The sequence below is a fragment of the Hemitrygon akajei genome, chromosome 18 (assembly GCF_048418815.1).
Source record: "Hemitrygon akajei chromosome 18, sHemAka1.3, whole genome shotgun sequence".
Taxonomy (NCBI): Eukaryota; Metazoa; Chordata; class Chondrichthyes; order Myliobatiformes; family Dasyatidae; genus Hemitrygon; species Hemitrygon akajei.
In genome coordinates this window covers 3,938,062-4,010,150 of record NC_133141.1, presented here as the reverse complement: position 1 = coordinate 4,010,150, position 72,089 = coordinate 3,938,062, and the positions used below count along the sequence as shown (strand labels likewise).

The 72,089-nt window shown below is 40.4% G+C and overlaps 1 protein-coding gene across 1 annotated transcript; it reads right to left on the bottom strand.

The window, feature by feature from the left end:
• Positions 1–28,553: 28,553 nt before the first annotated feature.
• Positions 28,554–43,445, bottom strand: cd79b (CD79b molecule, immunoglobulin-associated beta). The gene is made up of 5 exons (XM_073070668.1): positions 43,320–43,445; positions 36,189–36,485; positions 33,611–33,729; positions 31,681–31,734; positions 28,554–29,860 (listed from the first exon to the last, which is right to left on the bottom strand). The coding sequence occupies exons 1-5, from the start codon at positions 43,387–43,389 to the stop codon at positions 29,765–29,767; spliced, it is 636 nt and encodes a 211-aa protein (XP_072926769.1). The 5' UTR covers positions 43,390–43,445; the 3' UTR covers positions 28,554–29,764.
• Positions 43,446–72,089: the final 28,644 nt, after the last annotated feature.

Here is a 72,089-nt window from a genome sequence, read left to right as displayed (position 1 = left end):
CACATTCCAGCCAATTAGTGTTTCGTTGTGGTTGCATTTACCTCCCTTCCTCTCGTTTCAGTCTGTCAAGTCTTGACCGAGCTCTCTGTTTACCTTAGACCACGTTATGGGATAGAAGATTAGAGTTTAGATTGATGCTGTAAAGGAGTAGTATTAGTTTAGTATTAATTTACTGCTTTCGAGATGCAGTGATGCTGTTAGATTTTAGGTTGAGACTTTCAGTTAGCGGCTCTGTTGACCTAGCATTTATTATTTTCCTTTTGTTCTGTACAGTTCTTACTATACGTCAGTGGACTGTCCATTCCACTTCTGTGAGTCTCTCGCTCTGCACTTGAGCCATCACCGAACCTTGTGTCACAGATATTGTCTGTTTAAAGTTGTCACACTATTTTTTATACATTTTGTTAATATGCTGGCATAAATACCTAATTATCTCTTGTACCTGCAAGTAAAAACATGTTGTTGTTAAGTAAAAGAAAAACAACTTTCTAATGATATACAATGAACAAATATGAATAAAATTATTGTTATCACATTACAAATAAGGTAAAATGCAGAGTGAGATTGGCATTGGTTATTCCCTATAACAACGCTCCTGAATAAATGTAGTTACTAGCTTCAATGACCAAAGTTAAAGTGACCTTTTAATGGTGCAGATTTAATGAATGGAGGGACAATGAGTAATATTTGTTCAACTAATTCATTAGTGTGGGAGAATGGCAGGTGTTTACTGGAGCTGAACAATTGATTTGTAGCAAAAAAAACTCAGAGTGAAAATACAAGGAAGATTCAAATATGAAAGAGTAATTGGCTCCAGGAGGGAAACTGAGAAGTATGAAAGAAGGAGTATACCTCCAATTACATAATAACATATAACATCCTTAAAGGTCCCGTCACTTCATGCTTAATGAATTACAGTGCCTACTAAAAAGTATTCAGCCCCCTTGGAAATCTTCATGTTGTATTGTTTTACAACATTGAATCACAGTTGATTTAATTTGTCTTTTTTGACACTGATCAACAGAAAAAGACTTTCACCTCAAAGTGAACTGAATTAATTACAAATATACAACACAAAATAATTGATTCTATAAGTATTCACCCCCTTCAAGTCAGTATTTAGATGCCGTTTTGGCAACAATTACAGCCTTGAGTCTGTGTGGATAGATCTCGATCAGCTTTGCACATCTGGACACTGCAATTTTTTCCCATTCTTCATTACAAAACTGCTCAAGCTGTTAGATTGCATGGGGATCGTGAGGGAACAGCCCTTTTCAAGTGGACTTCAGGAAGGGTAAGACGAAGGAACACATACCAATCCTCATACAGGGATCAGAAGTGGAGAGAGTGAGCAGCTTCAAGTTCCTGAGTATCAAGATCTCTGAGGATCTAACCTGGTCCCAACACATTGATGTAGTCATAAAGAAGGCAAGACAGCAGCTATACTTTTTTTAGGAGTTTGAAGTGATGGCATGTCAACAAATACACTCAAAAACTTCTATAGTTGTACCATGGAAGCATTCTGACAGGCTGCATCACTGTCTGGTATGGAGGGGCTACTGCACAGGACTGAAAGAAGCTGCAGAAGGTTGTAAATCTAGTCAGCTCCATCTAGGGCACTAGCCTACAAAGTACCCAGGACATCCTTAGGGAGCGGTGTCTCAGAAAGGCAGTGTCCATTATTAAGGACCTCCAGCACCCAGAGCATGCCCTTTTCTCACTGTTACCGTCAGGGAGGAGGTACAGAATCCTGAAGGCATACATTCAGTGATTCAGAAACAGCTTCTTCCCCTCTGCCATCTGATTCCTGAATGGACTTTGAACCTTTGGACACTACCTCACTTTTTTAATATACAGTATTTCTGTTTTTGCACATTTTTAATAAGGCAGACAGACAGACATACTTTATTGATCCCGAGGGGAAATTGGGTCTATTCAATCTATTAATCTATAATAATCTATTCAATATGTGTAATTGATTTACTTGTTCATTTATTATTATGTTTTATTTAATTTATTATTTTTTTTTCTCTCTCTGCTAGATTATGTATTGCATTGAACTGCTGCTGCTAAGTTAACAAATTTCACAACATGCCAGTGATAATAAACTTGATTCTGATTCTGATTCTGAAGTCCAGCCACAAATTCTCAATTGAATTGAGGTCTGGACTCCGACTTAGCCACTCCAGGACATTAACTTTGTTGTTTTTAAGTCATTCCTGTGTAGCTTTGGCTTTATGCTTGAGGTCACTGCCTTGCTGGAAAGCAAATCTTCTCCCAAGTCACAGTCCTCTTGCAGACTGCATCATGCTTTCTTCCAGGATTTCCCTGTATTTTGCTGCATTCATTTTACCCTCTACCTTCACAAGCCTTCCAGGGCCTGCTGCAGTGAAGCATCCCCACAGCATGATGCAGCCACCATCCTGCACGGATGGTGTGTTTTTGATGATATGCAGTGTTTAGCTTACGCCAAACATAGCATTTAGTCTGATGGCTAAAAATCTCAACTTTGGTTTCATCAGACCATAGAACCTTCTTTCAGCTGACTTCAGAGTTTCCTGCATGCCTTCTGGCAAAATCTAGCCGCTATTTCATGTGAGTTTTTTTCAGCAGTGGCTTTCTCTTTGCCACTCTCCCATAAAGCTGCGACTGGTGAAGCACCCGGGCAACAGTTGTTGTATGCGCAGTCTCTCCCATCCAGTGTTGTCGTAGGTCTCTTGGTGTCCTCCCTCACTTGTCCCATTTTTGCACAGTCTCTCAGTTTTTGAGGACGGCCTGCTCTAGACAGATTTACAGCTGTGCCATATTCTTTCCATTTATTGATGATTGACTTAACTGTACTCCAAGGGATATTTAGCAACCTGAAAATGTTCTTGTATCCATCTCCTGACTTACGCTTTTTAATAACATTTTCGCGGAGTTGCTTTGAGTGTTCTTTTGTCTTCGTGGTTTAGTTTTTGCCGGGATACTGACTCACCAGCAATTGAACCTTCCAGATACAGGTGAATTTTTACTACAATCAATTGAAACACCTCAACTGTACACGGTGATCTCCTTTTAACTAATTATGTGACTTCTAAAACCAATTGGCTCCACCAGTGATGATTTGGTGTGTCATATTAAAGGGGGTGAATACTGATGCAATCAATTATTTTGTGTTTTATTTTTGTAATTAATTTAGGTCACTTTGTAGAGATCTGTTTTCACTTTGACAGTAAAGAGTCTTTTTCTGTTGATCAGTGTCTAAAAAGTTGAATTAAATCCACTGTGATTCAATGTTGTAAAACATGAAAACTTCCATATATTCTGCCTGGTTTTGCAGTTGAATATTTGTGTATCTCAAGGTACCATAAAAGTTAAGGCAGGCACACATCAAAAAAATAAATTGCTTAGAAAAAGATAAGACAAGATTAATAAAGATTAATGTGAAACATACAGAGAGTAAGGAGGAAGAAGAAAACAAAGGTAAAGTGGTGAAATGTTAGGATATGTATTGATTGAGACTAGAGATGTTATTTGTAAGATTTGATAGGAAGGAGTAGTAGAATGCTTACTACTCTTTCCTATCAAGTAGAATAGAAAGAGTCTGAATCCCTCTCCCTCTCCCCTTCCCATCCCCCTCCCCTTCTCTCCCTTCCCTCTCTCTCCCTCCCCTCTCCCTCCCTCTCTCCCTCTCCCTCTTCCCCTCCCAACCCCCTCCCCTTCTCTCTCTCCCCTCTCCTCTCACTCCCTCTTCCCCTCCCCTCCTCTCTTCCTCCCCCTCTCTCCCTTTTTCTTTCTCCCTCTCCCTCGCTTTTTTTTGCATTTGCATCACTCCCACTCCTTTGCTTTCTTCCACCAACCTACAAATCATTTCTCTTCAGAAAATCCTGATTATCTCTGATTGAAGCAGGCAATGAATTCCACATCATGACCATATGTTTTTGTCCCATTGTATCTCTAGTCACCAAAGGCTTTCACTCATGAGTTTTAATCTGCCCCTTTGCTCTAAAATCATTTGCTAATGTGAATAGCTTCTTGGTATTTACTCTAACTAAATCTGTCCTGATCTTGTTTATTCTGTCACTAATACCTTCTCTTTGCTGCAGGGAGGACAAGCCTGGCTTCTGCAGTTTAACCTCAGAACTGAAATCTCAGACCCTTGGATACATTCTGCTATGTTTTTTAGGACATTCGAATCCTTCCCAAAGTAAGATGACCAGATTTAGGCTCAATATTCCATCTGTTTCATAAAGATTATCTACCCTGTAATTAATCACAAGGTTTCATGAAAATTGCATTACTTTTATAATTAACAATGAAGGGTGCAAATAATGAAGTGAATCATGAAGGTTGAAAGGATTAAAGTAAAGTCTAGGTTACTATCACATGCATAAATACATGTAAGCACAGGTGCAATGAAAATCCTACCTGCAGCAGAAGCACAAGCACATAGCACCATGTAAGCAGTATCCACAAGAAAAGCATAAATTATTCATAAATTCTGCACAATTTTTACAAAGAAATACAATCAATACCAGCACACCTCAGAGGTGTATGCTTAGCCCACTGCTTTACTCTCTCTATACCCATGACTGTGTGGCTAGGTATAGCTCAAATGGCATCTATAAATTTGCTGATGATGCAACCATTGTTGGCAGAATCTTAGATGATGATAAAAGGGTGTACAGAAGCGAGCTACGCCAGTTAGTGGAGTGGTGTCACAGCAACGACCTTACACTCAACGTCAGTAAGACCAAAGAGCTGATTGAGGACTTCAGAAAGGGTTAGATGAGGGAACAGACACCAGTCCTCAAGAGGGATCAGAAGTGGAGAGAGTGAGCAATTTCAAGTTCCTGTGTGTCAAGATCTCTGAGGATCTAACCAGGCCCCAGCATATTGGTGCAGCTATGAAGAAGGCAAGACAGTGGCTATATTTCCTTAGGAGTTTGAAGACATTTGTCTTGACATCTAAAACACTCAAAAACTTCTACAGATGTAATGTGGAGGGCATTCTGACTGGCTGCATCACTGTCTGGTGTGGGGTGGGGTGCCTCCTGCACAGTATGTTGCAGAGTGGTGTAATTAGTCAGCTCTGTCATAGTATCCAAGACATCTTCAAGGAGCAGTGCCTTAGGAAGGCAGTGTTCATCATTAAGGATCCCCACCACTCAGGACATACCCTCTTCACACTGTTACCATCAGGACGGAGGTACAGAAGCCTGAAGGCACACACTCAGCAATTCAGGAACAGCTTCTTCCCCTCTACCATCCAATTTCTAAATAGACATTGAACTCATGAACACTACCTCACTACTTTTTAATTTTGTTTATTTCTTGTTTTGCACTACTTATTTTTAATTTAACTATTTAACATACATACAGTATATATACTAAATGTAACTTAGATTTTTTTCTCTATATTTGTTTATCATGTACTGCATTGTACTGCTGCCACAAAGTTAACAAATTTCACAACATATGCCAGTAATATTAAATCTGATTCTGATTCTGAATTAGTATAGAAATATACACTCCATTTTATTGCAATATGGTCAAAGTGGTCATAGTGTTGCTAAACTATAATGATTAGGGTTTTATCTGATCTGAATGGTTGAAGGGAAGTTCAATGATTGAATGGCTGTACTTGAACCTGGTGGTGTGAGATTTCAGAATTTTGAACCATCTGTCTGATGGTAGATGGGAAAATGGCTGGGATAGATGTTGTCTTCTTGAGGCAGTACTTCCTGTAGATACTACCAGTGGTGGGGAGGCATGTGCCCATGATCTATTGGGCTGAGCCACCACTCTCTGAAACTTCCTATATTCCTGTGCATTTGAATTGCTGTATCACACTATGTTGCAACCAGACAGAATGCTTTCAACAATACAGCTGTAGAAATTTGCTAGTGTTCAATGACAAGCTAAACCTCTTTAACATGCTAGAAAACTGAATACGCTGGTATGAATTCCTTATAATTTCATTAATGTGCTAGGCCCAGGATAGGATATCTGATATGTTGATGTCCAGGAACTTAAAGCTGCTGACTCTCTCCATAGATGATTCCCCAATGAAGTCAACTATAAGCTCTTTAGGTCATAAGACCATAAGAGATATGAGCAGAATTTGGCCGTTTGGCTCATTAAGTGTGCTCTGCCATTTTATCATGGCTGACCCACTTTCCTTCTCAACCCCATTTCTCTGCCTTCTCCCTGTAACCTTTCAGGCCCTGACTAATCAACCAATGCCTTAAATACATCCAATGACTTGGCCTCCATAGCTGCCTGTGGTAACTAATTTCACAGATTCACCATGCTATGGCTAAAGAAATTCCTCTCATATCCATTCTAAATAGATATTCTTCTATTCTGAGGCTGTGCTCTCTGTTCTAGGTTCCCCCATTATTGGAAACATCCACTCTATCTACACCATATATGTCAAACTCAAGGCCTGCGGGCCAAATCCGGCCCGCGGTGGAATTATCTTTGGCCCGCGAGATAATATCTAATTACTATTAAAGCTGGCCCCAGTAATCGAAGTGCCTATGGCGTATGATATGGCTAATGCTGAGTTTATTCAGGTACCAGGTTTTCAGGGTTTTTAGTGTTTATTCGGCAGTCTTACTCGGCAGTCTTCTTCATAAGAAACGGAATTTGTAAAGTGAAACACTTTGTAGTTATAGCAGAGACTGAGACACATGAGAGCAGGCTGAAAAAACGGAGGCAACGAAAGCTGCGTTCGCACGCGTCCGACTGATCTGGCCCGCATGAAGCTGCATTTTGCTCAATCCGGCCCGTGACCTAAAATGAGTTTGACACCCCTGATCTCCCTGATCTACACCTTTCAACATTTGATAGGTTTCAGTGACAACCCCCTCATTCTTCTAAATTCCTGTGAGTACAGGCCTAGAGCCATCTAACACTCCTCATACAATAACCCTTTCATTTGCAGAATCATTCTCATGAACATCCTCTGAGCCCTCTCCAATGTCAACATGTTCTTTCTAAGATAACTGGCCCAAAATTGCTCACAATACTCCAAGTGAAGCCAGTGCCTTATAAAGCTTCAGAATTACATCCTTATTAAATGAAAGCTAACATTGCATTTGCCTTCCTCACCACAGACTCAACCTGCAAATTAACCCTTAGAAAATCCTGCATGAGGATTCCCATGTCCCTTTACACCTCGGATTTTAGAATTTTCTGCTCTTTTAGGAGATAGTCTACACCGTTGTTCCTTTTACCAAAGTGCATGACCATACACTTCCTGATACTGTGTTCTATCTGCCATTTCTTTGCCCATTTTACTAATCTGTCTAAGCTCTTATGTAGCCTCCTTACTTCCTCAACACTACCTGCCCCTCCACCTATCTCTGTATTGTCCACAAACTTGACCACAAAGTCATCAATTCCATTATGCAAATCATTGACATTTAATGTAAAAAGAAGCAATCGCAATACCAACTCCTGTGGAGCACACCACTCATGGCAGCCAACTAGTAAAGGTTCCCTTTATTCCCACTCTTTGCCTCCTGCCAATCAGCTAATGCTCTATCCATGTTAGTATATTTCCTGTAATACCATGGGCTCTTATCTTGTTAAGCAGCCTTATGTGCGACACCTTGTCAAAGGCCTTCTGAAAATCCAAGTACACAACATCAACCGATTGTCCTCTGTCTATCCTGCTTGATATTTCTTCAAAGAATTCCAATAGATTTGTCGGGCAAGATTTTCCCATGAGGAAACCGTGCTGACTACGGCTTATTTTATCAGGTGTCTCCAACTACCCTGAGACCTCATTCTTAATAATCGCCCAAACATCTTCCCAACGACTGAAGTCAGACTAACTAGCCTATAAATTCCTTTCTTCTGCCTCTCTCCCTTCTTGAAGAGTGGAGTGATATTTGCAAGTTTCCAGTCTTCTGGAACCATTCCAGAATCTAGTGATTCTTGAAAGATCATTACTAATGCCTCTACAATCTCTTCAGCCACCTCCTTCAGAACTCTGGGGTATACACCATCTGGTTCAGGTGACTTATTTACCTTCAGACCTTTCAGTTTCCCAAGAACCTTCTCTCTAGTAATGGTAACTTCACACACTCCATGCCTCCTGACACCTGGAACTTCCACCATACTGCAGATGTCTACTACAGTGAAGACTGTTGCAAAATACTTATTTATTCATCCACCATTTCCTTGTCCCGCATTGCTACCTCTCCAGCATCATTTTGTCAGTGGTTCAATACCTACTCTTGCCTCTCTTTTACACTTTATATATCTGAAGAAAGTTTTGGAATACGCTTTAATATTATTGCTTGGCTTACCTTTGCATTCCATCTTTTCCTTCCTAATGACTTTTGTAGTTGCCTTCTATTAGTTTAAAAAGCTTTCCAATTATTTATCTTCCCACCAATTTTTGCTCTATTTTATCCCTTCTCTTATGCTTTTATATTGGCTTTGACTTATCTTTTCAGTCACTGTGGTGTCATCCTGCCTTTAGAATACTTTTTCTTTGGGATATATATATCCTGCACTTTACGAATTGGCTGCAGAAATTCCAGCCATTGCTGCTCTGCCATCATCCCCGCTAATGTTCCTTTCCAATGAATTTTGGCCAGGTCCTCTCTCATGCCTCTGTAATTCCCTTTACTCCACTGTAATACTATCAAATCTGACTTTTGCTTCTCCTTCTCAAATTGCATGGTGAATTCTATCATATTATGATCACTGGCCCCTAAGGGTTCCTTTACCTTAAGCTCTCTAATCAATTCTGGTTCATTCCACAATGCCCAGACCAGAAATGATGATCCCCTAGTGGGAAGATGTCAAGATGCTCTAAAAAAACATCTTGTAGGCAAAAAAAGAAATTTCCCCTCTTGGGATTCAGCCTCGTTGGAAGTACAACGAGATCTAGGTGTTCTTGTACATCAGTCAATGAAAGCAAGCATGCAGGTACAGCAGGCAGTGAAGAAAGCTAATGGCATGCTGGCCTTCATAACAAGGGGAATTGAGTATAGGAGTAAAGAGGTCCTTCTGCAGCTGTACAGGGCCCTGGTGAGACCCCACCTGGAGTATTGTGTGCAGTTTTGGTCTCCAAATTTGAGGAAGGACATTCTTGCTATTGAGGGAATGCAGCGTATTCACAAGGTTAATTCCTGGAATGGCGGGACTGTCATATGTTGAAAGATTGGAACGACTGGGCTTGTATACACTGGAATTTAGAAGGATGAGAGAGGATCTGATTGAAACATATAAGATTATTAAGGGATTGGACACACTGGAGGCAGGAAGCATGTTCCCGCTGATGGGTGAGTCCAGAACTAAAGGCCACAGTTTAAGAATAAGGGGTAGGCCATTTAGAACAGAGATGCAGAAAAACTTTTTCACCCAGAGAGTGGTGGATATGTGGAATGCTCTGCCCCAGAAGGCAGTGGAGGCCAAGTCTCTGGATGCATTCAAAAGAGAGTTAGATAGAGCTCTTATAGATAGCGGGGTCAAGGGATATGGGGAGAGGGCAGGAACGGGGTACTGATTGTGTATGATCAGCCATGATCACAGTAAATGGTGGTGCTGGCTAGAAGGGCCGAATGGCCTACTCCTGCACCTACTGTCTATTGTCTATTGTCTAACCTGATTTTCCCAATCTACCTACATATTGAAATCCCCCATGACTAATGTAATATTGCCCTTTTGACATGCATTTTCTATCTTCCGTTGTAACTTCTAGCCCACATCCTGGCTACTGTTCAGAGGCCTGTATATAACTTTCATCAGGGTCTTTTTACCCTCACAGTTTCTTAACTCTACCCAAGATTCTATATCTTCAGATCTTATGTCAGCTTTTCATTTATTACCAATAGAGCAACACTGCCCTCTCTGCCTATTTGCCTGTCCTTCTGATAGAATGTGTATCCTTGGATGTTAAGCTCCTAGCTATGATCTTCTTTCAGTTATGACTCAGTGATTCCCACAACATCATACCTGCCAATCTCTAACTGTGCTACAAGATCATCTACCTTATTCCATATACTGTGTGCATTCAACTATAACACCTTCAGTCCTGTATTCATCAGCTACTTTAGTTTAACTCTTTAATTTTGCTAACATTAAGCAAGGTGTTGTTTGAATTTGAAGATAACTTTGGAGTTGTGCTTAACCACAAACCTATACTGTATAAGTATGGAGAGTAGAGCAGGGGACTATGATGTGCACTTGTGCTGATAGTCAGTGAGTAGATGTGGTTACCAATTTTTACTGATTGAGGTCTGCTGATGAGGAAATACAATATCTATTAGTTGAAGGAGGCACAGAGGCCCAGGCTTTGAAGCTTGATGTTAAGTTTGGGTTGGATGATTGTATTGATCACCGAGCTGCCCTCGATGAACAGCAGTTTGATGTACGATTTGCTGTTTTCTAGACAGTACAAAGCAAAATGAAAAGTCAAAGAAACTGCACTTGTTGTGGCAATAGGCAAATTGGAGCGGAACTTGATCATTTGTGAAGCAGGAGTTGATTTGCATGATAAGTGCTTCTCAAAGCACTTTATTAAGGTTGATGTAAGTGCCACCAGGTGGTAATCATTGAGGCAAATCACTGTGCTCTTCTTGGACACCAGTACAATGGATGCCTTTTTGAAGCAGGTGGGAACTCCAGATTGCAAAAGTGAGAGATTGAACATGTCCACGAATACTCCAGCCAGTTGACCACAACATATCTCAGCCAGGTATATTGCTTGAATCACACATCTTTCCTCGATTCACCTTCTTAAAGGATGTCTAGACATGAGCCTCAGAGATTGAAATTACTGGGACTTTTGGAGACGTAGAGGCTTGTGTGGATGTGTCATAGTGCTCACCATAAAAAATATGTATAAAAGGTATTGAGCTCATCTGGAAGCAGTGGGTCGTTGCCATTTATGTTATCTGATCTCACCTTGTAGGACTGTATATTGTGCAAACCCTGTCACAGCTGTAGAGCATCACCTGTGATTCCAGTTTAGTCTGAAATTCACAGATGGGCCTAAATACACAGATCTAGCCTTCAGCCAATTAGGATTCTCCTGGTTCATCCAGAGCTGGTGAAGACTCAGAATGTTTTTGTGGGTATACATAGTCCACAAGTCCTTGTGGACTGCACCCAATCAGCAAGCAGGAGCACGACAAGAAAATACATTTTCACTTAGTTTCATGGCTGAAGTTTCAAAAGGCAGTGCATTGCGGCAGTTTATCAGAATCCGACTACGTCCCTTCAGTGAACAGGATTCATTAGAAAGGGCACATAATAAATAAGGCAGGGGAAAGCGGAGCAGCCAGTGACTAGTGGTGTTTCACAAGGTTCGGTGTTAGGACCATTTCCTTTTACGTTATATGTCAATGATTTGGATGAGGGAATTGATGGTTTTTTGGCTAGGTTTGTGGGCAATATGAAGATAGGTGGAGTGGCAGGTAGCTTTGAGGAAGTAAGAAGCTACAGAAAGAATTCAACAGATCAGGATAGTAGGTAAAAAAGTGGCAGATGGAATACAGTGTTGGTAAGTGTATGGTCATGCACTTTGGTAGAAGAAATAAAAGCATACTATTTTCTACTTGGAGAGAAAATATAAAACTTTGAGGTGCAAGGGGACTTGGGTGTCCTTATGCAGGATTCTCTAAAGTTTAATTTGCAGGTTGAGTCTGTGGTGATGAAGGCAAATGTGATGTTTCCATTCATTTCAAGGGGACTAGAATATAAAAGCAAGGACATAATGTTGAGATTTTATAAGGCACTGATGAGGTCTCGTTTTGAGTATTGTGAGCAGGTTTGGGCCCCTTATTTTAGAAAGGATGTGCTGAAACTGGAGAGGGTTCAAAGGAGGTTCACGAAAATGATTCCAGGATTGAAAGGCTTGTCATATGAGGAGCATTTGATGGCTCTGAGCTTGTATTCACTGGAATTCAGAAGAATGAGGGGTGACCTCATAGAAACATATCAAATGTTGAAAGGCCTTGACAGAGTGGATGTGGAGAGGATGTTTCCTGTGGTGAGAGAGTCTAAGACCAGAGGACACAGCCTCAGAATAGAGAGATGACTTTTAGAATGGAGATGAAGAGGAATTTCTTTAGCATGAGAGTGGTGAATCTGTGGAATTCTTTACCACAGGCAGCTGTGGAGGCTAATTCATTGGGTATATTTTAGACGGAGGTTGATAGATTCTTGATTAGTCAAGGCATAAAGGGATACGGTGAGAAGGCAGGAGATTGGGGCTGAGAGGAAAATGGATCAGTCATGATGAAATGGTGGAGCAGACTCAATGGGCCAAATGGCCTAATTTTGCTCGTATATCTTATGGTTTTATGGTCTTATGAAGTCAGTGATGATTAAAGAATTGTAACTAGCACCAAAATGGACAAAATACAGAGGTTTTGGGTTTTCTGCATGGTTTGCTTTGCTTTGCTTTGCTTGCCTCTTTTGGGTGTTTTATTGTATAGGTCTTCAACCTATGATGTCCGTGCCAACTATAGCAATCTTACTATTCCCATCTGCCTGCATCAGTTCTCTATCGATTCCATACCTATTCGTCTGCCTGACTGAATACCTCTTAAATGATACAATAGTATCTGTTTCCACCTCCACACCTATACTAAATTGCAAGGATATAGAGGAAAAGGCAGGTGAGTTGGTTTAATGAACATAAGACTCAGTGAGTCAAGGCAGGTATGACAGATGCATCTCAGGGTGGAGAGGTAGCAGAGGAGTTAGGGCTGCTGTTTTCCAGCACCAAGGACCCACGTTCAATCCTAACTTTATGGAGTTTCCTCATTTTCCCTGTGACTATTTGGGTTTCCATCAGGTGTTCTGGTTTCCTCCCACGTCCCCAAAAATGTAGTTGACTGTAACCTGCCCTTTGCAGTTAACTGAAACTTTCCATACAATGATGACTACCACCTGGAACATGAACATAAGGCAAGTAGGTATTTAATTAGCAGGTTAAGTTAAAAAGGTGACAAAGCACTCCCATTCCAGATTTAACATTGGAGTGTTGCCTGTTTCCCTAATTTACATTCATGTCAGTGACACCAAACACTGTTTTGTAGAAGTCCGGATTATCAAAGGACATATAAGATCATTGATTATACAAAACCCAAATAAAATGCTTTAGAGTTAGAGAAGAAGAGAGCATGATATCCAAAGATTAACAATTAGTTTAAAATATATATGCAGTTTTGATTGAATAGCTGTTAAATTTCTTCTCAAGCGATACAACTACAAGTTAGGTTCAAAGGTATAATTGTAACTATGTTCTGAGTTCACACTTTAAAATGTCACTTCTCTCACAAGAGTCTACAGCACATGGATCAGAAATTAATATGCAGTCCTGCTGGGTATTAATCACTATGTCTAATTTGAATCCTATTGACCATCTGCTCATCCAGTTCTGACAAAATAACATCTGTCTAGGTGTAGAGAAGATGGGGGATGAGTTGCAGGATGGAATGAAGATTGACTGATCAAAGGCTACCCTATTAGATAGGAATGACTCTGTGTTGGGGTGAGTTCTGGAAATGATGGGAAGTATGGATTAGCATGATCCTTCCAAGTGAACGCCGACAATATTCCTTTGCTTCTTTGGGACACATTGATGTAAGTATATTTACTTAAGTTAGCTGGCATCTAGGACAGTTACACACCATGGATTTCTCAGAACTAGTATGGTCATTTATTGTGTCCCCACTGAATCTGTTGAGAGTAGCATCCACTGACAAAACCAAGTGTATTCAATTTACAAATCAATGTAGAATGCAGAGAGAGCTGTTTCATTTTATGCACTGTCCAGCTCTTCTGCCGCAGAAAATTCTCCCATCGGCTGAAATTTCACTGCAGCTTCTTTCTTTTCACTAAATATAGTTGTCACTCCATTTTCAACTGTGGCATGCCTCAATTTTTGTTTTCCTTCTCCATGCAACACCTGCACAGTTCATTGTTCAGCAGTTAACCTGTTTGCAAACGACAGATGACTTCACTGATTGATAAGATGGCTTGATCAGTTACCTGATAGCTTTTCTATTTCAGGCTAAATTTCTCTTTAGCATGAACGCATGGGTAGTGAATTACTTTTCAGCTGAAGCTATATAGAATTACTAGCACAAAAGTGAACAATTCAACCTAACTCGTCTATACCTTAGTTGATACTCCACAAGAGCACTCATCTTATTGGCCCTAACAGTGCATGATTTTAGCTTTTCCTAAAAAGACCCTATGTAATTCATTTAAACAATTTGCAAATAATACAAGCTTCTTATTCTACTTATTTTCTGGCTGAAACTTTATGGTATAAATCACCTCATATTTCTGTTTCAGCATGTTTGCAGAGGGCCTGGCATCTGTATTCTGTGGTTGAATTGCTATTTCACCAGCTGAAGTGCAGTAGAACTGAAGTATTTCAAGCTATTTAAGATCCACAAACATGTGGTGAAGTTCTGTGCAAGTTTGTAGTTGATATAATTGAAAGCAGAGCTATTATTAACTTCAAGCAAAGCATGACTAGGTTGCAGGTGAAGTTAGCAGGTTGCTGTGAGTCTCACACACATTTATCTGTGCTGATGAGCTGCAAGACCTTGACTGGTGGAAAGAAAAACTTGCTGACTTGCTGATGTATCACAAGATATGCCTAGAAAGAGGGTGGGGTGGATATTTTAAGAAGAGAGACAGTAGTTCAGTTTTCTGCTGTGGCTTCTGGAGGATAAGTCAAGTTCCTTCTGGCCCATCCATTAAAAAATTGGATAATTTCTTGGCAGATTCCTACTGTATGGAGTGCTTATCACCTACTGTGGATGGATGGTCTGTTTCCTACACAATTCTATCTCAAAATTACAGTGGATTTATTTTTCTGCCATAGGAATGGGATCTGAATCTTTCCACCTCCTGTTTAAGCTATTGAAAACTATGGTATTTTTCACTGACTCTCTTCCTAAGTAGTTATGGCCTGTGTAAACATATCCTTCTGATCAAATCCAATATCTGTCCATAGTTCACATGCATTTCTTCAACATTACAAACTATGCAAATGGAACACTTTTTGACAAGATAGTTGGCAGAAGTCATTAAGATTTATTTCCTGATCTGATCCCATTTAATCATTTTGATCAACAATTTTTTTCTTTTTCAATTTCTTAAAGAAGGTTCCTATTTTATATGCTTTTTGTTGAACAAATACTTTTATATTTGTTCATTTGTAAAGTAAATTATTTATGCTATGGGGGAGGGTGTCTCTGGAAATTCCCTCATATTACATTAATCCCATTTCTGCATGAGTGCTCTATATCTAACATTGCCTCTTTACTTCTTGGGCTAAAGTCTTGTGGATCCCTAGGGCTTCATTTTTATTTTTATTTCCTGAGCTACACTCATTGATGTTGTACAGAGTCAAAATCAGAACACTAAATTTTGTATACATTGCTTGGTTTGTTAATGCCATTGACCTTAAGTTATCCCTTCTGTGAATGAGATGAAATGAAATTTCACTGCATCTGAAAATTATTGATTCCATTCGAGACTCATTGTGACTTGTTATTAATGCATGTTTTAGTAATATAAGGTTGCTACCAAAAGAACGATATATGGCATATCATGGATGAAAGAAGTTTATAGCTGGGAGGTTAATGTCTAAGGATACACATTGTATCAAAAGGACAGGCAGGAAGGCAGAGGGGTGGCATTGCTCTGTTGGTAAAAATTGAGATCAAATCATTAGAAAGAGGTGACATAGGGTCAGAAGGTGTTGAATCACTGAAAAATGATGCTGGAGTAATGAGGGACAATGAAATGGCGGATGAACTGAATAAGTATTTTGCATCAGTCTTCACAATGGAAGACACTAGCAGTATCGCGGAAGTTCCAGCTGTTATGGGGCATGAAGTGTGTGAAGTTACCATAATTAGAGAGAAGATTCTTGGGAAAAAGAAAGGTCTGAGGGTAGATAAGCCATGTTGACCAGATGGTGTACACCCCAGGGCTCTGAAGATGTGGCTGAAGAGATCGTGGAGACATTAGTAATGATCTTTCATGAATCACTAGATTCTGGAATGGTTCCAGAAGACTGGAAAATTGTAAATGTCACTCCAATCTTGAAGGACAGAGAGAGGCAGAATGTGACGTTACCATTCATTTCAAGAGGATATGAAATATTTCACTAGAATATGAAAGCAAGGATCTAAAGTTGAGACTTTATAAAGTACTGGTGAGGCCTCACTTGGACTATTGTGAGCAGGTTTGAGCTCCTTATCTTAGAAAGGATGTGCTGAAACAGAAGAAGGTTCAAAGAAGGTTCACAAAAATGATTCCAGAATTGAACGGCTTGTCATATGAAGAGCGTTTGATGGCTCTGATGAATGGCCTCAGCTTGAAACGTCGTATTTACTCTTTTCCATAGATGCTGCCAGGCCTGCTGAGTTCTTCCAGCATTTTGTGTGTAAAAATTAACTTACTTTCTCAGACCTCTTCAGCAAGTTCTACTTACCTTGTCTTATCTCATCTTATAATGACACTGAAGGGGACCATTTGGTCTTCTAGGTCCATGCATGCCCTCAAAGGAGCAATCCCATTATTCCTTTATCTCCACATTTCCCTATACTCCTGCAATTTATTCTCTCTCTCACTTGCCCAACAACTCTGCCTTTGATTTTCAGTCTGAGTTTACAATGACATTATATGTAACTAAATGGACAGATGGCCTGTGCATATTTGGGTGATTATGTTGAACTATAGTTGCAAGACCAGAATAAAAGTAAATTTATCTAAATGTCGAGTATGTTCTCAACCAAAATTTGGAATCTAGAGGAATTTGGGGATTGGGTAAAAATGTGGAATTGTGAATGACACAGTAGGCTAGAAAGACTATACTGCCTCTTTCTAGTCCCATTCCTTTCAGTCTCATGTTTCTAATTGTGACTATAATATGGCAGGGAATATAAGCATCTAAAAAAGTTTGAACAGTAATTATAAAGATCTAGAAAAAGGATAATTGATCAAGGATATAAAACATAAGATAGAAGTTAGAACATATGAAAATCTGATGGAATATTTGAACTTTGCTTAGTGTGCCTGATCCATGAGGTATTCTCTGCATTCCCTATTTTTCTCTACACCCTTTATGGCCAAGGCGTCTATAAATCTATTGACCTAAATTATAAGAGTATTGAACAATCCCCAACTATGACAAGATGAATTCTTAACCTTACAGTCTATCTTGTTATGACTTTAGACCTCATTGACTGCCTGCGCTGTACTTTCTTTGTCACTGCAGAACTTCGTTCTGCATTCTCTTACTGTTTTCCCTTGTACTACCTTAATGCACTATTGTAATAAAATGTTCTGTATGGATGGCATGCAAAACAAGTTTTCTACTGTCCGTCGATATATAACTCAATAATATACCGATTCCAACTCTAAAATAGAATGAGTGTTGTATTTAGTCGAATACTCAAGAGATCCGACATGCTATGCATTGATATTGAAAGCTCAGTGAGATAAATGATATTTTATATGTTCCTACAACCAATGAACTTACTTTTCAAGGACTCCATCTCATGTACTTGATATTTGTTTGTTTGTTTACAGTATTTATTTATTTATTTATTTATTTATTGTTCTTTTTGTATTTGCACAGTTTGTTGCCTTCTGGACTCTGGTTGAATGCATTAGTTGGATGGCTTCCATTGATTCTGGTTATTTAATTGGTTATTATTCTATGGGTTGATTGAGTATGCCCACAAGAAAATGAATCTCAGTGTTGTATGTGGTGACATGTATGTACTTTGATAATAAAATTATTTTGAATTTTGAATAAGTCCAAACTGAAAGTGGCTCTTCTCCAAAGCCTATCTTTATTTAAAAAACCTTTATCTTTTATTTTATTTATTTAGTGATACAGTGTGGAATAGGCCCTTCTGGCCCTTCGTACTGCAACACCCAGCAATTCCCCGATATAACTCTAGTCCCATCCAAAGTCAATTTACAATGACCAATTAACCTACCAATTTACTGTCTCAAAATGGCCTAAAACAATGAATAAAATAAAATAATTTCATTAATGAGAGTAATTTATATCACACTACCATTATAGAATATTAATTTATGAACTAACATTTGTTGCTTATTTAATGCCAAACAAAATTTTTTAAAAATTGTTCATCACAATTCTGACCATAGCGTACAAGTTTGTGAACCAACAAAATTTACAAATAGCACAAATAAAATTCAAATAAAATTGCACAATAGCACAAAGAATGTTGGAAGCCAGACAGAAGAAACTATAAAGGTAAATTATTGGTTTATATAGAATTTGTTATTGGTCACTGATATTAAACAAATCTTACAAGACCCAGAAGAGCTGTGTTGTGATGAGAACTAAAGGACTTCATCAGATGATCTGGAATTACTTCCTATACACAGCAATAGAGATTAATCATGGTTAATACAATTAAATTCTTTAACCAGTAGGGATAAAATTTAGCTTAAAATTTTGTAGCATCAGACAACTATACTTCAAGCATATTCCCTTCAGAACCATGTTCCAACTGCTGTGTATTGTGATGTGGGACGAGGTGGAGGAGATTGGTAAACCAGATGAGAACTTGCACTAGAAATGTTGCAGTGAGTTCTAGCATGTGGTGATAAACCTTGGAAATAGAATATATCTTTCATTTCCTTAGATCATTTCAAGACATCATTGTTAGATCATTGCAGATCTTGAGAATGAAAGAAACATCTAGAAATATAAGCAACAAAAAAATGATTCAGGAAAGCAGAATTGCGAGCTTCTGAGAATGTGCTCAGTCAAATACAAGACGGAATGGAAGAAGTGACACTATTGAATTTGTTTAGGATATTGTAGAAAGATTAACTCAGATTATAGAAATAATTTTCTATCTGAAAATACAGTAGTTGAAAATTCAACTTTATCGTTCTCTCCAAAAGGACTCCCTGACATGTCAAATAACTGGTATTTTATTGTTTTTTCCCTCCAGATTTAAGTATATTCTTTTTTTCAGTGAAGTACACAAATATATTAAAAATTTGTATTTGCAAAAAAAGGTATTTGAACTTCCGAAAAGTCTCTTCTGTCAAGCTTCCACAGATTTGGATATAAAGAAACAAAGAAACATAGAAAACCTACAGCACAATACAAGCCCTTCAGCCCACAAAGCTGTGCCGAACATGTCCTTACCTTAGAAATTACCTAGGGTTACCCATAGCCCTCTATTTTTCTGAGTTCCATGTACCTATCCAGGAGTCTCTTAAAAGACCCTATCGTATCCGCCTCCACCACCGTTGCTGGCAGCCCATTCCACGCACTCACCACTCTCTGAATAAAAACTTACCCCTGACATCTCCTCTGTACCTACACCCAACACCTTAAACCTGTGTCCTCTTGTGGCAACCATTTCAGCCCTGGGAAAAAGCCTCTAACTATCCACACGATCAATGCCTCTCATCATCTTATACACCTCTATCAGGTCACCTCTCATCCTCCTTCGCTCCAAGGAGAAAAGGTCAAATTCACTCAACCTATTCTCATAAGGCATGCTCCCCAATCCAGGCAACATCCTTGTAAATCTCCTCTGCACCCTTTCTATAGTTTCCTCATCTTTCCTATAGTAAAGCCAACAGAACTAAGCACAGTACTCCAAGTGGGGTCTGACCAGGGTCCTATATATGTAACATTACCTCTCGGCTCCTAAATTCAATTCCACGATTGATGAAGGCCAATGCACCTATCCTCCACTTCCTCATCCATGTCATTTATAAAAATTACAAAGGGAAGGGGTCCCAGGACAGATCCCTGAGGCACACCACTGGTCACCAACCTCCATGCAGACTATGACCCGTCTACAACCACTCGTTGCCTTCTGTGGGCAAGCCAATTCTGGATCCACAAAGCAATGTCCCCTTGGATCCCATGCCTCTTTACTTTCTCAATAAGCCTTGCATGGGGTACCTTGTCAAATGCCTTGCTGAAATCCATATACACTTCATCTACTGCTGTACCTTCATCAATATGTTAGTCACATCCTCAAAAAATTCAATCAGGCTCTTAAGTCACGACCTGCCTTTGACAAAGCCATGTTGACTGTTTCCAATCATATTATGCCTCTCCAAATGCCCCTCAGGATCTTTTCCATCAACTTACCAACCACTGAAGTAAGATTTACTGGTGTATGATTTCCTGAGCTATCTCTACTCCCTTTCTTGAATATGGGAACAACATCTGCAAACCTCCAATCCTCCAGAACCTCTCCCGTCCCCATTGATGATGCAAAGATCATTGCCAGAGGCTCAGCAATCTCCTCCCTCCCCTCTCACTGTAGCCTAGGGTACATCTCCTCTGGTCCCAGAAACTTAAACAACTTGATGCTTTCCAAAAGCTCCAGCACATCCTCTTTCTTAATGTCTACATGCTCAAGCTTTTCAGTCCGCTGTAAGTCATCACTACAATCGCCAAGGTCCTTTTCTGTAGTGAATACTGAAGCAAAGTATTCATTAAGTACCTCTGCTATTTCCTCCGGTTCCATAAACACTTTTCCACTGTCACACTTGGTTGGTCCTATTCTCTCATGTCTTATCCTGTTGCTCTTCACATACTTGTAGAATGCCTTGGGGTTTTCCTTAAACCTGTCCACCAATGCCTTCTCATGGCCCCTTCTGGCTCTTCTAATTTCTTTCTTAAGCTCTTTCCTGCTAGCCTTATAATCTTCTAGATCTCCATCATTACCTAGTTCTTTGAATCTTTCATAATCTTTTTTTTAATCTTCTTGACTAGATTTACAACAGCCTTTGTACACTATGGTTCCTGTACCCTATTGCCCTTCCCCTGTCTCATTGGAACGTACCTATGCAGAATGCCACACAAATATCCCCTGAACATTTGCCACATTTCTTCCGTACGTTTCCCTGAGAACTTCTGTTCCCAATTTATGCTTCCAAGTTCCTGCCTGATAGCTTCATATTTCCCCTTACTCCAGTTAAACACTTTCCTAACTTGTCTGTCCCTATCAGTCTCCAATGCTATGGTAAAGGAGATAGAATTATGATCACTATCTCCAAAATGCTTTCCCACTGAGAGATCTGACACCTGACCAGGTTCATTTCCCAACACCAGGTCAAGTACAGCCTCTCCTCTTGTAGGCTTATCTACATATTGTGTCCAGAAACCTTCCTGAACACACCTAACAAACTCCACTCCATCTAAACCCCCTGCTCTAGGGAGATGCCGATCAATATTTGGGAAATTAAAATCTCCCACCATGACAACCCTGTTATTATTACACCTTTCCAGCATCTGTCTCCCTATCTGCTCCTCAATGTCCCTGTTACTATTGGGTGGTCTATAAAAAAACACCCAGTAGCGTTATTGACCCCTTCCTGTTTCTAATTTCCACCCACAGAGACTGCGTAAACAATCCCTCCATAACTTACTCCTTTTCTGCAGCCATGACGCTATCTCTGATCAACAGTGCCACGCCCCCACCTCTTTTGCCTCCCTCTCTGTCCTTTCTGAAACATCTAAAGCCTGGCACTATAAGTAAACATTCCTGCCCCTGCACCATCCAAGTCTCTGTAATGGCCACAACGTCATAGCTCCAAATACTAATCCATGCTCTAAGCTCATCCGCTTTGTTCATAATACTTCTTGCATTAAAATAGACACATCTCAAACCATCGGTCTGAGCGTGTCCCTTCTCTATCACCTGCCTATCCTCCCTCTCGCACTGTCTCCAAGCTTTCTCTATTTGTGAGCCAACCTCCCTTTCCTCCATCACTTCAGTCCAGTTCCCACCCCCCAACAATTCTAGTTTAAACTCTCCCCAATAGCCTTTGTACACCTCCCCGCCAGGATATTGGTCCCTCTCAGATTCAAGTGCAACCCATCCTTTTTGTACAGGTCACACCTGCCTCAAAAGAGATCCCAATGATCCAGAGATCTGAATCCCCGCCCTCTGTTCCAATCCCTCAGCCACCCATTTATCCTCCACCTCACTCTATTCCTATCCTCACTGTCACGTGGCACAGACAGTAATCCCGAGATTGCTACCTTTGAGGTCCTGCTTCTCAACTTCCTTCCTAACTCCCTGTAGTCTGTTTTCAGGACCTCCTCCCTTTTCCTGCCTATGTCGTTGGTACCAATATGCACCACGACCTCTGGCTGTTCTCCCTCCCACTGCAGGATATTGTGGACGTGATCAGAAACATCCCAGACCCTGGCACCTGGGAGATTTAGACAGATCAGTAATTTCTCCAGCAATTCATTTAATCCAGTAAAAATCCAGATTTAGTTATCTAAAGGTTGTAATTTTCAAGATGTAAAAATATGGAAAACTATGGTTTTATAAAAAATTAGGTCTCAAAACAGATAAAGGCCTAGCTACTTTGCTTTGCCACCTGATCTGTGACAACACCGTATATCTGTTTTTCCCCATTTGTCTTAATAAGTTTAGCTGCCAAAAGACATCAATTTAAAATTAGCTATTTCTATTTGCAAAAGGTTCCAAAATTCTACTACCATCAACATCTAAAAGTGTTTCCCAATTTTCCTCCTGGTAGTTCGCACCCTAACGTTTGAACTTAGTCTTAGACATGTAGTGGGAATTGTTTCCCTCTGTCTGTTCAGTTCCCATTAATATCTGGAAAATGTTACTGAAAATCACACGGTAACTTTTAAAATTTCACAAACTCGAGTGCTAAAATGTTCAGCCTGTAATTTAACTCTCAAATCCACCTGTTATTCAGGTAAACATTTTTTGTATTTGATCCAAATTCAATATATCCTTCCAAAATTGTGGTGTCCAAAAATATTTACTGTACCTTAAATATGTGATCAAAGTTTTGCATTACTGCAGCCTAATTTCCCCCTCCTATTTAGTTCGGTCATCTAGCCAAAATTCCATTCCCCAAAACACTTTGGACTTCCCAGTCATAAACATGAGGAAAACTGCAGATGCTGGAAATCCAAGCAACACACACAAAGTGCTGGAGGAACTCAACAGGACATGCAGCATCTATTGAAAAGAGTACAGTCGATGTTTCTGGCCGAGACCCTTCATCAGGACTAGAGAAAAAAATGAGGAGTCAGAGCAAGAAGGTGAGGGGAGGAGAGGAAGAAACACAAGGTGAAAGGTGAAACTTGAAAGGGGAGGGGTGAAGTAAAGAGCTTGGAAGTTGATTGGTGAAAGAGATACAGGGCTGGAGAACGGGGAGTCTGATAGGAGAGGACAGAATGCATAGAAGAAAGACAAAGGGGAGGAGCACCAGAGGGAGGTGATGGGCAGGTAAAGAGATAAAGAGAGAGAGGGAAATGGGAATGGAGGATTGTGAAGGGGGTGGGGAGAGGGCAATTACTGGAAGTTTGAGAAATTGATGTTTATGCCATCAGCCTGGAGGCTACCTAAACGGAATATAAGGTGCTGCTCCTCCAACCTGAGTGTGGCCTCATCCTCACAGTAGAGGAGGCCATGGACTGACCTGTCCGAATAGGAATGGCAATGGGAAGTGGAATTAAAAATGGGTGGCCTCTGGGAGATCCCGCTTTTCCTGGCAGACAGAGCGTAGGTGTTGGACACGGAGGCTGGTGGGGTGGGAGGTGATGCAGAGAATTATGTGTTCTACATGGAGGTTGGTGACATCCAGCACATAATACTCTGTGAATTCTGCCATCTCCAACGGGATCCCACCACCAAGCACATCTTTCCCTTTCCCCCTCCCTCCCTCTCCCCGACTTTCTGCTTTCTGCAGGAATCACTCTCTACTCGACTCCCTTGTCCACTCGTCCTTCCCCACTGATCTCCCTCCTGGCACTTATCCTTGCAAGTAGAACAAGTGTTACACCTACCCCTACACCTCCTCCCTCACTACCATTCAGGGCCCCACACAGTCCTTCCAGGTGAGGTGACACGTCACCTGTGAGTCTGTTGGGGTGCTCTGGGTGTGGCTTCCTGTATATCAGTGAGGCCTGACGTAGATTGGGAGACCGCTTCGATGTACACCAGAAAAGGCGGGATCTCCCCATGGCCACCCATTTTAATTCCATTTCCCATTCCCATTCCCATTTGGACATGTCAGTCAATGGCCTCCTCTACCGTTGCGATGAGGCCACACTCAGGTTGGAGGAACAACACTTTATATTCTGTCTGAGTAGCCTCCAACCTGTGGCATGAACATTGATTTCTTGAGCTTCCGGTAATGCCCCCCACTCCCCTCTCCTTCACTATTCCTCATTCCTATTTCCCTATCTCACCTTATCTCCTTAACTGTCCATCAACTCTCTCTGGTGCTCCTCTTCCTTCCCTTTCTTCCATGGCCTTCTGTCCTCTCCTATCAGATTTCCCCTTCTCCAGCCCTGTATCGCTTTCACCAATCAACTTCCCAGATTATTTCACCCCTCCCCCTCCCGGTTTCACCTTTCACCTTGTGTTTCTTCCTCCCCTCCCCATACCTTCTTACTCTGACTCCTCAATTTTTTCCAGTCCTGCTGAAGGGTCTCAGTTCTAAACATCAATTGTACTCTTTTCCATAGATGCTGCCTGGCCTGCTGAGTTCCTCCAGCATTTTGTGTGTAAGAAGTTATTTACATTCTCACACCTCTTCAGAAAGTTGATGGCTTTCCACTTACCTACATTGAAATTCATTGGCAACTGTTTTGTCTATTTGCTCAATTTATAAATATCTTTCCTAATTACAGCTCCTCCCCAGCTTACAAATGCCCAGTGAATGTGTAGTCTGTGTATATGAGTGAGCCTTTGGGAAAATGGCGTTACGAATTTGCCCAATGCTGTGGGGTTGTGGGCATCTTCTGAGTGGGGATTTGATTCATGACTGCATTTTCAACTTGTGAACTGTTTGGGTTATGAACATTTCGCAGGAACAGAACCCTGCCATAATCTTGGGATGACCTACAGATCTCCCTATCGTTGATAAGTGTGGATATATGGCCTTATATTTGAAGAAGTAACTCATTATTGAAAGTGGTGAATAACTGTGATCCAAGTAAAATAACTTGCAAGATTTCTCTCCTCACATCTTACTAATTTGAGTGTCCTGATCATGATCCCTTCTTGCTAATTCCTATTATTTAGACAATTTGAAAACCAGAACAATATTTTGCTTAAATTTGTTACCTTTATGTTGGTTAAATTAAGATAATCTTATAGTAGTTTATGGCAGTTAATTTGTGGTGTTGTAGCGTACACTGAGCCTGTTCGGTAACAGGGTCCCTTTATATGCTAAGTAATCTCAGATAAGAAAAGAAAATGCTGAAAGAACTCAACCAGTCAAGTATGACTTGTTGAAAGAGAAATGAGTTAACGCTAACTGGTTTCTCTTTCTACAGATGCTACTTGATAGGCTGAGGTTTTCCCACATCGCCTGTGTCAGATTTCTGCATCCGCAACTTTATTTGTTTTCCATCACTGCTGAATATATCTGCAATTTTTACCAAATAAGTAGCCCTGGTGGAGACAAGAGATTTTGCAGATACTGGATATCCAGAGCAAAACACTCTAAATGCTGAAGGAACTCTGCAGGAACTCTGCATCTATGGAGGGGAATAAACAGATGACGTTTCAGGCCAAGGACATTCATCAAGACTGGAAAGAAAGACAATAGAGTCACGAATAAACTGATCAAGGCAGGAGGAAGGGCATAATCTGGTGGGTGATGGATAAATCCAGGTGAGGGGTAAAGGTAGGAAGGTAGGTGTGGAGTTAGGCAGGAGGAAGGAATTATTTGAGAACCTGGAAGGTGATAGGTGGAAGAGGAAAAGGGCTGAAGAATCTAAGAGAAGTGTACAGTGTACAGTAGTCTATAGAAAGAAAATGCGAAGGAGGTGGAGAACCAGAGGGAGGAAGTGTAAGTGATGGGCAGGAGAGGGGAAAGTAGAGGGGTAAAAGGACTAGGGAGATGAGAGAAAACAAAGGGGTTGTGGAACAGAGGGGAGGGATTGCCAGAAGTCATAGAAATCAATGTTGATGCCATCAGGTCGGAGATTACCAAGACAGAATATGAAGTGTTGTTCCTCTAATCTGTGTCTGCTCTCACCGTGGCAGTAGACATGCCAGTGTGGGTATGGGAAGTGGAACGAAAATGGCTCGCCATTGGGACATCCTGATCCCACTGGTTAATTTAGGATAGCTCCTACATTGGTGGCTCTAGCAGACATGGTGAGGAGGATGGGTGGGGGGGGGGGGGGCAGTGGCAGTATGTTTCCTTTCTTGAAGCTGAAATTGTTATTGATGATTGTACATTTTCATAGTTACTAGTACTGCATTTATTACATTTGAGATTTATTTAATGGCTTAAATTGAAATTGTCCCTTTTTTATGATGGGGTTTGAATTCGGGTCCCTGGACCAATAGTTAAGGTTCATGAGCTACAATATTTGAAGCAGGATGGCATTTGAAGTGGAAATTGCAGACAGAGTTAAATTAAGATTCATGCCTCTCAACCTCCGTTCATGTGATCATGAAGCGTTTCTTTTTTTGAAGCTAATTAAAGTATTTGCTTAATAGGGAACATTTCAAGATGGAAATTGTACAAGTTGGTGCCATTGAGTCATTAGGACTTTGCTTGATTGACTCTGGTATGTTCTAGTTTGATTACTGGTTGCTAATTGACATTCATTGTCATGAACATGAATGGAATATGTTGCTAAGTGTGATTAGGTATGGTTATTATGTGCAGTGCAGAGGCATAGATTATTCTTATTGACACAGCTAATTCTAAACCAGAACATACTAATCTCTCAAAATAGTAAAGAGATTACAAATAAACTCTCTTGGGCTTTCAGCTGGGTACAGGTATCGATTATAACTGACATTCCAATGATAAGCTCCGCCATCTTCATCAGGGATGAAGAGATTGCTTGACAGAAAACACTGAACTTTATAAAGTTCCATGTACATTTCATTTTGTCACATCTACTGAAAAGAACGAGAGTTGTCAACACTGATGATTTAAATGGCATTCATTTTTAGCATCCAGTACTAGCATGAACTGTTGGATGTTTTCTAGTCTGCTTTATCACTGTCTATGAACTCTATTTCAAACAAGAATCTAAAGTAACAAGTGTTTCTACTTTTTGCATGGCTTAATAAATCGGTGGTGACTGATGAGTATTTCTGGGCAACATCCTAAGAAGAAATGGATTGTGACATTTCTCATCTTGCTTTCAAAATAAGATCCACTGTCATCAGAAATCTAGACTTTAATCACACCATTCTAGGATGAATTTGATGTCAGGCTGCAGAGGTTCTGTTAGCATATGTATGTTGATATTTAAACAGTTGTAATTCTGCTTTCTGGTGAATATCTGCTTAAACAGTATTATGTAGAAAAAGTTCATCAGTTAGTTACCCTTTGAACAGACTGCTGGGTAGAAATTGCCTTAATTCCCAGTCAAACACAAGTTCCTAATGAGAATAAATTTGTACTTGAAGGAAATAATCCAGATTTTAATAATCTCCTATTTAATGGATTTAGTATGTCCACCAAAATTTAAATTTGCCCCGTGTCACTCTTGCATAAATTATCATCATGGTTTGAAGAAAATCAAATATTTTCCACTTACTGGGAGTTGCCATTGAAGCTTTTGCTACCAGTTCATGATGAAACAGTGCCTCTTACTGGCTGAACTTATAAAGCAGTCATTGAAGGAAGGCGCATTTTGACACTCTTCTCTTTCACCAGTTTACAGGATAACCACCGGAGGATAACACAGAGGAAATCTCTGTCCTTCTGTTTTCTTTCTGTTTGTGAAGATTGTTTCTATAAACTCTTTAAATTAACAACCCCTGCATTGGCATTTATTTTGCCTCTTGTATATTTTGGTAGTAACAGCTGTGTGACATCACTATGTGATGACAAAAGTTTATCAATTACCTCATAGGATGTAAAAATGTATTTAAATTCATTCACTTGGCTGGTGAGTGAAATTTAAAAGATAAACTTTGGCTTCAATGTATGCCTTAAAAGTTGTTAATTTTTCCTGTTGTGCAACTTCCCCCCCCCCCCTTCTAGTGCAGAATAGACAAACTGAAGAGACAGCAACACTGAAAGAGAAATTATAGAAAAATTTACCAAATGGAGTTATTCTAGTTGTCTTCTCTCTAGCAGGGTTGAAACACAAAAGGACAATCATTAAAAATGAGAAAATTACTAGTAGAAAGTAAAGGAAGGTAAAATCTTTTTGGTCAGCCAAGGCTCATGGAATTAAGCATTGTCACAAAAGATCATTTGGAATCACTGAAAGGTTTTTAAGGCAACAATTGTATATTCCTTTGGAGTTGTAAGAGGCGGCAAAATAAAAGGTGAAGACAGACATTGATATCTAAGAAAGGGACAAAAATATGTTTTTTTTTGACGATCAGATCAACAATGCTGATTATAGATCTGGTGATCTATTCTAAACCATTTTGTCAGCCTGTATGATATGTTCAGGTGAAAGGAAGCAGTAGTTCAGAAAACACTTGTTAATCACTGATGAGATACTAAACTTGTTTTTTTAAAATCAGAAGCAAATAAATGATCGACAGTATCAAGAGCTTTTAAACTCTATGAATTTATAATTTTCCCAGGAGCTCTACAACAGATGGATAACTAAAATCAGCATTTACTGCAGGGTTAAACAAATACATTTGAAAATGAATGTTATCTTTAATAACAGCATACACTCCTTCAGCTATTTACATAATATATACAAGGTGGAAAATTCTCTTGAAATAACTTGAAGTAAATTACTATATATTAAAATAGGTAAGCATGGTGCTATCTATGGTTAAATCATTTGTTTTAATTCATTAAAACTGAAACCTTTTCTACCATGGCACCAGCTGAGGTGAAAACAATAGAAAGCACAGCAGATTGGCAGAGAAGCAATGTATCCGTGCACCTGGATTCACTTTGAAGAAGTCATACAGACTGCAGTTTGCTTTGTGTGCTGTTTATGAATGTTATGTCATCCTGGAGTTGAAGTGACATTTCCAACCACTTAAATGGCACCTGCAGTTTATGGTGTCACCGTGACCATTCATTGCATGCTTCCATTCACGTACGCTTTTGTCCACACTATTCAAGGACAAAGAAATTATCCCCTATTCCCAGAAGTAACATGATTATTGTTCCTTATTACTAACAACCTCATTGAATAATATAGTGCATCTCATATTTAGCAACACAGGAAAAAGTATTCCTCTAGTTTTTTTTTCCTCTCGCTAATGGAATATTCTTCATTATTTTGGAATGTTTTTGCATGGAGTACAAACATGATCAGCTTATATATATTGTGATTGCCTGTTATCCTAATAAGAAAATAAATTTATTTTACATTTCTTTTTCATCAATTCTTATAATCCTGCTTTAAAGTGTGCATGTTAAATGTCTATATATTGTTAATTAGCACCTTCAGAATTTTATGCCTAATCTAACAGCAATTTCACTTATGCAGTCAATTCCCTTACACGATGCTTCCCATTGTGGAAGAATGAAATCAAGTGAAAACTGTACAAGTTTCACAATACAATGGAAGGCAGAAGCTGACTATGGATCCTTTCCCTGTTTTAAGGCTGACATTCCTATTTATGATTATGTTATACATTTACATACTAGCTCAGGATCAGCCTGGAAGCATATTCATGTCTGTAAACCATCCCTTAACCATATTCTGCATGGCTGTTCTGTCTTGAGTTAATAATATTATTTTCAACATATCATTACATTGTTCAAGGAAACATGTTGTGGGTTCATGATGTGATTGTGGAATTTACTCATTAGGCTGCTCAGCAACAGATAATTTATCTTCAGATGCTCTCATGTTACCAATGTCTTCATACATGGCTGTCTGCATAACTTCCAAACCCTACAGTGAAACAAAACATACCTTTAGAAGAAATCAAACTTTTGATAAAACTCCAAACATGCAGGTTAAATTGATCCAGTGATGCACTTCATACATTATGATCAATTTTGTTCTAAACTAATTTCACACAAAGTCAAAATACTTCTACTGATTATTAAGAGTTGCAATTATTTTAAACTAATTTGAATAGTCTCAATTCCATGCCCAAAAAACACCAGTCTATCATCAAACCGTAAAGACTTTCAAGGGAAGAAATTTGTTCCACCCAATGCTTAAGCAATTTAAATCATTCAGATATTTTTTCCCAACACTTTACATTGAATAAATGATATGACTTCACATAGTCCTGTAAAATAAAATAAACTTAGCATTCAGTGGTCAGGATCATTTCTTAATTATCCTTTTTCTGTTGTGAGAAATTGAAATAAATTTGCCTTTATACTGTTTATTGCATGTACCGATGTTAACCTTTCAAACAATAGCAGAAAGAAATTCGATGCAAACATATTCAATACAATTGAAAACTGTGCCAAATACATTTTGTACCTTAATGTCACATGCTGAGACAACCAGGCTTGAAAGTGTTTTCATCACTATTTTTGGCACTGAATCCTGGTTGGATAATCTTTCTTGGGAACAGCTCACAAAAGAGTTACGCTTGAGCCCTTGTTGGCTACCAGCAATTGACCTTTCAATTACTCAGCTCGACAAGCCTACTAGTTCCTGGTCAATGCCTTCTCTGTGTGCTGTTCCTCACTGGAGAATATGCTGTTATATTTGGAAAGCCTATGACTCTGCCTCTGCCTTTTGTGATGTAATTCACATGTCAGTATTTACAGTAATGATATGACATCTGCAATACTGTAAAATCTTTAAACAGTTAACATGTTGGAAATTCAGGTACATTACAAGTTATAACAAGATGTCTACTGATGTTTGCTGCTGGCATAGGACAAAATATTAGTTATAATAAAATATTTACTGAAGTTCACTTTGTTTCGTAAGAACGTATATATTATTGTTCATTCGCTATGTGCCATTTCGTGTGATGTCTTTGACTATGATAGTTATTGGTGAATTTTACTGCAGAAGTGGTTTACCATTGCCTTTTTCTAGGCAGTGTCTTTACAAGACAGGTGACTCCAGCCATTATCAATACTCTTCAGAGATTGTCTGCCTGGTGTCAGTGGTCATATAAACAGGACTTGTGATATGCACCATCCACCAGCTGCTCCCAGGGCTTCACGTGACCCTGATCGGGGGTGGGGGGAGGTGAGGGAAGGGCTAAGCAGGTGCTACACTTGCTCAATGGTGACCTGCAGGCTAGCAGAGGGAAGGAGCGCTTTACACCTCCTTTGGTAGAGAGATGTATCTCCACCCTGCCATCATGTATATTATGCTGGTGAGACCTTAAGACAGGACATGGGGAGCAGAATTAGGCCTTTTGGCCCTTCAAGTCTTCTCTGCCTTTCAGAAGGGATTAGTTTAATTCAGCACAGACGTGGGCCAAAGGATTTGTTCCTGAGCTTTACTGTTCAGATATTCTATGTTCTGTCTCACAGCACAGAATCAGGCCTTTAGCCTACAATAACCAATGTATACGGATCCTTTTTAGCAGCATTTACCTTCTGCGGCTTCATAATTCAATTGCTTAGCTAGATACTTTTTCCTAAATGAGCTTACAGACCCATCTCCATTCCAGAATCCAATCACTCAGTCGACAATTTTTAGTGAGAGTTGTCTCCAGATACTTTCAACTAATATTCACATCGAGAGATGGTATCTTTTTGCTGAGAGAAAATACACTATTTGCTTCATACCTCATACATGTGGTAAGTCTCGGCTTCATCATCTTTCTTTTTCCTTTGATTGTTCTGCAAAGAATAAAAATGATTTCCATAACTGATTTTTAATTTGCTGATTTGTCCTGTCAGACCTTAACGGAATGAAGTAAAGCATTGTAGGTTGAACTTGGGTATTGGGCATCTACATTAGGTATATGAAGCTGCGATAATCATTGGCTGTATCTTGTTGTGGAATACTAGCAATTCTGTATACATGTCAATGATTTTGGAATCTGGCCACATATGAATCTGAATGTAGAAATCCCAAACTTGCTGACAAGTTCCAGCTGGCTAATTTGCTACTGAACTCCAACAGGAACATGACAGCTCAGTCAGTAGAGGCACTGTCTCACAGTTCCAGCAACCTGGGCTGAATCCTGACTCTATATACTGCTTATGTTCAGTTTGTACATTCTCCCTGTGACCACGTGGGTGGTCATTATGGCATGAAAATTGATTCCTCCAACTTCTGGTAATTTTACTCTTCTTCCCCCCCCCCCCCTTCATTTCCTCACTCTGGCTTCTTACCTCTTCTCTTTCCCTGCCTATCACCTCCCCCTGGGTCCCCTCTCCCCTCCTATGAAATTCCTTCTTCTCCAGCCCTTTGCCTATTCCTCCTCTCACCTCCTAGCTTCTTATTTCATTCCCCCTTCCCCACCCACCTGGCTTCACCTATTATTTTCTAGCCTGTCCTCCTTCTCCTCCCCCACCATCTTATTTTAGCTTCTTCCTCCTTCCTGATGAAGAGTCTCAGCCCAAAAACATCAGCTGTTTATTCCCCTCCATAGATGCTGTCTGACCTATTGAGTTCCTCCAGCATTTTGTATGTGTTACCATGTGGGTGGTCTGCTTTGCTTCCATGTTGCAAACACGTGCTAGTTGTTTGGTTAATTGCTTAGTGTATTACCCTTGCTGCAGGTGGATGGTAACCAAGTTAGAAGGGAGCTGATGGGCTGGTGAGAGGAAATTGGGGAATGGTATTGATGGGGTGCTCTGAGAGCTGGCAAAGACTCAATGGGGTGAATGGCCTCATTCTATGCTGCAAGGACACATGAAAAACTATGAAAGACTCCTCAGCACTTATGTTAAACCTGTGTAAAAGGGAAAGATGATGTTTACCTTATTGAAATGATTTGTTTTTTCCTCATAATCCATTTAATATGTTTAAATTTATTGTACTTTGATTACTTTATTTCTATGTTTTATAGCCTTTAATATTTCTTTTTTTCTGTTTTTGAATGCTTTGGATCATCAGGGACATTCAGAAATATGGAAAAAGATTGACAGCTGTAGACAGGAGTGTAACTTGGCTGTATGCAAGACTTTTTCTGCCATTTTGTGGTAACGGCTTGTTCTTCCTTTCACTTGACTTGAACACGTTGCACAGGTCATTGCTAATGAACAGGACTTCACCCATCAAGATTGGAACACTCTTGCTCAGTATCTCTGTCCACATCAATCTTACTCAACTGGGTATGAGTGGCAATTGGACTCTACTCAAAATTATTGATCATTACTTACAAATATTTTGCTTTCAATTTTAGGAAATCTCATCTCCAAACAAACTTCTTCCCAGCAAAAAAGGAATGATGAGATTGGTGATCAATTAGTAATTGGAAAGTGTCAGAGGTGTACTTTTATTGGGCATTAGTATTAATAGATGAAGGTGGACAGATGAAGCAAAGTTACCAGCCCCAGGCTGAAATTAGTGAAATAATAGATTCTTTCTGAAGGGTGGACTGTTTTAATTGTATTCTATGCTTTCCCATCAAAATACTTCTTAAACGATGTTCCATTTCATGTTCTGCCTATGTAGTGAAAACAAACATTTATCTCAATGGCCCAAGCAGTGCACCAAACTGGAAGGAGAAGTGTGAAGTAATTGGAAGGATTGTGCTCTACTTACTTTTCCAAAGAACAGCATTCCTGGCAGGGTGAGACAAAGGAACAGCAAAATTCCTTGGATTAAAATCAACAAGTCTTTCATTGTGTCCGCAGATTTCAGCTTTTTCACATCGATGGATTCTAAGGGGGGGACGACAGAAAATCAAAGAAGACTTTTGCAAAGAACAGTTTTGCAGTCTCAAAGTTGGTTTAGGGTTACTGCACTGCATTCATTTAGCATCTGATTCCCCAGTTAATGTCTCTGATATGGAACCATTGCCCATATGCACTAGTAACACAAGGGATTCTGCAAATGTTGGAAATCCAGAGCAACACATACAAAACACTGGAGGAACCCAGCAGGCCAGGCAGCATCTATGAAAATGAATACAGTGGCATGCAAAAGTTTGGGCATCCCGGTCAAAATTTCTGTTACTGTGAATAGCTAAGTGAGTAAAAGATGACCTGATTTCCAAAAGGCAAAGTTAAAGATGATTAAAGACATTTCTTTAATATTTTAAGCAAGATTACTTTTTTATTTCCATCTTTTACAGTTTCAAAGTAACAAAAAAGGAAAAGGGCTCAAAGCAAAAGTTTGGGCACCCTGCATAGTCAGTACTTAGTAACACCCCCTTTGGAGAGTATCACAGCTTGTAAATGCTTTCTGTAGCCAGCTAAGAGTCTTTCAATTCTTGTTTGGGGGATTTTCACCCATTCTTCCTTGCAAAAGGCTTCTAGTTCTGTGAGATTCTTGGGCTGTCTTGCATGCACTGCTCTTTTGAGGTCTATCCACAGATTTTCAATGATGTTTAGGTCAGGGGACTGTGAGGGCCAAGGCAAAACCTTCAGCTTGCGCCTCTTGAGGTGGTCCATTGTGGATTTTGAGGTGTGCTTAGGATTATTATCCTGTTGTAGTAGCCATTCTCTTTTCATCTTCAGCTTTTTTTTAAACAAACGATATGATGCATGCTTCCAGAATTTGCTGGTATTTAATTGAATTCATTCTTCTCTCTACCAGTGAAATGTTCCCTGTGCCATTGGCTGCAACACAAGCCCAAAGCCTGATTGATCCACCCCCATGCTTAACAGTTGGAGAGGTGTTGTTTTCATGAAATTCTGCACTCCTTTTTTCTTCAAACATACGTTTGCTCATTGCAGCCAAAAAGTTCTATTTTAACTTCATCAGTCCACAGGACTTGTTTCCAAAATGCATCAGGCTTGTTTAGATGTTCCTTTGCAAACTTCTGACGGAGAATTTTGTGGTGAGGAAGCAGGAAAGGTTTTCTTCTGATGACTCTTCCATGAAGGTCATATTTGTGCAGGTGTCGCCGCACAGTAGAACAGCACTCCACCACTCCAGAGTCTGCTAAATCTTCCTGAAGGTCTTTTGCAGTCAAACGGGGGTTTTGATTTGCCTTTCTAGCAATCCTATGAGCAGTTCTCTCAGAAAGTTTTCTTGGTCTTGCAGACCTCAGCTTGACCTCCACCGTTCCTGTTAACTGCCATTTCTTAATTACATTACGAACTGAGGAAATGGCGACCTGAAAATGCTTTGCTATCTTCTTATAGCCTTCTCCTGCTCTGTGAGCATCATTTATTTTAATTTTCAGAGTGCTAAGCGGCTGCTTAGAGGAGCCCATGGCTGCTGATTGTTGGGACAAGGTTTGAGGAGTCAGGGTATTTATAAAGCTTTGAAATTTGCATCATCTGGCCTTTCCTAATGATGACTGTGAACAAGCCATAGCCCTAACAAGCTAATTAAGGTCCGAGAACTTGGTAAAAGTTATCTGAGAGCTCAAATCTCTTGGGGTGCCCAAACTTTTGCATGGTGCTCCTTTAATTTTTTTCACTCTAAAATTGTACAAAACAAATAATACACTAATCTTGCTTAAAATGTTGAAAAGAATGTTTCATCTTTAACTTTATGACTTTTGGAGATCTGTTCACCTTCTACTCACTTAACTATTCACAGTAACAGAAATTTTGACCAGGGGTGCCCAAACTTTTGCATGCCACTGTAAATAGTCAACGTTTTGGACCATGACCCTTCATCAGGACCATTGTCCCTTTTCACTGGGGCCCCATTCTCATGCTCTTTTTAAATTCACCAGAACCTCATTTCCTTTGCTCCCTTAAAACTCCCCAGGGTGCCATTTCCTGTGACCCATTAACCTCACTAGGGCTCATTTCCCATGCTTATTTTAAACTCAGTGGGCCCCGTTTCTTGCACTTCCTGTAAACACAAGGGCTCATATACCATGCCCTCTTAAACCCACTGAGGCCTCGCACCTCATGCTCTCTTCAAACTCACTGGGGCCAATTTCCTGCACTGCCTTTATACTCACTGGAACTCCAATTCCCATCTCCCTTCAGATTTACTGGGTTCACTGGATACTGTGTAACAACTAAGTGTAACTAAGTGTTTCAGACCTGAACTCCGTTTCTCTCTCTGCTGAGTGCTTCCAGTAATTTGTTTTTATTTCCGATTTCATTGCTTAAGTTAGTTGCCATTAGTTCACAAGAAGATAAACGATACAGGTCAGTGATGGGCATTTTGGAATTTTAACACAAAATCTTACATCGTTTATTGTTTTACTTACTCATTTGCACATTTACTTCCGCTCCACAGTGATCTTTCACAATCTCCTTTTGAAAACTGCAGTAGTAAATTCCTGAATGTAATTTCTTTGCATTGGAAATTCTAAGCCAGGCTTCACGGTTATTGTTCATTGTGCTTTTCAATTCAGTGGGAGGATTTCCATTTTTATACCACTTGATGCCTCTATTATTATCAGCAGTCATGTTTTCAAAGATACAGTGCAGGGTGACATTGTTTCCTTTTATAACAGCTCGATAAGGCACGGAGTATCTGACCTTTAACTCATTACTTAGCACACCTGTAAGTAAAACAGATAATACACATGTATTCCTCTACTGCCTTGAAGTAAGGTAAAGGTGCAATTGCATTGATATCACTAGAGTTTAGCATTTCCTGAGCTTGTTGGGACTGACTGTGGTCATTAAGTCGAGAAATTTGATTGCATTGGACTATTTCAGCCCTGCATAATGGAAAACAAATTCTGGATGAAGTGAAATGCTCTAGCAACTATTTGAGAGTTCTCCAACCCAGTGATCTTCTGTTCCCTTGACTCAGAAATCCCCAGAGGTCCTTGATCCAGAGGTTTTCTCCAGGTGATAATCCCATTCATTGAGTCCATCCACAGACTCCTATCTCTGATCTTCTGCTTGCTCACCTTCTCCCTTTGCCCAGACCCAGACTTGGTCTTGGAGAGTATTAGCTCCTTTGTAAGACAACTGTATAGTAGACCCAGGGTGCCATTGATATATGCCATGGTGAACCATGACCAAAATGATCATTGGCTTGCCAAACAACGGCCACACAAATATGTTTACAACAGTCCACTACAATTTCTAGGTCTTTTATGTTCATCTAATCATGGGACAATCACAATAATTCAGATGTGTTCACCACTGTATATTTTCGAACCAGATTAATATATTATCCTTGCTGATTTTTCATCTTCCTAATAAATGATATTGTTAGGAGTCATAACAGTCAAATTACTGAGTTACATCTAATTGATTAACTAATCTGAGTCCAGGAATCAAACCTAGTCCTGATGAAGGGTTTTGGCCCAAAATGTTGGCTATTCATTTTTCCTCCAGAGAAGGTGCCTGACCAGCTGAGTGTCTCCTGTACCTCAAGTTTAAAATTATGTCTCCTCATATTAGCCATTTCCATCCTGGATAAAAGTCTCTGGCTTTCCACTCAATCTATTCCTCTTAGCATCTAAACCTTTATCAAGTCACCTCTCATCTTCCATTGCTCCAAAGAGAAAAATCTTAGCTTTCTCAACCTATCAATCTATCCTCATAAGATCTGGTTTCAAATCCAGGCAGCATCCTGGTGAATCTCCTCTGTACCCTCTCCATGGCTTCCACATTCTTCCTATAGTGAGGAGACCAGAACTGAGCACGATACTCTAAGTGTGGCCACATCAGAGTTTTATAGAGCTGCAATGTTACCTCACAGCTCTTGAACTCATTCCCACGACTAATGAAAGCCAACGCACCATCTGCCTTCTTAACAACCCTATCAACTTGCATGACAACTTTGAGGGATCTATAGGATCCAAGATCCCTCTGTTCCTCCACACTTCTAAGAATCCTGCCATTAACCCTGTATTCTGCCTTTGGATTCAACATTTCAAAGTGAATCACTTCACACTTTTCCATGTTGAACTCCATCTATCACTTCTCAGCATCTTGTCAAAACCTGTTGCAACTTACAACAACCTTCTACACTACCCACAACTCCAGCAACCTTTGGGTCATCTGCTATGACAAAAAGCAGCAACACTTGAGTCCTGTTGCATGCTTTCCTTTATTCATTGTGGGGAGGGGAAAGTACAAAGCTGAGGTCCTAGCTTGGGGCTGAGAATGTCAAGAAGCTAAATGCAGGCTGAGCGAGGTTGTGCATCTGATCTAGGTTCATCCAATCGTTCCACGTGCCTTTGTGGAAAGGCATGGTTGAGTTGGTATCAAATTACGTTCTTTGCAAATGGATGTTTAATGGGAATCTATAATCATCCAGCAATATTGTGCAATTGTGTTCAGCATTTGATTTATCAGGCATGGCAATATGGCAATGCTGGATGTCATTCTTAACCAAGAGTGCATCTGTCATCTTGGAGAATGGTGATTATGGCAGGTGGCTGTGAATTTTCCCTCTCTGATGATTCAACCACATTAGTGTGATGGAACAGTAATGTTGTTTGATATTGTGAAACAATTAGGCTAAATGTAAATGAGTTAATGACATCAATGGCCAGCAAGTATTTTTTTCAATTTCTACCAAGATCTAGTCATAGTGTGATAGCATTTGGTGCTTCCATCTAAGCTGTTATTCAAAGGAGTGGTGATTCAGGGAAAGTTCCATTGGTGTGTGCACTGGTACTAAGAGCTTGGAGATGGGACAAAAGATGGTAAAAGCAACTATCAGAAGAGTGGGGTTAAGTCAATTACTGGGACAGTAAATTGTTAAAGAGCTGAATACTTGGTGAACAGGGGATTCAAAGCTGAAGGTGAGGATACATTGTAGGAAATAGCTATGTATTATTTGTTGCCCATTTTAAACAGCTGTAGATAGAAAACTCACTTAAAGCTGACAGTGTTTTTACTCAGGTTTTCTACCAGAATTTACTGATAAAAGAAACAACTGGATAGAAGAGGGATTACTTTCTACTATGGCTTTCCAACACACATTGATTTTAACTTTAAATGAAGCATGCCACCACACTAACAATCCCTTTCAGATTCTGATCTGAAGTGAATTTCATTTATTTGAAATTAGATGTCAGCTTGTTGAATGTCTTTTTGGTGTGATTCCACACCCTGGGAAAACCCTGAAAAACAGCTTACACAGGTCCACCTGGAGACCACAGATTCTTGTCCCTTGGGCATAACAAACGATGAAGCTAGGTCTCAAAGGCAGAAAAAATTTGGACGTGTTAGAGACAGGAACTCTTTAAAACCGATGTTACACAGAGATATCCGCAGCTTCTTCCTGTCCAAATGGACAGGAATCACTGTTTATTGAGCCGTGCTAAAAATGAAGCACCATTGTGTATCTACTCAACACCATTCACAAAGCTGCAAATATTTATTATTTCTAGTAATATGAACTTTGCCAATCTGCATAACCATCTTGGTTTTTCTTTTGCAATATCATCCTGCTTGCAAAAAATTGTAAAGTGCTTGTGTTGAAATATTTTTCAGAATATTGATAGGTAATTTTTTTGAAGCAAGGTTGCCATTTTGATACCCAAGATGCAGATTCACCACCATTAATGTGATATATTGTTGGAATTTTAGTCAGACTTCTGCACTTAAAAATATAAGTATATTTACTGATATTTCCATACATGAGTGATGTAGTGAGACAAGAACCATTAGGAACAAGTTATTTAGCCCAATTTCATCGAATAGATTTGTGCTTTCCTACCTTTTTCTAAGCATGATGTCAATATAACATTGGAAATATTTTGGACCCCAAATGATTAAATCAGCATGTCTTAAATTTGTGTTAGAATACATCCTTGTAACCCTATTTTCAATCATTTCTGATCCTAAAGTGGATTGCAACCTCAAGACCGGAGCATGCTGAATTAGATCAAGCATGGTTGGTACCTACATCCAATTTTCTTTTCTTTGATGCATTTACCTAATGAATGCTTTGTTTCAGCAAACTTGAATTGTTCCAGCTTTTGTAGAAGAAAATTTCATATTTTTGTAGTGCTTTGTGTGAAAAGGGGCTTTCTGATTTTGTTCTTAAGTGTCTGAGTGCTAGTTTAAAGTCAGAAAGCAGTAAAATGATTTTAAACCCAGTTTTCCAATTTGTTTTATTGGGGGTAAAAAAAAAGGTCGGTTTTGATTTCACATTCAGAGAGATTTTTGTTACCTACGCAAATTAACCTACTTAACATTTCATGCACTTCATTCGCCAATATTCTTGGGAATACAAGTTTATGAAGAATGTCCTCCTGGGTCTCTTAGGTATCAATGTGACCAGTGGTCTTGCAAAAAAAAACTTGTTAGATGTACTCAGAATGTGATTGTGCATTCTGACATCCTTTGCATTTAGAATGTACAATGAGTATTATAGATAAAAGTGATCTGCGGCAGTTTCAAAATCTTTGAGAAAGTTTGTGAGCTTTTCAGAATTGTTGTTTTTTACTTATGAATGTTTCAGCCCTTTTTCCTTTCCCTTCATCTCCATTTTGCAAAGCAGAAATATTGTTTAATCTTGGAAAGTAGATCAGCCTATTTTAATAACCCAGATATATTTTGACACATTAAAAGTCTGCAGTCAAACGTACAGCCTGTACCTGGATATTGAAAGGGTTCTGTTTTTACAGATATACATTAGTTGATTTTGTCCATAAGCTGGACAACGTACACAAATCATGCTGCAACTTGATAATCATACTTCCACAGCATTGTAATAGGTGGCATCAAAAGCATACAAGACTGATAAAGAAATAATAATTACTAAACATCAAGAGTGATGTAACTGGTTCTGCTATTCTAATGTGTGTCAAATTATTGAATTTAATAACACTAGGAGAACTGCTTCATATGTACAGGAATCCATAAGTTGGATGTTTGTAACCCAGGGACATATTATTAGAATTTTGAATGTTTAGTGCTACTTTTATGCCTAATTGTCTAATAGAAAAAATATTATCAAAGCATAATTTTCATCTGGATGGTTCTACCTTGGCATATTGAGTATGCAAACTCTCACCTCAAATCCTGGCTATGGTGAATTGTGATGAACATTTTGTTTTGCTCTAAAATTATTATTTTTTTTATTTGTTAAATGTTGGTGAGCATTAAATAAGCCTAAAATCTAATGGGTACAAGTGAAGAAATAATAAAATAAATTTTGGGAGAAGGATTGAAAGGAGAAATGGTATGAATTAAAATAACTATTTATATTACACAACTATCTTTTTGGAGTAGAGGTTTCCATGAAATAATTCTCACACACAAACATTTTCAAATGCATTCCATAATGGAATCTTCCAAGAGGACCACAACCTTGTGGATTGGAGGCTTACCTGCTTCAATGACCCAGAGAGCTATGTTGGCTGGACTCAGGGCTTTACACTTTGGCTCTTGGTAGAGTCACCCTTGCCAAACAGGTTAGAGGGTAGACGCCAGACTAAGAGTGGTCTACTGGTCCTCCAGGTTCAGGGGTTCAGCTCAGCACGAACAACCATGACTGGTAAATCAAAATTGTTATGGAAACAGCAATGAAGAATCTTCCCGAGTCTCCACCCAGGACTTGCATGACTGACAGTAGTGAAAACTGAACTTCTGATACAATAAATGTCCTGAACACCACCAGAGATGGAGGACCTTCGTTGCTGCCCTAAACATTGGTATAGTGTAATGGGCAGCAAGAAAGTAAAGGTGCAGAAGTGGGCATGGTGAAAATATAGATTGCTTATTAAAGAAAGTCATCTGTGCCACAGCTGATGCTGTATTGTCTCTGAATGAAAAGGTTGTGAGTTTTTTCTCAAGCAAGAAAGCCTCGCAAGCTTATACACTCAAGTACAAAAAAATAGGCTGCCACCTCAATGCATCACAGAAAAAGTCCTGCATTGTTAGATATTCAACCCTTTGGAAAAATGCTAAACTGAAGCTCTGTAAAATGGTATTATTTCAAAGAAAAGTGGGGAATTATCTCCTGTCCCCTGAATGTTAGTTTACAGCAGATTAGTCTAGAAATGTGCACAGCCTGCAATGCTTCATGTTTTCTTGAAACGTGAAGCTTATGCCTTCGGAAAATTAAATGAAACTGTGCGTTAAGTAGACATTACACAAAAAAGTGTAAAATTTCCAGTAAGATAATCCCACTGTAGCAGGAGCTTTTCAGGATGGAACATGCTGTTTCAGTGTTGACTTGGGGCAAATTTGCTCTCAAGTGTTGGGGGGAATAAGGGAAATTGTTATGTTGTATCTTCAATGACTGGTGGGGCAAGTGTCTCCGTGAAGGCACACGGAAGCAGAGTCACCATATTTCGGTTCGCACAAAGAAAGAAGAAAGGACTCTTGAAATGAGCATCAATAGAACCATCCAACATGATTCACATTCTTGGTTTATTGTTGGATTTCCTGATAGCAGATTGGATGGGAACAGGCCCTGTAATTTAAGCTTGAGCAGGTCTTCATTCTTTGATAATGCTTGCTCCAGGTCCATCCCATTTCCTAAGTACATATTTATGCTAGAAAATCACAATGGCAACATCAGGTTTTATATGCATGTTTGTTAAAATCGCTGCAATGTGGACAGTGGCCTCCATGTGTGTGTGTGTCACCTGGATGGGACAGACATTACAAAACACAAGTGCAGGCTGTATGCACATAGAATTGCTACCATCTTAACTGTTAAATTTTCAGATTAAAAAGTATCTATTGTGAAGGACACAAAATGATGTTTTACAAATTAGAACTAGTGTTGAGGATTTTGATTTCTATAGAAACAGTGACTACAGTCCAGAAAGTGTTTCATTGCTTGACATACCAAGGAATGAAAAATCCTAGATAAGTGTAGTTCTTTCTATATCCATTTTTTTACATGCCCTTCAATGTCTGTATTCAACATTGGGGTGCTTACAAAAATCTGTAAATTCAGTTGAGTGGGGCATTGAAAAAAAAGCACAAAAAGCCACTTACCTTTCCAGTGACAAACAATCTTCATATTTTGTCTCAGCAAAAAAGGTGGGAACAATTAATAATGATAGAAATCAAAGAATGCTGGAAAAGCTTGAAATCTAATTTTTTTTCTTTTATGAAACAGCTAAAATGCTGAAATAATCAATTAGACCGGTCAGAGTAAAGAGAAGAATATCTTTTCTGTACAAATGCTTGTTGACCTGAAACCTATTCCGTGTATTTCCTGTTTTTGTTTTTGGACAGCTTTAGTTTTTGTCATTAGGGTACTAGGTAAATACATAGTTCTAACTTGCAGGGGTTCCCAACCTTTTTTATGCCATGGACCAATACCATTAAACAATACCAGGTTGGGATCCCTTGGACTAAACAAAAGACTAGCAATAATTAGTTCTGCCTCATATTTCTAAGTTTATTTCAAAGTCCTTCATGTATAGCACATTTTGAAATCATGACAAAAAGACACTTACCAGTTGCAATGATGAGCAGAAAAATTATGATTCCTGGTACTAGACATGATTTCCCAGCAAAGAAAGCCATTGAGCAATCAAAGCAATTAATGTTTTTGGCTGTGGATATTCAAGTCTTGTTGGCAGCTATCATAGCAAAGTTATTTTAATCAAGAATCATCATCTCTGTTTTTAAAAGGCATGTCTCTGATTGGTGAGATGCAATGAATAATATTGAATGTTAATGTGCAGCTTCCTCTGCAATTAATTTTAGCTAAAACAGGAAGAACTCTGTCCCCAGTGACAATAACAACATTATCAGGAGAAGCAGTACTTACAGATTTTTCTAATTGATTACCAATTTTGTGCAAGCTAATAATATAGCTTTAAAAATAATGTTATATTTCTGAAACCAAATTTCAAACTTTACAATGCTCAGGTTTTCTTAAAAATATAAAATGTTTAATTTCATTGTCCAATTGCTACAAAAGCAATATTTTTAACCTATGTTTATATTGCTAAATTTACAAGGAGAATTTTTCTATATTGATGGAAATTATTTGCATGTGTCAATTCTACAGTCAAAAGCAATGGGTGAGAAATTAGACCCCGTCCAACCTATTTATTTGTCTTGACAATCATGCAGGCTCCTTACACTGGAAAGCAGTATCCAAGATACAGGTATGCACATTTGCTGAAATGTTGTTGGAATTTATTAGTGTTTTCTCTACAATATTTGGCAGTGTACAGAGCAAGCAAATTAAGCTCAATGTTCAAAGTAAATTTATTATCACAGAGTCATAGAACATGACAGCCCAGAAACAGGTCCAACTAGTCCATACAGAACCATTAATCTGCCTAGTCCCATCAACCTGCCTCCAGACCATAGCCTTCTATACCCCTATCATCCAAAGTATCTATCCAAATTTCTCTTAAATGTTGACATTGACCCCACATCCACACTATCACCACCCTCTGAGTGAAGAAGTTCCCCTTAAATATGATGCCTAGTTGTAGTCCCACCCAACCTCAGTGGAAAAGCTTGCTTGCATTTACCCTATCTATACCCCTCATAATTTTGAATACTTTTATGAAATCTTTCCTCAGTCTTCTACATTCCAGGGAGTAAAGTCTTAACCTATTCAACATTTCCCCATAATTCAGGTCCTCAAGTGCTGGCAACATCCTTGTTAATTTTCTCTGCACTGTAGGTAGGTGACCAAAACTGCACACAATACTCCAAATTAGGTCTCACCAAAGTCTAATACAATTTCAACATAACATCAAGGAGGTGTTGATGAGGCTCTATGGGGCACTGGTGAGACCTCATTTGGAATACTGTGTGCAGTTTTGGGCCCCCTATCTTAGAAAGGATGTACTGATGTTGGAGAGAGTTCAGAGAAGATTTATGAGGATGATTCCTGGAATGCAGGGGCTAACATATGAGGAGCGTTTGTTGGCTCTTCGACTGTATTCATTAGAGTATAGAAGAATGAGAGGGGATCTCATAGAAACATTTTGAATATTGAAAGGGTTGGACAGAGTAGATGTGGAAAGGCTGTTTCCCTTGGTGTGTGAGTCCAGGACAAGAGGCCACAGTCTTAGAATTAGAGGGTACCCATTTAAAACAGAGATGAGGAGAAATTTTTTTAGCCAGAGGGTTGTGGATTTATGGAATTCATTGCCACATATGGCTGTGGAGGCCCGATCATTGAGGGTGTTTAAGGAGGAGATTGATAGGTATCTAATTAGTCAGGGTATCAAGGGATATGGGGAAAAAGCCAGAAATTGGAACTAGATGGGAGAATAGTTTAGCTCATGGTGGAGTGGCGGAGCAGACTCGATGGGCTGAATGGCCTACTTCTGCTTCTTTGTCTTGTGATCTTGTGTGATAACATCACATCTCCTGTACTAACTACATTGATTTATGAAGGCCAATGTGCCAAAAGCTTTCTTTACGACCCTATCTGTTTGTGATGCCACTTTCAAGGAATTATAAATCTGAATGTTCAGCTCCTTTTGTTCCACTACACTCATCAGTGACCTACCACTCACTGTGTAAGACCTATCATTGTTGGTCCTCCCAAAGTGCAACACCCCACATTTGTCTGCATTAAATTCCATCGACCATTTTTCACCCTATTTTTCCAACTGGTCCAGATCCCACTGCAAGCTTTAATAGTCTTCCTCGCTGTCCACTGTACCCCCAATCTTGGTGTCATCTACAAATTTGCAGATCCAGTTTACCACATTATCATCCAGATCATTGATATAGATGACAAACAACAACAGACCCAGCACCAATCTCTGCCGAATACCACTAGTCACAGGCCTCCAGTCAGAGAGGCAACCATCTACTTCCACTCTCTGGCTTCGCCCACAAAGCCAATGTCTAATCTATTTTCTTACCTCATCTTGAATGCCTTCTTGACCATCTTGAATTCCTTCTTGCAGGACCTTGTCTTTCTAAAGTCCACGTAGACAAAATCCACTGCCTTGCCTTCATTAATTTTCCTGGTGACTTCCTCGAAAAACTGAGTTTTTCTCTATATATGTCACCATATACAACCCTGAGATTTACTTTCTTGCGGGCATTCACAGTAAGTGCAAGAAACATAATAGAATCAATGAAAGTCCACACCGAACAGGATGGGCAACAACCAATGTGCAAAATAAGAACAAATTCTATAATAATAATAAATAAGCAATAAATATTGAGAGCATCAGATGAAGAGTCCTTGAAAGTGGGTCCATAGGTTGTGGGAACAGTTCAATGATGGAGCAAGTGAAGTTATCCCCTTTGGTTCAAGAGCCTGATAGTTGAGAGGTAATAACTATTCCTGAACATGGTGCTGTGGGTCCTGAGGCTCGTTGTCCTCCTTACTGATGGCAGCAGAGAGAACAGAGCGTGACCTGGGTGGTGGGGGTCCCTGATGATGAATGCTGTTTTCCTGCAACAACGCTCCACGTAGATATGCTCAATAGTGGGTGGGGTTTGCCTGTGATGGACTGGGCTGGATGGTGTGAATTTGCAATTGAGGCAGGGGTTTTATATAAGTTCTCCAACATATTCCCTGCATTGTCCTCACCATTTAAAGTGAAACACAGAGTGATATCATTTAAGAAGATCATGAAATGTTTATAAGTTAATTTCCAGGTTACTTCTCTTGGCTACCAGTGAATTTCTCACACTTTACAGAAAGTTAAAAATTCTGATGGTCCACATGTTGTGGTGCTGAAGTAAGACCATAAGATATGAGAGCAGAATTAGGCAATTTGGCCCATCGAGTCTGCACTGCCATTTTATCATGGCTGACCCAATTTCCTCTCAGCCCAATCTCCTGCCTTCTCCCTGTATCTCTTCATGTCCTAACCAATCAAGAATCTATCAACCTCCGCCTTAAATATACATAAAGACTTTGAGCACAGTACTTCAAGTGGGGTCTAACCAGGGTCTTATACAGTTGTAACATTACCTCTCGGCTCTTGAAGTCAATCCCACAGTTGATGAAGTTCAATACACTGTATGCCTTCTTAACCACAGTCAACCACATTCTGGCTAAAGAAATTCCTCCTCATCTCCATTCTAAAAGGACAGCCCTCTATTCTGAGGCTGTGCCCTCTGGTCTTAGACTCTCCAACCATAGGCGAGGGAGGAGATTGCTGAACTTCTGGCAATGATCTTTGCATCATCAATGGGAACGGGAGAGGTTCTGGAGGATTGGAGGGCTGCAGATGTTGTTCCCTTTTTGAAGAAAGGGAGTAGAGATAGCCCAGTGAGTCTTACTTCAGTGGTTGGTAAGTTGATGGAAAAGATCCTGAGAGGCAGGATTTATGAACATTTGGAGAGGCACAATATGATTAGGAATAGTCAGCATGGCTTTGTCAAAAACTGGTCGTGCATTATGAGCCTGATTGAATTTTTTAAGGATGTGACTAAACACATTGATAAAGGAAGAGCAGTAGATGTAGTGTATATGGATTTCAGCAAGGCATTTGACAAGGTACCCCATGCAAGGCTTATTGAGAAAGTAAGGAGGCATGGGTTCCAAGGGGACATTGCTTTGTGGATCCAGAACTGGCTTGCCCACAGAAGGCAAAGAGTGGTTGTTGACGGGTCATATTCTGCATGGACGTTGGTCAACAGTGGTGTGCCTCAGGGATCTGTTCTGGGACCCTTACTCTTTGTGATTTTTATAAATGACCTGGATGAAGGATGGGTTAGTAAATTTGCTAATGACACAAAGGTTGGGGGTGTTGTGGATAGTGTGGAGAGCTGTTAGAGGTTACAGCAGGACATCGATAGGATGCAAAACTGGGCTGAGAAGTGGCAGATGGAGTTTGACCCAAATAAGTGTGAGGTGGTTCATTTTGGTAGGTCAAATATGATGGCAAAATATAGTATTAATGGTAAGACTCTTGGCAGTGTGGAGGATCAGAGAGATCTTGGGGTCCGAGTCCATAGGACACACAAAGCAGCTGCGCAGGTTGACTCTGTGGTTAAGAAGACATACGATCCATTAGCCTTCATTAATTGTGGGATTGAGTTTAAGAGCCGAGAGGTAATGTTGCAGCTATATAGGACCCTTTTCAGACCCCACTTGGAGTACTGTGTTCAGTTCTGGTCACCACACTACAGGAAGGGTGTGGAAACCATAGAAAGGGTGCAGAGGAGATTTACAAGGATGTTGACTGGATTGGAGAAGAAGTCTTTTGAGAATAGATTGAGTGAACTCGGCCTTTTCCCCTTGGAGCGACAGAGGATGAGAGGTGACCTGATAGAGGTCTATAAGATGATGAGAGGCATTGATCATGTGGAAAGTCAGAGGCTTTTTCCCAGGGCTGAAATGGCTAACACGAGAGGGCACTCCTTGATAGGTACATGGAGCTTAGAGAAATAGAGAGCCATGGGTAATCCTAAGTAATTTCTAAGGTAAATCCATGTTTGGCATAGCTTTGTGGGCCGAAGGGCCTGTATTGTGCTGTAGGTTTTCTATGTTTCTATGCTTCATAGGAAACATCCTCTCCACACCCACTCTATCAAGGCTATTCACTATTCGATAGGTTACAATGAGGTCAACCCTCATTCTTCTGAAGTACTTCTATTTATTACCATTTAAAAAGCTTATGTGAAAGAATTTTGTTTCTAGGCCTTTCTGATTTTTTATATTTTCTTATGATATAGAAGAAGACATTTGGTTCATGAAGCCAATGCTGGCTATAAGGCTATCCCATCAATCCCATACCCCTACTTGTTTCCCGGTGCTCTATTCTCTCTTGCATGCCCATCAGCTCCATTCTAGATTCTCCTCATATTTACCAAGGCTCATTAAGGTAACTTAGAGCAACTTATTACCTACCATTGAGCACCTCATGGGGATGTGAAACAATCCCATCCACCTGGTAGGAGCAAGAGGACAGGTAGAGGCACACCAAATAAGACCAGAAGATCATAAGACATAGCAGCAGAAATAGGCCATTCAGCCCATCGAGTCTGCTCTGCCATTTCATCATGGCTGATCCCAGATTCCACTCAACCCCTTACACCTGCCTTCTCACCATATCCTTTGATACCCTGACCAATCAGGAAATGATTAACTTCCACTTTAAATATAACCACAGATTTGGCCTCTGCCACAGTCTGTGGCAGAGTATTCTAGAGAGTTACTACTTTCTGGCTAAAATAATTCCTTCTTACCTCTGTTCGAAAAGGTTGGCCCTTAATTTTGAAGCTGTACCCTCTAGTTCTGGATACCCCACCATAAGAAAGATCCTCTCCACATCCACCCTATCAATTTCTTTCAACATATGGTAGGTTTCAATGAGATCCCCCCACATTCTCATAAATTCCCATGACTACAGTCCAAAAACTGCCAAACGCTCCTCATATGTTAACCCCATCACTCCTGGAATCATTGTTGTGAACCTCCTCTGGACTCTCTCCAATGACAACACATCCTTTCTGAGATATGGGGCCCAAAAATGTTTCCGGTCATTTAATCAGAATTTTTACTTTTGAGTTGGAGCAGTTTGTTGGAAGAGGAGCAAGAAGAGCGAATCAAGACAATTTAGGATTAGATAGAACTCATTATTTATACCTCCAGTATTTCGAATGACTGTTTTTCTTTCAATTTGAAATGGCATAGGTTCATACTCAGGTTAAAATATGCCGGCACTCTGATGTTTCACCACTTCTTTTCTGCTTCCTGCTTTGATAAGCAACCTTCAATACAGCAGTGAAGGTCCTACAGATGTTTATCTGTTGTGGCTACCAGGTTAAATAGTGTCCTGTGTGGACAAGCTGTGAATGTAAACCACATCACAGTGCGTCAGAGTAAAGAGAAGCACGTGTAGAACGGAATGAGTATTGATGGCAGAGCAGAGGAGCAGATGAGATTAGTATCCAGTCCTCTAGAACGTCATTGAAATTGGGCTTGCTCATTGGCCACTCTGCAGGGACAATGGGTTCATTGTGATCTCAGGTACTCTGTATGGAATTTCTGTGTTCTCATGTGACCCTGTGAGTAATTTTATGTGCTCCAGTTTCCTCCCACATGCTGGAGATGTGCTTGTTCTTTAGTTAATGGGCTACTGTGAATTATCTTGTTTTTCCATAGGTGTGTGCAGCTACAAAAAGTGAAGGGTTGATACTCCAGGGTCCAAAGAACCAGGTCTCAGAACAGAAGGAAAAAGTTATGTTTACTCATTACAGAATCTGGAACCAGGGGAGAGCCTCAAGTGATAGTGGTGCTTGTTTAGGAAGGAATATTAATGAGAACTAATTGCAGGGAATGTACAGTATTGTAATTTCCCAATGTCTTCTGGATGGCTGGAGAGAGGGAGTGAAAGATAAAACTCGTGTGTCTTGATCCTGAGGATATCTCCACCATTGAACTATTGACCCATGAATCTGCTCCACCAGTCACGAAGATCATGGCTGATCTGACATTCCTCCAATATACTTTACCCCATGACCTTCACTTCCCTTTCTGATTAGAAGTTAATCTGTCTTAGACTTAAATATACACAAGAACTCCACCCTAAGCTCTCTATTAAAAGCAATTTCGAAGCCTCTGAGAGAAGAAAATTTTCTTCCTCTGAGTCCTGAAAAATCTCCTTATTTTTAAATCATACTTTCTAGTCAGGACCTTCCAGTGGGGAAAAAAACACCTTCTCAGCATTTGCTATCCTTGGAGCTATCCATGCAGCTAATGCTTGAATAAGATCATGTCTTGTTCTTTTAAAATCCAGTGAGTAGAGTCCCAACCTACTTATCCTTTCTTCACAGGACAATTCCTACCTGTGGTTATCGTACTAAATCTTCAAACAATGAACTGCACACAATGAAATAATAACTTCTCTTAAAACAATTACCCAGTCTGTCTGTAATACTCAGCTGTAGTAAGACTTCCTAATGACACCAACCCTACTGAAATAAGCTTCAATATTCCATGAGTCTTCCCAGTAACTAACTGCACTTGTGTACTCGCTCGGGGTATTTCATGCACAAGAAGAAAGAACGAGAACAAAATGGTGATCAAATTTCCTTGACACTGGCACAATTCCCACAGAGAAACTGATATTGAAATTATCAAGATATTGCTAAAACAGGTGAATACTTGTGTTACATATCATATTTAGGAGTGAAGGAGCATATTGAAATTGAATTGCGACAACTCAAAATTAAATTGGAGAATACTTTGCAATAATTATCAACAGTTTGAATAAAGATCAAGGAAGAATCCTTGCAACACACACAAAATGCAGGAGGAACTCAGCAGGCCAGGCAGCATCTATGGAATAAAAGTACTTTTTTCCATAGATGCTGCTTGGCCTACTGAATTCCTCCAGCATTTAGTATGTATTGCTTGGATTTCCAGCATCTGCAGAATTTTGCTTATTAATGAAGAATCCTTCATTAGGCATTGTGGGGATTTTGTCTGTAATGTCATTTGCACTAATTAATTAAGAAACTAGGAAAGTGAATGGTTCCAAATGTTATTGGTGGGTTGATTTTATAACAATGTATTTTTGTCTTAGTTCTGATAATCAAGTTACTTGTACATCAAAACATGTTGGAACTGCTGATCTTATGAGCCATATGAAAGTATGTAAAGTTGAATGTAGAAAAAATATTTGGAACGAGACTGTGGAATGATTTCCTTAATATAAATGATTAAATTAAAAAACATTTGAGGTAAAAAGTAATGCTCAGAAAGATTGTGAAATCTGCTTAAAGGACAGTTTACGTACTAATAAACCTGATCCCATGATTTTTCCTATCAGAGCAAATGTCTAGGCTGAAATGACAAAATAACATGAAGAAACACTGTCCAGGTGGTGTTGGTCAAACAGGAACTGTGTACATGACTGATCAGTGCATGATGAGGATAAAGAACAGGCTGTTAAATCTGCTGTTACCTGTAGCTGCAGATGGGGATGAAATTGATCTGGTCAGTCAATTTTAGAAGGTACATTCAGACCAGATTGATTCCCTGGGGAGAACTTCCATACAGCAACTGGCAGCAAAGTTGTGGATTTGAGAATTATATAGTTTAAGTGTTTTTAGATAGTTTAGCAATTTATAATAGTGGTGAAATAGTGATAAGATTTGTAGAAATTAAAACACACAGTCTCAATAAAGCAATTCATTAAAGGAGAATAGTGATCTGTCTTATAAATTATGAAGTCAAATTCTGAAAGGTAAAAAGAGTTGGAAAGGCTTTTCCTAGAGGACTTAAATTCATCCTTAATACTCTGAGCATCATGATAGGATTCATCCATGACTCACCTACAAGATAAAAGCAATTAACAGTGGCCAATTAATCTGCCAAACAACACCTCTCTGGGATGTGGGAGGTAGCTAGATCACCTGGATGAAACCCACACAGTCACAGGGGAAACGTGCAAACTCCACCCAGACAGCAGTGGGGTCTTCACTGAATATGTGTCACTGGAGCTGAGATGTAGCAGCTCTACAATCTACATGACTCTGCCGCTCTATAATCTACAAAGCATTTAGTAGCATGTAGAATTAGATGTTCAAGAATAAGCAATATGTATAACCCAGTCTGTTTAACCCAGTACTTTCTGGTGTATTACAACATTTTGACTGAAAGTTGGTTGACCAGGTTGTTGAGCTAACCCTGCTGCCTGCAAAATTATTTCCTCTGAGCCCAAGATGTAGAAACAGGGAGGCTCGTTAACATGACAGCTCTTCCTGCTGCACTCCAAATTAGAACAATATGAACCACACAGTAACATGCTAAGAACTTGTGTGATATTTACTTTATTTCTATTGTACATGTATTAATCTAGAATTAATGAATAAAAGTGATAATTTAGTCATTATCAGATTCAGACTGTTACAAAAATGTAGTAGAATTTTACACCAAAAGTTGTAAACAAGCTTAACTTTAACAGCTGTGTTTTCATTTACCCTTGGGAATTAAACTAATTTTTGAACTGTGTTTTACCCATTTTTTTAAAAAAGAACTTTTTACCGGATATACCATGAGGTGTAAAGATCTGCATGGGTATACAATTAAAATCCAACTTAAATCCAACCTTTCCAAGGCCAATCTGAACTCATTCTGAGCTAAGTGCAGTACTCATAATATTTTCTGTGCTTGATCCAATCCATCATCACCCAAGATTCCCTGTAAACAGGGGGCACTAGAAACTGCAGATACTGGAATCTGCAGGAACCAGATCAAGTGTGGAAACTCAGCAGATTGAGCAGCATCTATGGGTGGAAAGGAGTTGTCAACGACCATTCTTTTCCTCCTATTGATGTTATTCAATACTCTGAGTTCCTCCACCAGATTGTTTGTGATTCACTGTAAATAGAATTATCTTAATTATTGGAGCTAGAAATAGGTAAAACAATAACAATGCAGAATAAAGTTTAAAAGCTACCGAAAAAGTGTAGTGCAGGTAAGCAATAAAGTGCAGAATCATAAGAGGTAGATTGAGATTCAGTAGAACAGAGTGATCTAGGAATAATGGTGCATAGTTCCCAGAAGGTGGAATCTCATGTGGATAGGGTGGTGAAGAAAGCTTTTGGTATGCTGGCCTTTATAAATCAGAGCATTGAGTATAGGAGTTGGGATGTAATGTTAAAATTGTACAAGGCATTGGTGAGGCCAAATTTGGAGTATTGTGTACAGTTCTGGTCACTGAATTATAGGAAAGATGTCAACAAAATAGAGAGAGTACAGAAAGATTTACTAGAATGTTACCTGGGTTTCAGCACCTAAGTTACAGGGAAAGGTTGAACAAGTTAGATCTTTATTCTTTGGAGCGTAGAAGGTTGAGGGGGGACTTGATAGAGGTATTTAAAATTATGAGGGGGATAAATAGAGTTGACATGGATAGGCTTTTTCCATTGAGAGTAGGGGAGATTCAAACAAGAGGACATGAGTTGAGAGTTAAGGGGCAAAAGTTTAAGGGTAGCACAAGGGGGAATTTCTTTACTCAGAGAGTGGTAGCTGTGTGGAACGAGCTTCCAGTAGAAGTGGTAGAGGCAGGTTCGGTATTGTCATTTAAAGTAAAATTGGATAGGTATATGGACAGGAAAGGAATGAAGGGTTATGGGCTGAGTGCGGGCCACTGGGACTAGGTGAGTGTAAGTGTCGGCACGGACTAGAAGGGCCAAGATGTCCTGTTTCCGTGCTGTAATTGTTATATGGTTATATGGAGATGTCAAGAATCCATCCTAACATTCAAAAGGTCTATTTAAGCGTCTGATGACAGTGGAATAGAAGCTGTCCTCGAGTCTGGTGGTATTTGCTTTCAGGCTTTTGTATCTTCTGCTCAATAGGAATGGAGAGAAGAAAGAATGTCTGAGGTAGGTGGCGTCATCAATTATGTTGGCACCGTTACTGAAACAGCAAGGAGTGTAGGCAGAGTCCACAGAGGACAGGTTGGTTCCTGTGATGTGCTGAGCTGTGTCCACAACTCTCTGCAGTTTCTTGCATCCACATGCAGAGCAATTACTGTACCAAGCCACTAGGCATCCAGACAGAATGCTTCCTGTGGTGCATCAGCAACAATTGGTGAGAGTCAATGGAGAGACATTCCAAATTACTTCAGCCTCCTGAGGAAGTATAGGTGTTGATGAGCTCTCTTGGCTGTGTCATCAATGTAGTTGGACCAGGTGAGGCTACTGGTGATGCTCACACCTAGGAACTTGAAGCTCTCTACACTATTGATGTAGACAGGAGTACATACACTGCTCCCCTTTCTGAAGTCAATGACCAGATCTTCTGTTTTGCTGCTGTTGAGAGAAAGCGGTTACCGTAACATCAGATCACTGAGCTCTTTATCTCTGTCCTGTACTCCAACTCATTGTTATTTGAGATGTGGCTCATTACAATGAACTTGTAAATACAGTCAGAGCAGATTCTGGCCATGCAGTCATGAGTGATCAGGAAGCAGAGTAGGGGGCTGAGGACACAACCTTGCAGAGCGCTGGTGTTGAGAATAATTGTGGCAGAGGTGTTGCTTCCTATCCCAGGACAGCTTTAGGGAGCGGTGTCTCAGAAAGGCAGTGTCCATCATTAAGGACCTCCAGCACCCAGGGTATGCCCTTTTCTCACTGTTACCATCAGGTAGGAGGTACAGAAGCCTGAAGACACACACTCACACAAGTGTTACAGTTCTAGAGAAAGTGCACTGCGGGTAGACAGTAATGTACAAGGTCATAACAAGTAGATTTTGAGGTCAGGAGTCCACTTTATCATACTAGCGAACCATTCAATAGTCTGATAACAGCAGGATAGAGGTTGTCCTTGAGCCCAATGGGACGTAATGGTTTAATTTCTCTGCTATTTCATTAGTCTGCCTTTGTAGATATGGGACCAGTATTTTCCTAATTCACCAGCATTTACATTCCATTTTCCTTACTTTCAATTTATTTTTTGTTTCTCACTCATTATATTTAATTTTGCCTCTCCTTATCATTTTCTTGGAATAGGAATTAGTGAGAGATTCTGAACAATTCAATTAGGTCATTTGATCACAGCAAAAGTGACCCAGAGAATAAGTACACACAAGAGACTGCAGATACTGGAAAGGTCAAGCAGCATCCATGGAGGGAAATGAACAGTCGATGACCTGCTGAGTTCCTCCAGCATTTTGTCTGTGTTGCTCAAGCTAATAGGTAGCTGTGAAGATTGCGAGTTTGACTCATGAACCCCACAGTGGAAGTAAATTTGACTGAAAATGTCTGAATGATAATTTGTGGCACATTCAGAGAGTCCTGAGATGAAAACTACATCAACAATATGTGTCCAGTATCAATATAAGCAGCCAATATGATCCCAATCATGGTAAAAGGAAATTGGAAAACCAGTCCCAGTCAAACAATTACAAAGGGAAACTGGTGTATTGTAGGTCCAACATTGGATTGGCAGGCTAATTTATGTAAGTTTTCTTGAAAGCTGAATTAGTAATTATGAATGAATTGTTATAATTTTGCATTTTCCCTTTAACATGATTTATCACAGAGTACACCATCTGTCTACATCTGTCTTGTCACAGGTTTGAGATGTAACATCTCATAATGAAGCAAGCACGAAGTACCAGACAAGAGAAAATCTGCAGATGCTGGAAATCCAAGCAACACACACAAAATGCTCCAGTAATTTGTGTGTGTTACAAAGTAACAGAGAAGGATTTGGAATGGAAAATTAAATTTGAGGAAGGATTTTATATTACCTTCACATAGGAGTGACAATATGATGCTTTTTTTTATTTGATTTGTTGCAAACAAGCAAAAGATAATACTGTTCAGTCTACAAACCTCTGCCTGAAGAAATTGGTTTCCTGAGTGCCAAAAATATGATGGTGCACTAACCACTGAAACCCAAGCAACGATAACACTTCTAACAGTAGATTTTTTTAAGCTCAGGGGATCTTTTACACACCAGATTAAAGTTTAAAACATGCTTGATACTCCAGCATATGCTCTTCCAGTACCTCATGGCCACTTGCTTGTCTCATTCGACAAGTTAAAATTCACAATTCAAAATGGTAACCTCAAAACACAAGTGTATTGCACTCTTTGTTCTGTGCAATGTAAAAGTAAAGAGCTGTAGAAACTACAAGGTATTGTTTAAGAATTCACAATTAAAAATAGTTCATTATAGTTATTCTGGTTGTAGGTTCATCCCAAGAAAATCCTAGGAAGTATGGTTCACCTCTTTTACCACATCACTGCTGAGGTGAGTGGGCAAACACAGACGTCAATTGCGCATTAATTAATTACACATTGCTTTGCATTCTCACCTGAAGCATTATTACAAATGACTGCTTCATGACATCCACTCAAAGCTCAGCATATGAATTTACTAATTTTATTGCTTTTAACTCATAAGACCATAAGACATAGAAGCAGAATAGGCCACTCGGCCTATCGAGTCTGCTCTGCCATTTATTATCCCTCTCAAACCCATTCTTCTGCTTCTCCTCATAACCTTTGATGCCCTCACTAACCAAGAACCTATCAAACTATGTTTTAAATATACTGAATGTCTTGGCCTCCACAGCCATCTGTAGCAATGAATTCCACAGGTTCACCACCTCCTGGCTAAAGAAATTCCTTTTCATCTCTGTTCTAAATGGATGAGCCTCTAGTCGGAGGATGTTCCCTCTGGTTTTAGACTCTCTCACAATAGGAAACATCCTCTTCACACCCACCCTGTCTAAACCTTTCACTATTCGATACGTTTTAAGGAGATCCGCTCCCCCCTTCATTCTTCTAAACACCAGCAAGTAGAGGCCCAGAGCCACCAATCACTCCTTGTATATTAACCCTTTCATTTCTGGATTATTCTTGTGAACCTCCTCTGGACCCTCCCCAGTGCCAGCACATCTTTTCTTAGATAAAGAGCTGAAAACTGCTCAAAATATTCCAAGTGCAGTCTGACCAATGCCTTATAAAGCCTCAGCATCATATCCTTGCTCTTATACGCTAATCCTCTTGAAATGAATGCTAACATTGCATTTGCCTTTTTTACCTCTGGCTCACCCTTCAGGGAATCCTGCACAAGGACTCCCAGATCCATTTGCACCTCTGATGTTCTCCCTATTTAGAAAATAGTCTACACCATTATTCCTTCTACCAAAGTGCATGACCATATACTTCCCAACACTGAATCCCATCAATCGCTTCCTTGCCCATTCTCCCAGTCTGCAGACTCACTGATTCTTCAACACTGCCTGCCCCTCCACCTATCTGCAAACTTGGCCACAAAGCCATTAATTCCATCATCCAAATTGTTGACATATAATGTGAAAAGAAGCAAACCCAACACTGAGCCCTGTGGAACACACTAGTCACCGGCAGCCAACCAGAATAGGCCAGTTTATTTGGACTTTTTGTCTCCTGCCAAGTAGCCAATCTTCTATCCATGCTAGTATTTTCCCTGTAATATCACGGGCTCTTATCTTGTTAAACAACCTCATCTGTGGCACCTTCTGAGTCTCTTTTGTCCATCCTGCCTGTTATTTCTTGAAAGAACTTCAGCAGATTTGTCAGGCAAGATTTCCCCTTGAGGGAATCATGCTGACTTTGGCCTGTTTTATCACCTGCCTCCAAGTACTCTGAGACCTCATCCTTAATAATTGACTCCAAGATAGCGGATTCAAGGGATATGGGGAGAAGGCACGAAAGGGGTGCTGATTGTGGATGAACAGCCATGATCACAGTGAATGGTGGTGCTGGCTTGAAGGGCCAAATGGCCTACTCCTGCACCTATTGTCTATTGTCTAACATCTTCCCAACCAGTGAGATCAGACTAAATGGCCCATAGTTCCCTTTCTTCTGCCTCTCTCCCTTCTTGAAGTGTGGAATGATATTCGCAATTTTCCAGTCTTAGAAAACATACAGCACAATACAGGACTTTCAGCCCACAAAGCTGTGCCGAACATGTCCCTACCTTAGAACTACCTAGGCTTTACCCACAGACCTCTATTTTTCTAAGCTCCATTGAGTCATCCAGGAGTCTCCTAAAAGATCCTATCGTTTCCGACTCCTCCACCACCGCTGGCAGCCCATTCCACGCACTCACCACTCTCTGCGTAAAAAAAACTTAACCCTGACATCTCCTCTATACCTACTTCCATGCACCTTAAAACTATGCCCTCTCGTGCTAGCTATTTCAGCCCTGGGAAAAAGCCTCTGACTATCCACATGATCAATGCCTCTCATCATCTTGTACACATCTATCAGGTCACTTCTCATCCTCCGTCACTCCAAGGAGAAAAGGCCGAGTTCACTCAACCTATTCTCATAAGGCATGCTCCCAAATCCAGGCAACATCTTTGTAAATCTTCTCTGCAAAAATCTTTCTATGGCTTCCACATCCTTCCTGTAGTGAGGTGACTAGAATTGAGCACAGTAACTGCAAGAGGGGTCTGAAAAGGGTTCTATATAGCTGCAACATTACCTCTCAGCTCTTAAACTCAGTCCCACAATTAATGAAGGCTAATCCACCGTATACCTTCTTAACCACAGAGTCAACCTGCACAGCAGTTTTGTGTGTCCTATGAACTCGGACCCCAAGAACCCTCTGATGCTCCACACTGCCAAGAGTCTTAACATTATTGCTATATTCTGCCATCATATTGGACCTACCAAAATGAACCACTTCACACTTATCTGGGTTGAACTCCATCTGCCACTTCTCAGCCCAGTTTTGCATCCTGTCAATGCCTCCACGATCTCTACAGCTACCTCGTTCAGAATCCCGGGGTGTAGTCCATCTGGTTCTGGTGACTTATTTACCTTTAGACATTCCAGCTTCTATACAAGATCTTCTACCTTATTTCTTGTACTGCATGCATTCAAATATGACTCCTTCAGTACTGTATTCATCACCCTTTTCAATTTTGCTCCCATGTTACACTTCAACTCATCCCACTGACTGCAATTTGCCTGTCCTTCCTCACAGTCTCACTATATACTACATCTACTTATATACCACCCTTTGCCCTATCACTCCGCTTCCCATCCCCCTACCAACTTAGTTTAAACTCTCCCCAACAGCTCTAGCAAACCTGCCCACAAGGATATTGGTCCCTCTCTGGTTCAAGTGTAACCCATCCTTTTTGTTCAGGTTAGAAGAGTTCAGAAGAGATCCCAATGATCCAGTAATCTGAAACCCTGCTCCCTGCACCAATTCTTCAGCCACAGATTCATTCACTATCATCCTATTCCTGACCTGATGAGTATATGGTATTGGGAGTAATCCAGTGATTACTATCTTGGAGGTCCTGTTCTTCAGCCTTTATCCTAACTCCCTGTACCTACTACGCTGATCCTCTTCCCTTTCTACCTATGTCATTGGTGCCAATGTGCACCATGACCTCTGGCTGCTCATCCTCACTCTTGAGAATCTTCAGCAGCTGCTCTGAGACATCAGAATCAGAATCAGGTTTAATATCACTGGCATGCATTGTGAAATTTGTTGTTTTGCAGCAGTAGTACATTGCAATGTGGTGGTTGCCCCATTGTGTCCGTCAATGACAGGAAACCTGTGTGGGAGAGTTTTTAAAGTGGAAAAGCCTGTGGACTGGGGCAGTTCCACTTTCTCAGCCTCGGAAGTCCATGTTCAGTGGCACAGACAAGTGTCACAAACTGTTGTCTTCCTTGCTTGTATTGGATGACCATTAAATCCTTTGTACCTTGTCATGCCTTTTGTTCTCCATGGAGCATTGCAGTACCGCCTACCTGACCTTTGGATCTCTCTGTAGATCTCGTCCGCTCCGTCTGCTGGGGCAGACATGTCCCTATCTCACCAGGGTATGAGGCCGCTGACTACTCTCACCTGATTTAACCCGCCTATCAGAGCAGTGTACCAGGGAGTGGCCGCTGTCCCATGCAAACAGTTACTTGGAGCCACAGGTGAGAGCTGGGTGTCTGGTGGGGACCAAAGGTGAACGAGCTGCCTCGGAATGGACACAAGCTCCTTCACCAGAGATGCTACCCCTCCCTGGATACCCCATACACATTACAATATATAATAATAAAAGCTATAAATTACATGTATATATAAAAAAGAAAAGAAAATCAAATAAGTGGTGTTATAAGAGAGGAAAAAATAGTGAGGTAGTGATCATGGGTTCAATGTCCATTCAGAAATCTGATGACAGAGAAGAAGGCATTCCTGAAATATTGAGTAGTGTGTCTTCAGGCTCTTGTATCTCCTTCTTGATGGTAGCAATGAGAGGAGGGCGTAGCTTGGACAGCACACCATCCTGGCTTCTCTTTCACGGCCACAGAGTCTGCTGTCCGTCCCCCTGTCGAGTCTCCTATCACTGTCGCTCGGGCTGTCTTTACCCTTCCTTGCTGAGGCTCAGAGCTGGCCACAGTGCCACTGGCCTGGCTGCTGCTGCTGTGCCCTGATAGGTCACTCCCCCCCTCAGCAATATCCAAAGAATATGTTAGTTACTGAGAGGAATTACAGGAGAACCATGCATTGACTGCTTACTCCCCTTACTTCTGGTGGTCACCCATCTACTGTCTGAAGGCTGCACAATGGGTGCGACTACCTCAGTAACTGTTCCATCTGTTGAGGTTTTCAGCATAATGATTGGTCCTGAGTACCCACTGCTTCAGTTCCAGTTCTTTGACCTTGTCAGTCAGAAGTTGAAGTTGGGTGTACTTCCTGCAGAGGTAGTCATCAAGGAGACGTTTAGGTATGCCAAAATTCCACATCTCACAGGCGGAGCAATCCACCACCCTAACTACCATCCTGCCAACACTTCTTATACTTTTAACTTCTCCAGGTTAATTCTAGCCTGTCTGCTCAAAGAGGTTAAACTTCTTCTTTGAACCCTCTCCAGTTTCAACATATCCTTTCGAAGATAAGGGGCCCAGACCTGCTCAGAATACTCCAAGTGAGGCCTCACCAGTGCTTTATAAAGTTTCAACATTACATCCTTGTTTTTATATTCTAATCCTCTTCAAATGAATGCTAACATCGCATTTGCCTTCCTCACCACCGACTCAGCCTGCAGATTAACCTTTAGGGAATACTGCACAAGGACTCACAAGTCCCTTTATGCCTCAGTTTTTTTGTATTTTCTCTCCATTTAGAAAATAATCAACTCTTTTATTTCTTCTACCAAAGGGCATGACCAGACACTTTCTGACACTGTAATCCATATCCCACTTCTTTTCCTATTTTCCTAATCTGTCTAAGTCCATCTCTAGTCTCTCTACTTCCTCAAAACTACCTGCCCCTCCACCTATCTTTGTATCATCTGCAAACTTTGCAACAAAGCCAACAATTACATCATCCAAATCATTAATATAAACCGTACAAAGAATTGTCCCAACACAGACCCCCATGGAACACCACTAGTCACTGGCAGCCAACCAGAAAAGGCTCCATTTATTCCCACTCTTTGCCTTCTGCCAATCAGCCACTGCTTTATCCATGCTAGAATCTTTCCTGTAATACCATGGGCTCATAGCTTTATAAGCAGCCTTGTATGGAACATTGTCAAAGGCCTTCTGAAAATCCAAGTACACAACATCAACTGATTCTCCTTTGTCTATCCTGCTTGTCATTTCTTCAAAGAATTCCAACAGATTGTCAGGCAAGATTTTTCCTTGAGGAAACCATGCTGACTGGCCTATTTTATCATGTGCCTCCAAGTACCCTGAGACCGCATCCTTCAGAACCTTCCCAACCACTGAGGTCAGACTAACTGGCCTGTAATTTCCCTTCTTCTGCCTTTCTACCTTCTTCAAAAATGGAGTGACATTTGCAAATTTCCAGTCTCACAAATCAATTTACAATCAATTTTGACCAACTCTTCTCTCATGTCTCATTCATTCCCTTTACTCCACTGTAATACTGATACATCAGATATTAGTTTCTCCTTTTCAAATTTTAGGGTGAATTTGATCATATTATGATCACTTACCCCTAAGGCTTCTTTTATCTTCAGCTCTCTAATCAATTTCAGTTAATTGCACAATACCCAATCCAGAATAGATGTTCCCCTAGGGGGCTCAACCACATGCTGCTCTAAAAAGCCACTTCATTGGCATTCTAGAAATTCCCCTCTTAGATCCAGCACCAACCTGATTTCCCCAATCTACTGCATATTGAAATCCCCCATGACTATTGTAACATTGCCCTTTGAGCATGCACTTTCTCTCTCCCTTTACAGCTTGTAGACCACATTCTTACTGCTGCTCAGAGTCCTGTGTATAAACTCCCATCAGGGTCTTGCAGTTCCTTAACTCTATCAACAATGATTCAACTCCTTTTGACCCTATGTCACCTTTTTCTAATGAATTGATTTCATTTTTTACCAACAGAGAAATGTTGCTCCCTCTGCCTTCCTGCCTGTCCTTTTGGTACAATGCGAGAATCTTCTTTCAGTCATGATTCAGTGATGACCAGAACATCATACATGCCAATCTGTAACCGTGCTAGAAGTTCACCTACCTTATTCTGTCTCCTGTGCACATTCAAATATAACACTTTCAGTCCTGTATTCATCCTTTTTGAATTTGCCTGCTTTTTACATTGAGCTCATCCCGTTGACTGCAGTTTTACCCTGTCATCAGCCTCTTTGCTCAGAGTCTCATGAGAGATTGCCTTTGTTTGTAAACTGACTACCTCATCTTCAGCACTGTCACTCTTGTTCCTATCCCCTTGCCAAATTTGTAAAAACCATCCCGAACAAATCTAGCAAACCTGCCCACAATGTTATTGGTCCCCCTTGGGTTCAGGTGTAACCCATCCCTTTTGTACAGGTCATAGCTTCCCCAGGAGAGATTCCTATGAACCATAAACCTCAATCCCTGCCCCCAGCACCAGTTCCTCAGGCACGCATTCATCTGCCAAATCATACCATTCTTAGCCTCAGTAGCACGTGGGACAGGCAGCAACCCAGAGATTACCATCCCAGAAGTCCTGTTTCTCAGCTTTCTACCTAGCTCCCTAAAATCTCTCTTCAGGACCTCCTCACCCTGTCTACCCATGTTGATGGTGCCAATATGTACCAAGACCTCTGACTGATCACTCTCACCCTTGAGAAGGCCATAGACCTGATTCGAGACACCCCTGATCCTGGCACCAGGGAAGCAACATAACATCAGCATGTCTCTATCACACCCACAGAACCTTATCTCTGTTCCTCTGATGAAGGAATCTCCAATTAACTCTGCAATCCTCTTCACCTCCCTTCTCTTCTGAGCCACAGCACCAAACTCAGTGCCAGAGACCCGGTCACTGTGGCCCCCCCCCCCCCCCCCCCCCGGTGGATTATGCCCCTCAGTAGTATCTGAGGTTGTGTACCTATTATTGAGGGGAACAGCCACAGGTGTACACTGCTCTGGCTGTACATTTCCCCTCCTTCTCCTGACAGTCACCCAGTTACCTGTCTCCTGCAATCTAGGGATGGCAACCTCCCTGTAACTCCTGTCTGTCACCTCCTCATTCTCCTGTATGAATCGAAAGTCATCGAGCTGCTGCTCCAGTTCCTTAATACATTCTCTCATGAGCTGCAGCTCAGTGCACCAGGTGCAGGTGTGTTTATCCGGGAGACCACAGGTCTCGCAGACTTCCCATATCCCACACACCATACAAAACACTGCCCCTGGAGCCATTCTCACAGGACTACTGTGTTCTAACAAATGAGGAATGAACAAATAAGAATAGAAAGAGAGAAACCTACCAAATACTTAACCTCACCCAAGCCTGATGAGCCAAGGCCACTCTAAACATTGGCACACTCAAAAGAGTGGCTGCTCTGCTTGTCCCTGTGTCACTTGTACTCCCACTTTCTAATGAATCCCTCTTGTTGACTGGTTGCCACACAACTCGGAGAAGCTGCTGCAAAGCTCTGCTTTTTAGACCTTGATTGTGGACCTAATTGTAAAGGCACTGCACAGTAGCTTTTTTTTAATGCACTCCCTCTCTGTTGATTGGTTGCCACATAACTCAGAGAAACTGTTGCAAAGTTCTGCCTTTTAAACTGATTATGGACCTAATTGAAAAGGTAGCTCTGCTTATGCATTCCATCTCTGTTGGATATCAAGTGATATGGATTAATGGCAAGGAAAAGGAACCGTGTAACAGATCGAACAAGTTCCAAATAACTATTCTGTATGGAAGCCAAAATTGTGAAATGGGTGAACATATAATCTATTCTCTCTTCTGTGATGACTGGGATAATCTGGGGTGTTAAAACTCCATTAATGCCTCCATCTTTACCCAGGAGTCCAGAAAGCTCGGTCTTGCAAATCTGAAACCAAGTCCTCATACTCAGAAGCTCCCACGTTCATTAGGGAGTGCATTTTGTATCAAGCAAACAGGAACCAAAAGATGGGAGAGTTTTACATTCAGGCTCTTAAACACAGCTTTCCGTATGAGTCACACAATCAGAAATTTCTGTAGTAATAGTTTTTGAAAATCTAATTATGATATACATATAATAGAAAGCAAATAGGGCGGATGGTAGTGTAGCGGGTTTTGCACAACATTTTACAGCACTAGCAATCACCAATCGGGTTCAATTATCGCGGCCTTTTGTAAGGAGTTTAGATCAGGGGTGTCAAACTCATTTTAGGTCATGGGCCGGATCAGTCGGACGCGTGCGAACACAGCTTTCGTTGCCTCCGTTTTTTCAGCCTGCTCTCATGTGTCTCAGTCTCTGCTATAACTACAAAGTGTTTCACTTTACAAATTCCGTTTCTTATGAAGAAGACTGCCGAATAAACACTAAAAACCCTGAAAACCTGGTACCTGAATAAACTCAGCATTAGCCATATCATACGCCATAGGCGCTTCGATTACTGGGGCCAGCTTTAATAGTAATTAGATATTATCTCGCGGGCCAAAGGTAATTCCACCGTGGGCCGGATTTGGCCCACGGGCCTTGAGTTTGACATATATGGTTTAGATGTTCTTCCTGTGTCTGCCTGGGCTTCCTCCAGGTGCTTCGATTCCTAAGATGTACGGGTCAGCGTTAGAGTTTGGAAGTTGTGAGCGTGCTATGTTGGTACCGCAAGCATGGCGACACTCGCAGGCTGTGCCAGTGCATCCTCAGACTACGTTGGTCATTGACACAAATGACACATTTCGCTGAATGTTTCGATGTTTCAATATACATGTGACAGATAAAGCTAATCTAATCTTTCTCCTTTAACAGCCAAAGTGAGAAATGTCAATTGAGTCTGCTACTATTTCAGAGGTAACCAGTTTCTAGACTTCACCAAGGTTTGAGATAATAATTGTTATGGCAGCACTATCAATATTTAGCTGTTAGAGCTAGTGGGATCAATGGGCTAGATGCCCAGAATAGAATATTGTGCACTGGATTATTGCAGGTGCCCATTTGGTGCAATGCCTACTCTAAGCTGCTGGAAATAATGCCAGTCATTCATTTTGGATTTGATATACATCACCCACATCCCCAGGCAAATGAAGTAGGGCTGATCTGCAAAAGGTTATTAAAACTGAATCCTCACTTCATAGGTCAAGTCTGTCCCCTTGGGCTGGACTTTTCTTTGCTGTCTGTCACTCACTTCAGCTGCACCAGAGTGGGAAGGCTTTAGGCCTACTGGCTATCACTCATGCCAGGATCACAGAGATGGGAATAGTAGTTGTCCCCTTTCAAGGGGCAGGTAGAGGAGTCACTTCACTCCAGGTCAAATGAAAATTCTCAATATCGTGTCCAAATTCTGGCTGTTCTCAAGTCAAACTAACTGATTCAGTGATGCCTTTCTTATGGTAGGTGTTAAAAATGCAGGCTCGCGATTTAGGATGAACTGGCAGTTGCCATGGCACAAGATCCTGTAAGAAAGAAGGGAGTGAACCAATCAAAATCATGGAAGTGTTTCAGTGATATGCTATAGATTGACACTGAGGATGTTGGATCTTTGCAGGTTTGCAGTGATTAGGTAATGCAGATAATGATATAAGAAACAAGAATTTAAGGGGTTCAGTACAATGAATGAAAGCAATTAATCCACATGATGTGACACTGTATTCACTTTCAAGTGTTTTTCCCATGCCTCAATTTACAAACCTTGTTTGACTTTTAAATTGCATTATTATACTTCTTTCTTCCACAAGATGGGGCTGCAATCTGCTTGCTAGGAACAATCACAGCTTTTACAGGTTCACTGTGATTAATGAGAAATCTTTAAGTTTGTCCAAAGTGAGGGAAAGGTCACTTCGTTACAACATTAACTGATTTTTGGAAAATTATTGTTCTCTCTTTCAGACAAGAGTTGCCTTGCTGTAATTTGGTGGCTGGAAATTTCCACTAACCACTGCCCATCTCCGCCCATTTCCTCTCTCCCCAGCTCTTGCAGCGTGATGGGACCCAGAACTGGGAATTCCATTAAGCTCAGCAAAGGTCCAGAGATTTTTAGAAGACTGAGAACATTTGTATTTCTCCTAGCCATAACACAATTACCTTTCATATTTCCTGCTATTTGTAATCAGTGCAAAAGGTATTAAAGGTCCCTTAGGGACTATTTGTCAAGGTACACGCAGATGAATACATTCTCATCCAGTTGGAAATCAAAAGTGCATTAAGTGTTCTCTCTGTTCCATAAATCCCCAAATCACCTGAGTCTCAAGCAGTATAATAAGAATCAGATCAGATTTATTATCATTGACTTTTTGAAATGTGTTGTTTTGCAGCAGCAACGATACAAAATTCCCCATAAATTACTGTACAGAAGTAAATAAATAGTGCAAAACTGTAATAATGGGTTAGTAGGTTCATGGACTGTTCACACACCTAGTGGCAGAAGGAGAGGAGTTGTTCATTACCATTATGTGTGGATATTCTGGCCCCTGTACCTCCTCCCCAATGGTAGTAATAATGACTTATTTATAGAACACTTTTCATACAGTCAATATAGTTCAAAGTGCTTTACAATGGGATAAAGTGAAAACATGGAAATAAAAGACTAAAAGATGTTAGTTAAAAACAAGGTTAAATTAAAAGGTTTTGAGCTGGTGTTTAAAAGTGTCAACTGAGTCTGCATCCTTTATAGTTTCAGGTATTGAATTTCACAGTTTAGGAACCTAGTTTTAAAAAAACTGACCTGCCAATTATCTTTTAAGGGAGATTGTTTAAATTTAAGAAACAGGCAGAAGAAGACCTGAGAGCTTGAGCAGAATTATAAAACAAAGTGATTCTGTGATGTCCTCTAGTCCCAGACTATTGAGAGCTTTAAACTCAATTCTAAAAGATACAGGATGCTAATGCAGAGTCACTAGTGGTATGTTCCCTCATCCTAGTTTTAGTTAAAAGACTAGTAGCAGAGTTCTGAATGAGTTTGTCAATAGGAAGGTTAGTAGAAAGTGCATTGCTGTAATCTAGTCTAAAGCTGTGAATTAGTTTTTCAGCATCATTACATGACAGAAACAGACGTAACTTTGCAATATTTCTTCAGTGTAGAAATGCTGCTCTGGTCACTTTCTTTATGTGGGATTTAAAATACAAATCTGAATAAAGGATAACACCCAGGCTGGTTACTTCTGATTTTACAAGGGGAGCCATGTTCCAAAGTTTATCTAGGTTTATCTTTAGTAGTGAAAAGAGGGCACATTCTAGATTATGAGGATCTTCAAAGGTGGATGCTACTTTCTTAAGGCACTGTCTCTTGAAGGTGTCCTAGATAGTGAGGAAGGTTGCTCCCATGATGGATCTTGCTGAATCTACAACCCTCCGCAGCCTCTTGGGACCCTGTGCATTGGAAGCTCCATACCAGGCTGTGACACCACCAGTCAGAAGGCTGTCCCCATGGTACATCTGTAGAAACGTGCAAGTCTTTGGGAATGTACAACATCTTCTCAAACTCCTAATACAAATATAGCTACTGCCATGGCTTCTTCATGATCACATTGATGCACTTGGCCCAGGACAGATCCTCTGAGATGTTGACACCCAGGAACTTGAAGCTACTCACTTTTTCCATCATTGACCTCTCGATGAGAGCAGGTGTCTGCCAACTAAATCAGATGAGAATGGGAAAGCAGTTTTCATGCATAATACTCCAATGCACCATAGAAGTCCAGTTCTGTGAAGGTCTCAACTCGAAATGTTGACTGTTTATTCTTTTCCATAGATGCTTCCTGGCCTGCCAATTTCCTCCAACATTTTGTGTGTGTTGCCTGGATTTCCAGCATCTACAGATTTTTTCTTGTTTGCTATAGAAGTCATCCTATCCAGATGCATCAAAGCTTGGTATGACAACTGCTCAGCCCAAGAGCACAAGAAACTGCAGAGTTGTGAAAGCAGCCCAGTCCAGCATTCCCTCCACTAACTCCAGTACACTTTCCACTGCTTCAAGAAAAGAGCCAAAGAATCAGGGACCCCTCCCACCTTAGTCATTCCTTCTTCTAACCCTTCCCATTAAATAGAAGGTACAAAAGCTTGAAAGCACGTACCAGCAGGTTGAAGGACAGCTTCTATCCCACTGTTATCAGGCTCTTGAATGGGCCACTCATACGCTAAAGATAAATTTCTGAACTCCCAATCTACATCATTGCGACACGTACATTTTATTCGTTTTCCTGCACTGTGCTTTCTCTGTAGCGGCAACAAAATATTCGACGTTTTATCTTCTTTTTACTACCTCAATGTACCTATCTATGGAATGATTTGTCTGCGTTGTATTTTTCACTGTATCTCAGTAACAATGACACCATACTGCAGAACACAGAACATATAACATAGAAATTTACAGCACATTACAGGCCCTTCGGCCCACAAAGTTGTGCCGACCCTGTAACCTACTCTAGGAACTGCCCAGAATTTCCCTACTGCATAGCCTTATATTTTTCTAAGCTCCATGTACCTATCTAAGAGTCTCTTAAAAGACCCGATTGTATCCGCCTCCACCACCATTGCCAGCAGTGCATTCCATGCACTCACCACTCTCTATGTGAAAAACTTACCCCTGACATCTCCTCTGTACCTACTTCCAAGTACCTTAAAACTATGCCCCCTCATGTTAGTCATTTCAGCCCTGGGAAAAAGGCTCTGAATATCCACACAATCAATGCCTCTGATCATCTTATACACCTCTATCAAGTTACCTCTTGTCCTCCGTTGCTCCAAGGAGAAAAGGCCAAGTTCACTCAACCTGTTTTCAAAAGACTTCTTCTCCAATCCAGTCAATGTCCTTGTAAATCTCCTCTGCACTCTCTCTATAGTATCCACAGCCTTCCTGTAGTGTGGTGACCAGAACTGAACACAGTACTCCAAGTGGGGACTGATCAAGGTCTTATATAGATGTAACATTACCCCATGGCTCTTGAACTTAATCCCATGATTGATGAAAGCCAATACACCATATGCCTTCTTAACCACAGAGTCAACCTGCGCAGCAGCTTTGAGTGTCCTATGGACTCGGACCCCAAGATCCCTCTGATCCTCTACACTACCAAGAGTCTTACCATTGATACTATATTCTGCCATCATATTTGACCTCACACTTATCCGGGTTCAGCTCCATCTGCCATTTCTCAGCCCAGTTCTGCATCCTATCGATGTCGCACTGTAACTCTGACAACCCTCCAGACTTTCCACAACACCCCCAACTTTTGTGTCATCAACAAACTTACCCTTCTATTTCCTCATCCAGGTCATTTATTAAAATCACATGAGGAGGGGTCCCAGACAAGATCCCTGCAGAAAACCACTAGTCACCAACCATCTACAAACACCCTTTGCCTTCTGTGGGCAAGCCAATTCTTGATCCACAAAGCAAGATCTCCTTGGATCCCATGCCTCATCACTTTCTGAATGAGCCTCGCATTGGGAACCTTATCAAATGTCTTACTGAAATCCATATACACTACATCCACTGCTTTACTTTGATCTACCTTAAGCCAGATGTAAGCCACCATTGAGCACATCAACACGGAGTGCTGTTGGAGCAAAGCAGCATCCATCACCAGGGATGCCCACCACCCAGGACATGCTCTCTTCTCACTGCTCCCATTAGAAAGGAGGTGTAGGAGCCTCAGGGCTCACACCACCAGGTTCAGTTATTGCCCCTCGACCATCAGGCTCTTGAACCAGAGAGGATGACTTCACTCAACCTCATGCCTCGTTACTGAATTGTTTTCAGAACCGATGGACTCACTTTCAAGGACTCTTTATCTCAGGTTTTTGTTATTTATTGCTTATTTATTGCATGTCAACAAATACACTCAAAAACTTCTATAGTTGTACCATGGAGAACATTCTGACAGGCTGCATCACTGTCTGGTATGGAGGGGCTACTGCACAGGACTGAAAGAAGCTGCAGAGGGTTGTAAAACTAGTCAGCTCCATCTTGGATACTAGCCTACAAAGTACCCAGGGCATCTTTAGGGAGCGGTGTCTCAGAAAGTCAGCGTCCATTATTAAGGGCCTCCAGCACCCAGGGCATGTCCTTTTCTCACTGTTACCATCAGGTAGGAGGTACAGAAGCCTGAAGACACACACTCAGCAATTCAGGAACAGCTTCTTCCCCTCTGCCAACCAATTCCTAAATGGACATTGAAGCTTTGGACACTATCTCACTTTTTTTAATATACAGTATTCTTGTTTTTGCAAATTAAAAAAAAATCTATTCAATATACGTAATTGATTTACTTGTTTATTTATTATTATGTTTTATTTTTTGTTCTCTCTCTGCTAGATTATGTATTGCATTGAACCGCTGCTGCTAAGTTAACAAATTTCATGTCACATGCCGGTGATAATAAACCTGATTCTGATTCCAATTCTGATTTATTTATTATTATTATTATTATTTCTTTTCTCTCTTTTGTATTATTTGCAGTTTGGTGTCTTTTATACATTGGTTGTTTTTCCACCCTGCTGGGTGCAGCCTTTCATTGATTCTATTGTATTTCTTGGATTTATGGTGTATGTCCACAGGAAAATGAATCTCAGTGTTGCATATGGTAACATATATGTACTTGGATAATAAATTTACTTTGAACTTTGAGTTGTTATCTAAGTTGGTGTTACAGATAGGCAGGGTAGTATAAAAAGTAATTGGTACACTGGCTTTCATCAGTCAGGACACTGAGTAATGGAGTTAGAATGCTATATTATAGTACAAAAGTTGGCAAGACTGCATCTGGAGTATTGTGTTCAGTTTTGTTTTACCTGCAGCAGGAATATGTCATTAACATGGAAGGAGTGCAAAGGAAGAGTGCAAAAAGAGATGTATAAAATCATGAAGGGCAGTGATAGGCTGAATGCACATAGTGATCTTCCCAGGAAAAAGGAATCAAAAACTGGAGCATATAGGGTAAGGTAAGAGGGGAAACATTTAAAAGGGATCCAAGGGGCAACCTCTTCAAGGGTGCTGTGTATATGGAATGAGCTGCTGGGTGGTTGAGGTAGGTGTAAAAACACTGAAAAGCCACTTGGACAGATATATGGATAGGAAAGGTTTGGAAGGATATGGGCCATTTGCAGACAAATGGGACCTGCTTTAACGGGCACCTTAGACAGCATGGGTGTACTGAGCGAAGGGCCTGTTTCCATACTCTATCAACCTATGACTCTCTGATGCCTTGACCATCATTTTAAGGATAAATATTTACAATGTAGTGTTCCCTACCTTCATCAAAGTTGCCAAGTATTGGATATATAACAAGTAAAAAAGATTTAATACCATTGTCTGATTTGCACATATGCCTCTGGAAATAATTATAAAGTGACAAATGTACAGATACATTTGAGTAGATATGATTGTAGCAAAGGCTGAGTGGCTTTGAGAGGATTTTAACTTCT

What these genes read in the sequence shown, in the direction of transcription:
- cd79b (XM_073070668.1), bottom strand. Translation starts at nt 43,389, where the DNA reads ATGGCTTTCTTTGCTGGGAAATCATGTCTAGTACCAGGAATCATAATT. An exon ending in GGAAGTAAATGTGCAAATGA is followed by an intron (nt 33,730 to 36,188) that starts GTAAGTAAAACA and finishes TCCCCCCCTTAG; the next exon opens with AATCCATCGATGTGAAAAAG. An exon ending in GAATGCTGTTCTTTGGAAAA is followed by an intron (nt 31,735 to 33,610) that starts GTAAGTAGAGCA and finishes TATTCTTTGCAG; the next exon opens with AACAATCAAAGGAAAAAGAA.